Source organism: Arvicanthis niloticus, chromosome 6, assembly GCF_011762505.2.
Source record: "Arvicanthis niloticus isolate mArvNil1 chromosome 6, mArvNil1.pat.X, whole genome shotgun sequence".
Taxonomy (NCBI): Eukaryota; Metazoa; Chordata; class Mammalia; order Rodentia; family Muridae; genus Arvicanthis; species Arvicanthis niloticus.
Genome location: NC_047663.1, coordinates 47,743,729 through 47,802,524, shown reverse-complemented (window position 1 = coordinate 47,802,524; position 58,796 = coordinate 47,743,729). Strand labels below are relative to the sequence as shown.

At 37.5% G+C, this 58,796-nt stretch overlaps 4 protein-coding genes across 5 annotated transcripts; 1 reads left to right on the top strand and 3 right to left on the bottom strand.

The window, feature by feature from the left end:
• The first annotated feature begins 363 nt into the window (after positions 1-363).
• LOC117710832 (olfactory receptor 1468-like) lies at positions 364-4,963 on the top strand. Its single transcript, XM_034506085.2, has 2 exons — positions 364-447; positions 3,168-4,963. Exon 2 carries the CDS (start codon positions 3,209-3,211, stop codon positions 4,142-4,144), a length of 936 nt encoding a protein of 311 aa, XP_034361976.1. The 5' UTR covers positions 364-447; positions 3,168-3,208; the 3' UTR covers positions 4,145-4,963.
• A 4,943-nt stretch (positions 4,964-9,906) lies between these two features.
• LOC117711056 (olfactory receptor 1496) lies at positions 9,907-15,703 on the bottom strand. Of its 2 annotated transcripts, none has more exons than XM_076935237.1 (3): positions 15,658-15,703; positions 15,375-15,407; positions 9,907-12,462 (listed from the first exon to the last, which is right to left on the bottom strand). In XM_076935237.1, the coding sequence occupies exon 3, from the start codon at positions 12,443-12,445 to the stop codon at positions 11,507-11,509; it is 939 nt and encodes a 312-aa protein (XP_076791352.1). In that variant the 5' UTR covers positions 12,446-12,462; positions 15,375-15,407; positions 15,658-15,703; the 3' UTR covers positions 9,907-11,506. The 2 variants fall into 2 exon arrangements, with proteins under 2 accessions (XP_076791352.1, XP_076791351.1); XM_076935236.1 differs by lacking the exon at positions 15,658-15,703 and adding an exon at positions 15,543-15,637.
• Positions 15,704-27,761: 12,058 nt separating this feature from the next.
• On the bottom strand, positions 27,762-29,760 carry LOC117711415 (olfactory receptor 1500-like). Its single transcript, XM_076935235.1, has one exon. It carries the CDS (start codon positions 29,314-29,316, stop codon positions 28,552-28,554), a length of 765 nt encoding a protein of 254 aa, XP_076791350.1. The 5' UTR covers positions 29,317-29,760; the 3' UTR covers positions 27,762-28,551.
• A 249-nt stretch (positions 29,761-30,009) lies between these two features.
• On the bottom strand, positions 30,010-34,167 carry LOC117710962 (olfactory receptor 1496-like). The gene is made up of 3 exons (XM_034506307.2): positions 34,009-34,167; positions 33,264-33,379; positions 30,010-30,971 (listed from the first exon to the last, which is right to left on the bottom strand). Exon 3 carries the CDS (start codon positions 30,952-30,954, stop codon positions 30,010-30,012), a length of 945 nt encoding a protein of 314 aa, XP_034362198.1. The 5' UTR covers positions 30,955-30,971; positions 33,264-33,379; positions 34,009-34,167.
• Between the last annotated feature and the right edge of the window lie 24,629 nt (positions 34,168-58,796).

Sequence of the window (58,796 nt, the reverse complement as noted above, 5' to 3'; positions counted from 1 at the left end):
ATTTTTTAAAATTATGCAGAGTATTGTACTTAAGTATTTTAGGAATCTTGCAATTGCACTTTTAGTAATCCATAAAATGTGTCATAGCCATGAAAGATTCCTGCCAATCCCCAATGGAATCAGTAACTACACATCGATCTATGAATCAGTGTCATTGCCACCTTCTCATAAACAGAGCCAGATGTCAGCAGAACTAGATCACTCACAGTTGCAGGACTATCAATTGTTCTAGAAAGGTCCTGACTAATTAATGTGTCTTTAGTGAGTTATTCACAAGTCTGGACTCCTGAGAGCAGGTTCCCTTAGGTCCAGAGCTAAGAATGCTGGAACATATGAATAGGGATAGTACTCATATTATGAACATAGAGGCATTACTTCACAGTTCTGCAATTAATAAGGGAGTAGGGTCTCAGGCTGGGGTCTCAAAGTCACTTGAATACATTGTAGGTGAGTTGGGAAGGATGGTTTATTTTTTTCCGGTTGTATGGTTTTTTTCAGTGTGGAGTTTTAGAAGTGATACTTCTTTATTCAATATTTCTCTGTTTTTTTCAGTCTTCCTAAACTTCCACAAGCATGTTAACTACTATCTTTCAGGTATATTTTAATGATAATATTCATTAATATCACTACATATTATATTCTTACCAGATGCTATCACTTCATTGTAACAACAACAGCTCTGTGATACACACAGGTTCTGTGCTGTAGTTCTTAGACCTTTTATTTTTAAATTATCTCAAGAGATTTAAAATATTCAGATTGATTTCAAATCAGTAATGGAGTTCCAATTTTTCTGAAGAAACTACTGACCTGTAAATTTAAAGATTGCTCAGTTTATTTACCACAGTAACTCTCTATCTATGGGTGTGAATTAAAATTGTAATATCTTGGGGTGGAGAGATGGCTCAGCCATTAAAGGCTAGGCTCACAACCAAAAATATAAAATTGTAATATCTTAATTAGAGGATAATATCAATGTTTGAATAAGTATCCTAGTGAGTTTTCACTCATATTAAATTTTAGAGGCACCATGTTAAAAGATTCTTAGGTTTACTCTAGCCAGAGAACTTGGAATCTCATAGGTCTGGAAAACATGAAGCAGTTTACTTCATGCAACATTTGCACATGAACATTCGCATCTGTGATTCCTAGTTACACACAACACCAGAAATGCTATCTTCTCAGTTATACGAGAAGCAAACTCCTTACAAATTGTGTGTAAGATTTCAGTATTTTCCTTTCCTTAATGTTAGAAGATAACTTTGAAATATAGAATTTGTTAATGAAGATGAATTAAGCATTTTAAAAGGGAGATAGGACTTGGTCTTTTTGTAAGTCTTTATGTTTCATTTTTCAGATTTAATGTATAGTGGGATTTATTGATATCAGAATATCTCAGAAATCCAAACAGCCATACTATATCTACAAATATGTGTGCATACAGGTAGAAATTAATTATAAAAGAAAGTGTAAATTAAGGTTAATTTTTAATAAACCAGCTCTCTGGACTATGAACTGAACAATCTGAAACTGTATGGGGATTGATATCCAGGAAAGACCTGGAAACTACAAGTTTCAAACAAAGTGCAGTCAACAGCCAGAGTCTTTTCTTCCTTGGGAGATTGCAGAGTTTTCATCCAATGTTTTCAGCTTTGTATATCAAGCCACCATATTATGCCAGGTAATTTGACTCACTCAAAGTATGTTGAGGTAAATTCTAGCTCAATTGCAAAATGTATAAAAGACTAATAGAAGGACCAATCTGAGTTGAAAAATTAAATTAATGAGCACTTGGTGCATGCATAATGGAGAAGGAGCCCAAATAAGATTAGCATAGAAATATTCCCACAATTACTAAGATTACCACCATATTTTTTAGCATACTGATATAAATGACATCACAGTAAATGACATATAAAGATGTGCAGAGTATCATTTGATTTGGTAACATGAATAAGTGTCAAATGTAAAGGTCTATGGTATTATTATTTATGTGTGCAAAACTATAACTAGAGGTAAAGAGCTTACCCTGGAAGTTCTTATCAGGGACAAATTAACAGTGGCAGATACTTTATTTTCATAGAGCACTGATGTCTTTGAAAATAACATGAGTGCATTTCTTAGTGTAAAAGGCAACTAATTATATTAATGATATGTTGTGTAAATGCAGTCAACAAGCAGAATGTCCCAGCTGCAGGTTGAAGGCAGATATGCCTTTCCAGAATGGAGTTTACAATATGCTGGGAGTCAGCTATAAAAAGCTGACTGAAGCATTGAGTTCTGGAGGATGAGTTCCAGACACAGTGAGAAAATATTAGCAGGACTCATGTTCTCATGATGGACTTGGGAGAGTTATCATAGAAAGTCACATGTACTGTTCTTTGAAGGATAAAGGATAAATGGTAATCCAGGGAGTTGAAGCAAAAAGAAAAAATTAGCAGGCAGATGGAATACCAGGTATGAAAGACAGAGCACTGGAAGGTATACACTAAAGTCCAGCATAGATGGAGACTAGAATACAAAAGTGTTTATATGACCAAATATGACTATGGAGTTAGGTAAATTTAGGCACATCAATGTCAAGTGTTCCCCTAAAGAAAATTAAGATTTTAATAAAAAATTCAAATAAAAAATTCATTAGCAAGGAAGGATTATTGAATGTTCACTATACATGTAAGGAACAAAAGAAGTTGTTTAAGAAAAGTGTGAAGGTTCAGAATCAGGGAGGTAAATTCAGCAGTAATTGCAATAGATCAAGTGAGATAATAATTTTGTTTATGTTAGGAATAATTAGGATAAAGATGAATTAAAAATGAACTTCAGTATGTATAACATCTACTAATGGGGTATAGATAATGAAAAATGAATGAATAAAATACAACTCTCAGATTTCAGCTTTGATCACAGATTATTTTGAATGATATGAAAGAGTGAAGGAGGAGGGGAAAGAGGAAGAAGAGGCTGAAGGTGGCAGTTTTATTTTTAATCTGCTGTGTTTACAAGGCCTGCTGTACATTCCAGGGAAAATTCATTCATCCTTAGAAATAATAGTTCTCTAGGATAAGAGAGAAATCACCAAATTATTTGAAATAGAGATAATGTGATGGATACGAGATTATTGAAAAACAATTGTCTAACATGTATGTTCATTTTTATTTTATTTTTAGAGGTGGCCTACGATTATCCTTACAGATATTACAGGAAGATCATGCCTGGAAACAACCAGACTGTCATCTCTCAGTTCCTCCTCCTGGGCCTGCCCATTGCCCCTGAGCACCACCACCTGTTCTATGCCCTGTTCCTGGCCATGTACCTCATCACTGTCCTGGGGAACCTCATCATCATCATCCTCATTCGTCTGGACTCCCATCTCCACACACCCATGTACTTGTTTCTCAGCAACTTGTCCTTCTCTGATCTCTGCTTTTCCTCTGTCACAATGCCCAAGTTGCTGCTGAACATGCAGAGCCATGACCCATCCATCCCCTATGCAGGCTGCCTGACACAAGTGTACGTTTTTCTGTTTTTTGCAGTCCTTGAGGACTTCCTACTTGTTGCCATGGCCTATGACCGCTTTGTGGCCATCTGCTTCCCCCTTCATTATGCCAGTATCATGAGCCCCAAGCTCTGTCTGAGTCTGGTGTTGCTGTCCTGGGTGCTGACAACCTTGTACGCCATGTTGCACACTTTGCTGTTAACTAGGTTGTCTTTCTGTGAAAACAATGTGATTCCCCATTTTTTCTGTGATCTGTCTGCTCTCCTGAAGCTGGCCTGCTCTGATATTCATATTAACGAGTTGGTGATATTGATCATAGGAGGGCTTGTTGTTATACTTCCATTTCTACTCATCATAGTGTCTTATGCACGCATCATCTCGTCCATCCTCAAGGTCCCTTCAACTCGAGGCATCCACAAGCTCTTCTCCACTTGTGGTTCTCACCTGTCTGTGGTCTCACTGTTTTATGGAACAATTATTGGCCTCTATTTAGGTCCCTCTGCTAATAACTCTACTCTAAAAAACACTGTCATGTCTATGATGTACACAGTGGTGACTCCCATGTTGAACCCTTTCATCTATAGCCTGAGGAACAGAGACATGAAGGGAGCTCTTAAAAAGGTATTTCAAAAGAAATCTCTTCTATGATGATAATAACCACCCTTCAGAGTTTTTGTAACATAATTAAGTAGATATATTTATATATTACTGGCATTTTTGACTTTTCCCCAGTTTGGCCTATTCTACTACATGGGCATTTTATATAATTATTTAATATCTAAAATTTGTATTAACTATGGAGCTCACTGTACCTTCACATCCCTTTCATTCTGGAAAACTTCTTAAAAAGAATTTGTAGTTAGAACTTCATTTTCTTCAAAAAACACAGATATATTATAGTAATATACTTTTATTCTAATCCCAGGTATGGGATATGGGGCTACTTTATTGTCCACAGCTGAAGACTGTAAATTACCTCCTTTGGCAGAAGTGTGATTTTACCATCTGCAGATAGTTTCTACAAATGTATGGCATTTGGAAATCTTTGGTCTCTTGGGGGCTATAAAATGTGAGAGCCCCAAGAGGAGTTAGAGCTGCTGTGGCTGCTCTTGCTGCTGCTGCTGCTACTACTACTACTGCTTCTGTTTCTGCTATTTATCATTGCTGATGTTGGTCTTGTTGGTTGCTCATTGGACATATCCTATAACAAAGATCAAAATTGTCCCAAGTACCTAGATGACCCTAATGAACAGGAAGTAGTCTAACAAATACAATACTCTGTTTCTCCTTTACCCGTATCTCTCTTCTCCTTAGTGTTTTAGGGATAAAAGGGATAAGGATGAAGAAAGGTGGTAGAAATAAAAGCCCATAAGGTAGCAACAAGTCTGGCAACAAGAACTCTTTTGCTATATTTTTCTAAATGACACCTCCTTTCCATACATCATTAAAATGTGTCCTGGGATCTTATCTTTGTGTTCAGAACTTTGCTTTGTTTGTAGCATCATTTTTTAAAATATGCCTCATAAGCTGCATTCAATATTGAACAACACTGAAAAATCTCATTCCCCCATATTCATGGTTATGTCTACCCCATATAACATCCTATAGAAAATTGAACATGTTTGTATCTAAGTGTTCTCCTCATCCTAATTTATTTTCATGTTTATGTAATCTTTTCAGAGATGGACTTGGCCCAAATCAATTTTTGTAACACTGACACTACAGCATTATATTTTGTATATTCCTAGGATTATCTTATGCCCACAGGCTATAATTTTTCTCCAGCAATGAGGCAAGGAGCTAGAGGCAAATAGTTCAGTTTTTAAAGATGCTACTGCTCTTGTGTTCATTTGTACATTTTTAAATTTTGGATTTAAAATTTTGGATTTAAAATTTTGGATTTAAAATTTTGGATTTAAAACTTGTTTATTTTATTCTTCATAGAAGGCAAGTAAAGCAGTTAAATTTTTTTCTTTAGTGGCTGGAAAGGGGAACTTAATAATCTTCTGTATCAGTGTAAAAATTTGAACGCATGTATGAGGCAAGACTATGTGATTATACAGTTTTCTTTTCATTTTCTCCCATTCTCAAAAAAGAGATCCACTATCCTTTTTAAAAAACTCTTATCATCAGAAGGTCATGGATCAGCCTTCCATTTTTTGTTTGACTCATTTCTTCTGCTGCCTCTTCTTATAAAAACCAGACCTACCCATTTCATCACCTTATATGTTCTGGTACACCCTACATATCCTTGAGCCTCCTCCAATGATTCGTCCTGTTATTCTTATCTACCCAGAAGACAATGTCAATCAAATCTAATGAGGAACCTCGAACTTTTTTGTGTGCTTCTGAAGTTTGACCTTTGTCTTTTATTACCTGCCTTGATTTATGATGTCACTTCCTATCTGGTTACCTAAGTAACCACATCTGTACCTAGATAAAATTCTTATGAAAGTTTGCCTTACACATTCCACATTATCACAACAGAAAAGTAACTAATGTGTAAGTTGTATCAGAGAGTGTTGTTTTGAAGAACTAGACCATGTTGATTTCTATTGATTGATTGATTAGTTGGTTGGTTGGTATTGTTATTTTTTTAGGAATGTGGAGGAGTTTGTATCTTTAGACTAGAATAGTGGTTGAATGCTGTAAGTAGAGCTTAAAGGAACATTCTAGTAGGAGCCTGGAAGATAATCATGCTGAGAGCAATGCAGACTATGGAGCCACACCTCAATACATTTCAGAAGGGAACAATTTTAAAATCTGTTATAGGGGACAATTGTGTGGTGTTTTAGCAGGGAATCTGGCTGACATTTGCCCTTGTTCTGAAAACTTGGCTGAGGAGTAATATTTAAATTGATAGACTATTTTTTTCACAGACAAAATTTCAATAATGCATAATTTTGAGTTTTTGGAATGATTATTATCAATAACACTTAAGTAGAGGCTATATGAAAAAAACAATTTAGGCAAAAATAAACAAAAAATGTTCAGCTTGGAGTGACAAGAAGCCTTAGGAAGCTTAATATTACAGCCAAGGCAGATGCTGGAAAAGAGGCTGTGGTTGTTATGGAGATGATTAGCACAGTTAAGAAGAGGCCTCTCTGCACAGGAACAGAAACCATGACAAGATCCAGCCCAGCTAACCTTCCAGGTAGTAAAAGAGAACATAGGGGTAACTTAAAGAGGAAATGCTCCATCCTAAGCTTGTAGTTGACAGTCTAGCTACACAGTGCTGACATTAGAGACATGGAAGATTTGCATGTGAAGGGTTTACACATAATTCTTCTATAGTTTCAGGGAGCTAAGGATGGGCAAAAAATGAAATGAGAGGGTAAGAGACTGTTTGCTGTGAAATTGAATCCTGGGTTTAGCAAGTAGTCTATGTGTTGAAGATGCCAGAACTACAGGATATTGGCTAACGATAGCATAAGTTAGTGAGTGAAAACAGCCAAAGGGAGAGCTTTATAGTGCAAGTAAAAAAGCTGGAGAGGCAGAGCCATCTAAACCAATTGAACATAAAGTTCCAGATACCAGAATTGGTGTTGCATAATTTGGAGTTGACCTTCTGGGTTTTGGTTTTATTTAGATTTAAGATATACTATGCTCCCACTCTTCCCCTTTAAATATTGATGAAGTTTCTGTTACATCATATTTTTAAATTATGTGATATTTTTTAGTTTATAGGAGGCTATAGTTAAAAGATTTCTTTGAATCTCAGGAAAGACTCTTGACTTTTAAACTGTTGAGATTGTGAAAGACCATTGGTCTATTAAAGTGGGATTAAGAGCACTGTACTTTATGATATGGCCATAAACCTATGATGGCAGAGTGTGGGGCTATAGTATGCATGGGTGTGGGTCCTGTGTCTGCCACCACAAGGGGCTATGGCCACAGCTCAGAGAGAGAGAGAGAGAGAGAGAGAGAGAGAGAGAGAGAGAGAGAGGCACAAGAATTTTACTGTGTTCACTCTGCACTGTGGGGGGCATACTTTGGGCTGTGTGAAGCCATGGGACTCTGCTCCGGGGGTGGAGAAACAGAGTCTGAGGTCCTGCAGTGTCTGGAGCTCTTGAGTTGGGGGTCTCCAGGCCAAAAAGCAGCTTGGAACTGTCTGGTTCTCAGGCCCTTGGGCTCTCAGGCACCACTGAGAGGCCACAGGAGGACCAAGACAGTGGGGGCATACAGGCTGGATCGACCTCCAGCCATATGTGGTTGAGGAGAAGCTCTTGCTGCATCCAGCTGGGATGAGACTCTTGGTCACAGCATCTTGCTTGGCTGGGTCATGGCTGGCTCTGTTCGCTTGCTTGAGTTGTTGGCCTCTGTGGCTGGAAGCGTATTCATTGGCAAGAGATTAGATGGAAGCTTGGTAGTTGAGAACCTTCTCCACAGTTCCCCACAGCTGGTACCAAAGAAGAGAGATTGGCTATGTTCTTAAGTTATGTATTGTCATGGTGGAAAATGGATGAAATTATACCCTGGTATTCTCACGGTGGGCCTGAGGTTATATACCTTTTGCAAGAATAAGGGTCTGGGAAGGAATGCTTAATTGGCTACACCCTCTGGCCTTTGGGTATTTCATTAATATGGAGATCTGTTTTGAGGCTCTCTGGCCTGTAGTAACGCCCTACCTGTGAAGGGGCTAGTAGGAGCATTGTCCTATGTCCAATGGGGGGCCTGTAGCTATGTGTAAGGATCCAGGGGCCCAGGAGTGTTGGGAGCTAAGCTGGCTCACTTTGGGCGGCCAAAAATGTTGAGAACCGCACTAGTCCCTGTTCAGGTGCCAAAAAATGTTGTGGCCCGAGCAAAATGTTGAGGCCCGGGCTGCCCGGGGTTAGGCGGGCCACTGTATCCCGGTCCAAGCTGCCACTCAGGTCCGCGGGTCGGGGTTCAGCAAGAGAGAGAGTGAGGACGGACTTGAAGAATGGAGACCAGACAGAGTGTGTTTCAATCCCGTTTATTCTTCAGTCTCTCTTCCTCTAAGTGTCCTAAATCCTAAGTTCCTAGTCCCTAGTTCCTAGTCCCTAGTGCCTCCAAGTTCCAAGTTTCTTCTTCCAAGTGCTAAGTGCCTAATACCTCTGCCTAATTCTATCTCCAAGTTGTACTCCAAGTTGTACTCTCCTAATGCCCAATTCCTACTCCCAAGTTGTAGTCTCTGAAGTGTCTGATTCTCTGTTACTCCAAATTGTTCTTTCTAGAGCCAAGTGTCTTCTACCTAATGTCAAGTAATCTGTTACTTTCTCTGTCTGCCTCTATCCTTTTATATGTCTCACTTCTAAGTCACGATTTCAGGTCACACCTTTAATCATGCCCTTAGGTCTTGCCTCTAAATCTGATCTCTACACTTCTAAGTCACACTCTTAAATTACACACCTTTAATCTCACACACCTTTAATCTCACACACCTTTAATCTCACACACCCAAGGTATCTAAACCAAGATTACCGGAGTGTGCTCAGCTGTTGTAGGCTATTGTAATCCATGTCTCATGTCAGGGTATATGGCTCAAGATGGCTGCAAAGCTGATAGCTGCTTTCTGCTAAAAGTTGGCCCCCAACACAGGAGCAAGGTCAAACTCCTACTATCCCTGAGGGTCTCCGGGGTTCAAAGTCTGCTCAACAAGATACCCAGTTGCCTCTTATACACCACTGCTCCACAGAAGAGGAATTGAATGTAATCATTTTAATAAAAGTGTTCCCTGAGTGCTCAGGAATGTGAAAAATTTGTACCCAGTTGGCAGGTTGTTTTGAAAGAGCAATTTTGACAGATAAAGTGTTTCAATGGGTCAGGCTTGGAGCGTTTAAAGATTTATCTGATTTCTAGTTCCAATCTCTGATTCCTACTCCTCGTTAAAGACATGAGATCATTACAGAAAACTTTAATCAGTGAAAATGCACAGAACAAGTGATCCTGTGTTTCCCAGTCACAGATGATATATTAACAAAACAACTCCTCTAGTTAAGACTTAGGATAATCATAGAAGATTGGATAAAAAATTGTAAGATCCAAAGGAACAGAAAGTGAAATTGTGTCTCTTATAAATATCAGAGAATTTATGCCCATTGAGTCTTGTAAACATAGGCCAAACCAGTTATAACTGACATGCTAACATAGAAGGAGAAAGTCCCATGAAGCTTCAATGTTATATAAGGAATAGGTAGGTAAGTAATACTGAGAGTAGGTTAAACTTCCCCAAAGAACATGTCACCAATTGGTTATTCAAAACAAAATGATCAGACCTGGAAATATATATATATATATATATATATATATATATATATATATCAGGCTATATTTATATATTTAGCAATGTATATGCATAATACACATTTAAAAACTAAAGAAAATAGGGCACAAATTTTAGAGAGAACAAGAGAGTTCATAGAGTTATTTGAATGAAATAAAGAAAAGAGGAAAAATTGTAGTTTTATTTTAATTTCAACAAACAGGACAATTACTAAAAATAAGTATAAAGGTTCTTCAAAATTAAAAACAGAATTATGATATGCTACAATTAAATGTCATTCCTCTTGAGTAAATATACTCAAAAATATTTAAGTCAACATACAACAAATGTATCTTCACCTCTACATTCATTCTGTAACAATTAACAAACATCCATTTATTGAATCAGTATATATGTTATATATTTCTAAGAGATACAACCTACTTTGAATTTCCTTGACATCCATATCTATATCATCTATCTATCTATCTCTATCTATATTTCTATATAAATGTAGATCATATATATAATCTACATGTAAACATATATCTATGTATACATCTATGTCTCTGCCTCTGTCTTGTCTGTATCTCTCTCTCTCTCTGTGTGTGTGTGTGTGTGTGTGTGTGTGTGTGTGTGTGTGTGTGTGTGTGTCTAGAACTGCTTACATAGATCACTGGGTGGTAGGTGATATCATAATTGAAAAACAAGAAAAATGACAAAAAGAAGACTATGTAGAAACAGAAAGAGCTCCAGGTGTGCATGTTCCTATTGAAGATTACAAAGAGACTCAAGTGGAGAAGTTCTCCAAGAAGTGAGAATTACTAGAGGCAGGACTGGCTTCAAATGAAGATGATGTATGTGTTTTGGGGCTCAGGAGTCAGTAGAGTATACAGGACTGGGTTTCTGTGTCAACACCTGCCTAAGACAACTGAGGAAATAGATGAACAATGCAAAAGAGTGAATTCATATATGATCTCATACACACTCATCCATTGTCCCTCCATGTGGGGTGGAAAGTCACTGCAGTTCACATACTTCAGTCTGTGAAACAGAATCTTCTCTTTCTCCTTGAGATTGTCCCAAGGATGAATAAAACCATCTACTGTAAATGGATGGTTTATGAAGTAAAATATGAACAAACATGAGGCATTACAAGCTTCTAGATTTTCCCCTTTCCCTTATCATAGAGAAGTAAATTAAAAGGCAAGTTGCCTGGGTAATAATTTCAAATATTAAGATAAAAATTACAAAGTGACATAATTATAGAAAACAATTACCCCAGATTTGTCCAGTGTGTAAAAAGTAATCACAAAGGATAACATGAATTGGAAAAGAATTAAAAGAGCTAAGAGAATATAAAATATGTCAAAATCAGTATGGGAAAACCTTAGAAGGAAGTTGGGAGGGGAGACATTTCATTGATATTGACTGTAATAAATCCATTACTTAAATGATTTTAATTGAAACATCAGTAAACATGGAAGGCAGAATAAAATGAAAACAATTTACAGTAACTTAGGAGGAACAGAGATTATATTACAGTACCTCATCCAGTATGCATTTCCAGGTTTTTTTATGCAATGTAAAGAGAAGTTGTAGACAGATATCAAAGACAGTCTTCTTACTTTAGCTATTCAACCAAACTTCTTCTCTTTTATGTATTGTAGAGTCATTTCACATGCTCTTTCTTGTATGTTTATGATTAGGGACAATATCTATTGAAATAAACCATTAATATCAATACATTTATTGTATAAAATTAGGTAAAATTGAAAGTGCTACTGTTACAGAGAGATTTTCTTACTATAGATAACTCTTATTAGGGCCCTTTTTATATCTCTATTCCTCAGGCTATAGATGAAGGGGTTGAGCATGGGAGTCACCACTGTGTACATCAGGGTCATGGCAATCTCCTTCACAGTAGAGTTATTAGCTGATGGACATAAATACAGACCAATAATTGTCCCATAGAACAATGAGACCACAGACAGGTGGGAACCACAGGTGGAGAAGACCCTGTAGATGCCTTGGGTAGATGGAACCTTAAGAATGGAGGAGATGATCCTGACATAGGACATAACAATGAGGAAGAATGGAATAATAATGAGAAGTGTACTCATGATAAATATCATCAACTCATTAACATAAGTGTCTGAGCAGGCCAGCTTTAGGAGAACAAATAGGTCACAGAAAAAGTTGAGGACCACATTGTTCTCACAAAAAGACAATCTTGCTGCAATCAGGGTGTGCATCATAGCATGAGATGTTGTCAGCATCCACAATAGCAGCACTAGACAAGTACAGAGCTTGGGGCTCATGATGCTGGTGTAATGCAGAGGGAAGCAGATGGCCACATAGCGATCATAGGCCATGACCACAAGAAGGAAGCTCTCCATGTCTCCAAAAACCATTAAGAAGTATGTTTGAGCCAGGCAACCTCCATAGGGGATGGACGGGTCCTGGTTCTGCATGTTCTGGAGCATTTTGGGCATTGTGACTGAAGAAAAGCAGAGATCAGAGAAGGACAAGTTGCTGAGAAACAAGTACATGGGTGTGTGGAGATGGGAGTCCAGTTGAACAAGGACAATGATTAGCAGGTTTCCCAGGATGGTGGTGAGGTACATGACTAGGAACAAAGCATAGAAAAGGTGCTGGTGCTCTGGCAGGATGGGCAGACCCATAAGGAGGAATTCGGTGATGACAGTTTGATTGTTCATTATCATTATTCTTCTCCAGCACCCTAATGAGAAAATATCAGTATCTCTTAAATTTCAAAATAAATATATATCTAACATATATGTCCTACAAAAATCAATGTGAGAGTCATCATAGAGATTATAATCTCAAAAACCCTAATGTCTGTTAACACTAAAAATCATTAATGACTTTTCTCAACTTATCTTTTAGAGTTTATCTCATTGTTTTCTAGAAAGTTCTATGCTGTTACTACTAAAATGCTAATGTTTTTCTCTCCTACTTCCTGATCATCCTGGGTTACTAGTTTGTTCATTTTTAATTTGTTCTATGTTATTTTGTATATTGAAGTCATTAAATAATTTGTATAAACTTTATTATCTTAGTTTTATATAAATTCCAAGAAAATATCACACGCTCTATTGTGTTATGTTTTTATTTCAAACTCAGATGTGCATGTTTCTGCAACATACAGCTTTCTGGTCCACTGTTAACTAATCATGTTCTGTTCATTACATGAATGACAGTTATCAGAAGCCCAAAAGCCCCAAGTGAAATTCTTGTTTTTACTGTATTATTCCCAAAGAATTATTCCTCATTTCCCTTTCTCTCTAATCTACTATAGTATAAACAAAAAAGTCAAGTTTGAGTCAGATCTATGTGAATTTCATTCCATTCATTTTCTCTTACATTAAACTGTTGTCATATATTATCCTAAGACCCTCATCCATTCTTCTATTTTGTTCATTCCTTGCTGTGAGATTATACTAATATATGATGGTCACATATTATTTTTTTGGAATACAGAAACAGACTCAGTTCATTTCTCATATCTCCTGACGTTTCTCCTTCAACATGCTTCATTTGCACTGTGGCATTCAGAAGAGTTCATTCACATCTTTCTCATTAATTTTTCAGGTTATCACTGTTGCTGTGAGAATAAACACAAAGTTCCTAAGAGGTACACAAAGCTGTCTCATTATTTCACAGGTGCTAGTCATACATCCCACATGGTCCTGCATGCTTTTCTATCATCATTCAGTGCTGTGGTAAATCATTTCACATCCCACATTTTGGAGTTGTTCCTCCACTTCCTTTCTTCTGTTTTCCCTTCATTTGACTCCTGTGTCAGGCTTATTGCTTATTACATATTCAACTAAATTTATTCTGTCTCTATGTAAGACATTCAACCATGTTCCCTAACAACCTATACATATACCAAAAACTTAATACTTTTATTCTGCTTTAAGCTATCCTTTCTTAAGCTGTGAACTAGATGCAGGGAAGGTCACATATGCCTTCATTCCATTTAGTTCTTTACACACATTCTTAATCTGCAACTAGGGCTATTGCCAGTCATGATGCACAAATTTGGCCAGTGAACATTTCTTACATGTCACTCAAACTAATACAGATTGTTTTTACTTCAAATGTAAAAACATTCCCATTTAAGTAGAAACTCTTGAATACTTAGGAATAAATTTTAAATTCTGTACTGTTTGTCAGAGATGTAATGTTGTACTTCTTCAGTGTTAGTGCCAATAGTTTGCAATCTTAGTAATACCAGTGACTAGAAATAATATCCATATATTTTAATCCACAGAATATCACAGATATTGGTGTAGAACACAGATAAAATGAAACATTTTATGAATTATAAAAAAAGAAGCAACAAGTTACTTTGGAATTTTCAGTTGAGTTATTCCTCAATTGTCTATACTATATGTGATGGTGATTTTATCAAGTGGTTTAAACACTGATGCTAATTTGGAAAATTCCTAGATGCTATGCAGATAGTCTCCAAATGCCATTAAAATCTCTAGACTTTAACTAAAGTAACTCACAATTCATCACATGGTGAGCTTCATGCATTCACATGAAGGAATTAGGGGCAAAGTACATTTAGGTGTAGAAAATTGTTATATCTTCTGCCTTAGATATTATTCAAATTAGAAAATATCCACTTTCATCAGGGACTTCAATATTCTAGTCAGTTCTTCAAATGTTCTGCTTATCAGACTCTAATACTTGGCTCTCTCTCTCTCTTGCTCGCTCTTTATCTCTCTCTCTCACTCACACACAGAGAAAGACACACACAGAGAGAGAGAACAAGACATAGACAGACAGCACACATGCATGTACACACACACACACACATTATTCTGTAATTATGGATAACCTGATTAATGATTTATTTGCATCTCTTTAAAGCTGACAGGAGAAACTTCAAGAGAACTAAGCAACTTTTTTTCTGATTGTTGCACCCTAGTCTGATAACTTGCACCTTCACAAACAGACGTGCTCAATGCAGCTGACTTCAGAGTTTACACACTTAGATATTGTGGAGTAGCATTACAAATAGGAAACCATATAGGAAAAACTTATACACCATTTAAGATGATCTCTTTATCTCTCACAAACTGACCTCAAGCATGTAACACTCCTGCCTCTGATTCCTGAGCACTGCAATGACAGGCAGGTGGCACAATGCCCAAGTTTCTCCTTCCCTGAAATTGAGCAGTAACTGTTTTATTGAGAAAATTTTTGAAAGATCAGAACCAGAGAAATCAACAGCAACTGTTACAACTAATGTGTCAACAGACTTCAGAACTTTCTTTAGATGTTAAAGTCCACAGTTCTCAAATAAAACAGCACATGCACATGACAAGGGATATGCTTTTAACATTTTGTGCACCTGCATATAGGTTTGGAACCTGCAGAAGCACTGAGTTTTGTTAAGTAGATTTCATCATACTTTTGATGAACACCTAAATGCTATCAATGCCGTTCTTGATGGACTGCACTTAGGACCAATCACATACTACCAGTAAAAATAAGATATATGAACATGAAAACATAAAGGTTATCATCATTTTAAGGAAAACACAGTTCAGAGTTTAAGACTCCTAGATGGAAGTATACTAAACAACCCTTCGGTACTATGGCACTGAATCCTACCTCACAAGGATGTTCTTGTGGTGAAATGGCATGCTACAGAGAGAAAAAAGACATAATGAGTAATTGAAATAAATGTATCAATATGAATGGGCTACATGATGATCATGAAACAAGTACTAGCACAGGATATAGTCTGTGGTGATAGAGAAAAGAAGTAAGTTATCATACCTGGAAAACAGTCATAAATAACACAGGAATTCCAATTGACAGCAAGACATTAGCTTATTTTCCTGACTGTACCTAGGTCTCCTGAAGTCAGTTTCTGGTTCATGATCCTACTCACCTTCATTTTATTTGCAGACACAGGAACTAGCAACCTCTGTACTCATCACCTATCTGCATCACTTCACCCTGCTGCCATCCCTAGGCCTTTAAGTGCCCTGCATCCCAGAGGAGTACAGAACCTATATGACTCATTAAAGACACATTAACTACTCAGAACCTTTCTGAGGCCAAGTTACCTCAGAGATCTCTAGTGAAGACCAATTTTGGTCACTGATCACTGCTTGCTATATTTAATAGAATGTAGAATTTAAAAGACAACAACAAACAAAACTAATACATAAATAACAGCAACAAGAAAACCAAAAAGCATGAACAGATGCATATGAATTTTCTGTTCAGGTAATCTGCATGACCTCTGTTGACTGAAGCCCACTTAGAGGGGAAGGGGAAAAGTATAACTGAGAAACACCCACATATTATCAGGAATTTTCTAATTATTAATGATTCAAAATGTTTCACACAACAAAACTTTTCACAAGACAACATCAGAAATTTTTATGTTTTTGGATGTGAGCCTAGTTTTTAACTGCTGAGATATCTTTTCAGCCTATTCAATAGTACAGTAAGACCATAGAAAACCCCACACTCTGGGAAATGTCCAAGGACAGCATCTCAATTCAACATGACAGACTACCTGCAATAGGATCTGGGACAGATATACAACCTTCTTGAAAAATTTAAACTTCATCATACAACTATTTATGTATGCCAATCTGTGTAAAAGACAAGAATACCACAAGCAGATGGCATGTTTAAGGCTTCTTCAAGCTAATAAAAAAAGCAATCCATGGGGGAATGGGAGGGGAGATATCATTAAAATGTAAATAAATAAAATATCCAATAAAAAAACAGATAATGGGTCTAGCAATTTTAGTCAAGCAGTCGATAATTTGGTCAACAATTTATTACAGGGATTTCATATAATCCTTAAGAACAAGATTTTGTGAAAGAGGGCCATGGAACTTTAAAAAGATTGGTGAGACATAATGTTGCTGATACAAAGAATAATGAAGACTTGTGAGCTTGAGAGTGCCCTGATAAGGGTGACTGTGTATTGAACATATGTTCCTGACCCACCTTCAGTTGACTATAGCTCAGATGGGACAAGCTGCCATGCCTCAAGTTTTTAGACCTTCTGGGATAGAGAATCAAAAAGAAAAATTATGTCTCTTGCATTCTTCTTAAAGGTAACCAGCTATTAGAACTCAATCATGTACTGGTCTAGAAATCAATTCAATATGGGAAATAACAGTCTACTTTTGGAAGACTGGATTTGGACTTTGTCAGGAACATATTTGGAAGCTAGCTGTAGCTCACTGTGATGTTACAATGGCAAGAGATAAAGTTGGGACATGATCTGGATTTCAAACAAGGGTTAGTGCGTGTTTTAAGGCTCTTTTAATTGTCAAGCTAAAATTGGGTTTGTCTCTTCTACAGCATTTATTGTAAGTTGCATTGACTGTATAATTTCCAATTATGTTAGTGTGTTGAAACCTGGCATGTCTGTTATAGGGGTCTATGAACCAGCTTTCATCTCACTACCCTTAGAAAACCTTGATTCTATGAAAAAAGCTTGAAAGTGCTGGAAGAAGTGAGTTAGGCTTTAAGCAGAAGCAGGAGGGTAGCGGGCTTGATTATTGCTGGTATAACAGCTTTAATTCCATTAATTGCTAGCACCACTGCTTCTGCAATAGCATTGACAAAAGGGGTTAAGACAACTATTTTTGTTAACCATCTAGCAAAAAAAATATTACTAATGTATTGAGTATACACAAGGATTTATATAGGTATCTGGAACAATGAATGATGCTCTAAAACCCATTCAAATTATCTGAAGGAGGTTCAGGGTTCAAGAGTTAGGAGCCATCCCAAGTGTCATGACAAATATCTTTTGAAATTCACAGTGATTGTCATTATAATTAGAAAAAAAGTTTAAAAACACCTATAGGATATTTGGCATAATCTTAAAACCTCTCTGGGTGTTTTAACTTTGCATAGTGAGATTATGAATTTAAAGAATGCTGCTCTGGTTCTGGTTAGTCAACAAAATGATGGACTGGGTATTAGGACTATCTTGTACCTCACTGGTACAAATTGGCATAATTATGCTCTAATTGTATTTTGAGAGAAAAGTTTTATTTTAACAGGAAGGGTGATATGTAGGAGGAGCTAAGGTGGGAGTAGTACCGAGAGGAAGAGAAGGAATAAGGAGAGGAGGAGAAGAAGGAGAGAAGAAGCTAAGTGATGAGAGAGAGAAAGAGAGAGAAAGAGAGGGGGGATATGGAAGCAGATGTTCACGTGTCTCCACCAGTCAAAGATAGTTGATATATCTAGGTTGGGTATTGGGTTACACTTCTGATTGAGCATTACCAAACTTATAAAGCCTTTGATTAACATTTCAAAAAAGTGTATAAAAGCAAAAAGGAAAAGGAGGTATGGGATAGGGTTTTTCTGGGGGAAGGGGGGAAATGGGGAAAGCAGATGACATCTGAAATGTAAATAAAATATCCAAGAAAAAAAAGAATGCTGCTCTGTTGAGCTTTGATGCTGAAGATAATGCCAATAAAAATTATCCATGGCCTGAGGTCAGTATTTCCATTTTGGTCAAACCTCAGGAATGGCATATATAGCTTGATCAGGCTAGCCCTTCTTGTCCTGGGAATACTTTTATTCCTGCCCATCGTGTTAAAGCTTATCTTTAACAACATCAACATGTTGGCAGCCAAAGTACATGGCTTGAATCTAAAAATGGACCCCCAGACAAAGTTATTAAATTAACAGACTGGCAAGCCAAGGATGGGTAAGATTCTGCACAGAGCCTTACCAACCTAAGACAAAAATGCTTTTGATAGTGCATATTCCATGACAGGTAAGGAAGGCATTCTTGTCAGAATGATCTAAGACAAGCACAAAGAAGTAATTTCAGGTAGGAATCTAAATGGTAGGCTAAAACAAAGAAGTAATCTCAGGCAGGAATCTAAATTTTAGGCTAGAACAAGGAAGTAGGCTTCAGACATGAAAATGACCTTGGGCTAGGATAGGGAAGTAGGCTCAGATATATTGGTCATCCTGATAAGCCTTTAGAAACAGTGATCACGGGAGTGTTCACATAATTGGATTTAATGCCTTGTGTTTTTTGACTATTTGTGTTTATTGATTGTTCCTTTACTATTTGCTTCTATTGTATTGCTAGACCCTCGACCTAGAACTGACCTTAATACATGCATCTAATCAAAGTGGTATAAAAGCATAAAGGAAGAGGGGGTATAGGATAAGAGGTTCTAGGGAGGGGAAATGGAGAAAGGGGATGATATCTGTACTGTAAATAAATAAAGTATCCAATTAAAAAAGAAAAGCAGCCCATGTTCCCATGCCTGTTTAAACATTTTGACTTCATATCTTTCTTTACAAAAACATTAATTGTACCCATTGCCACCATTATTCACCCCCTCACCATATATGTGAGATTACTTTATAATCCCAACTTGTATGTGTTCAACATTGATCACAAGGCCATAGACTACATTTGTAAATTCTTCCTTCATTATAATTCTCTGAACTTGGCAGTCATTGGTTGTATGAAGTTCTGTACAATACACTGAAACACATTCAACTCCCAGGTAATATTGATCTTTATTGATCTAACCTTTATTTGGGTTTTTAGAGATAATTAACTGTTCTTTTAATTTATTTTTTGTTGATTAACTTTTGTTTATAAATGTGGATACAGAAAGTATGATCTAAGTATGTGTTTAGATCTTTAGACACAGGGCTGATGTATAGGTTATATAGAGCAATGAAATTTCGCTTGCCAGTCAATTGCTTTAATTACCCAAGAAGAATGATGCCATCTACTCTGAGTTTTGGTTGAGATGAGAAACAATAGTGATTGGATGGTAGACTCCAGTTCCAACTGAGTCATTCCAAAGAACTGTGTTCTTCACTTACATAAGTATAACTAAATCACTTTAGTATTTTCAGTGAGTTGCATTACAGTTTAAAACCCATAATCCCCCAAAGGATTTCTGTGCCCATTCACATATACCATCACCTCCAACCATGCACAGAAAATTCCATTCTACTTTATGCTCTTACATTGATTCCTATTCTTGATATTTCATTTGAATATAAGCTATTCATTGTAGGCTTAAATTTTCAAAAATGTCTTTTTATAAGTGTTCTCAAATGTTTTAACATCTACTCTAGACACCATCCACCAGTGGAAAGAAACGTTCAATAGAGCAAAGGAGGATGTCAACCTGTTTAGAAATAGTTATTTGGAGCAAATCCAATCTGGCTTGTCAGAATATCAGCAGTTCAGTTCCAATAAGCAGTGACAGCTCAATCCAGTCACAAACACCATTCATAAATCAGCAATGGCAGGTTGATCCATAAAAAAGCCTCAAGGCTCTGCCAATTGGCTGTGCCTGCAGAAGCCACAAGAAACTGCCAGAACAGCACAAGAAGTTCTTTGATGCATTCTTCTCTATAAAGTCATGACAAATGATTACCAGCAAATGATAAGACATGCCAGTGTCACACAGTGTGTCACTAAAGACCAGCATCAGCAAAGCCCGATAATGACTAGCAAAGAATGATATGGCATACTAATACCCCACAGTAGCATCCACCACCTGTTGTGTTATATTTATACCCTTTCCAAACAGCTCGTGTTCTCTCAAGTGTCTGCTCTAGCATCACAAGCCTTTTATCCAGGCTGTTTTCAAAACAACAACAACAACAAAGCACATGTCTGTTCTCAGCAAAATAACTGTTAAGAACCATTCTACCCCATGTTTGGGGGCCAAAAATGTCGGGGATTGCTCTGGCAAATGTTGGAACCCACACAGCCAAAAGCCTTGGGGGCTAAATTGTTAGAGCCTGCACTGCCCTAAGCTGCCCTGGTTCATGGGTTGGGGTTCAGTAAGAGAGAGAGTGAGGATGGACATGAAGAATGAAGACCAGACAGAATGTGATTCAATTCTGTTTATTCTTCAGTCTCTCTTCTTAGTCCAAGTCCATAGTTCCCAGTCCCAAGTTCCAAGTCCTTAGTTCCTAGCACCAAGTCCCAAGTCTCGAGTTCCTAGTCCCTGTTCTAAGTTGCTAGTCTCTTTCCCAGTTCCAAGTTCTAAGTCCAAGTTTCTTCTTCCAAGTCTCAAGTCTCAAGTACTAAGTCTTTCTTCTGTTTGCTCTCACCTTTTATAGGTCTCACTTCTAAGTCATGACTTTAAGTCACGTCTTTAATTCTTGTCTCTAAATCACACCTTTAAGTCACACCATTAAGTCACACACCTTTAAGTCTCACACACCCAAGGGAAAATCTTGGGTATCTAAAATAAGATGTTATCAGAGTGTGCTCAGCTGTTGTAAACAAGTCTCTTGTCAGGGTATATGACTCAAGATGGCTGCAAGGATGATAGCTGCCTTCTGTTGGCTCCCTACAAATAACTTCCCATGTTTCTGCTTCAGCAAAAACCTTTTAGAAGACAGTTTCTAGAAAAACATCACTTAACACAACTGAAAATTTCCACTTTACTTCATGGGTTGCTTCTTTCTATTAGCATGTTTTAGGGTATGTCTGTATAATTCTATGTGGCAATGGTTGTCTTTTTGTTGAATAACATGTCATTGTACAGATATGCCATGGTCATGTGCATAATAACAATGACTTCATGCATTTCACATTCAAATGGAGTAACCCAGTCACAAAAGAATACAAATGGTATATACTCACTGATAAATGAATATTAGGAAGCAGCTCCGAATGCCCACAATACAAAATGACACAATACAACTCAAAGACCATATGAAACTCAAGAAGAAGGAGGACTACCATGCATGTTCTTTTGTGATTGGATTACCTCACTCAGGATGATATTTTCTAGTTCCATTTATTTACCTAATAATTTATGGAATTCATTGTTTTAAATAGCTGAGTAATATTCCATTGTGTAAATGTACATTTTTTTTATCCATTCCTCTGTTGAAGGACATCTAGGTTCTTTCCAGATTCTGGCTATTATAAATAAGGCTGCTCTGAACATAGTGGAGCATGTTTTTGTTATACATTAGAGCATCTTCTGGGTATATGCCCAGGAGTGGAATAGCTGGTTCCTCAGATAATGCTATGTTCAATTTTCTGAGGAACCACCAGACTGATTTCCAGAGGGGTTGTACCAGCTTGCAATCCCACCAACAATGGAGGATTGTTCCTCTTTCTCCACATGGGATGAAGGATCTCCTCTCCTACCTATGCCCAACAAGATCATCCACCCCTCCATATACAGCTGGAGCTATGGGTCCATCCCTATGTGCTCTCAGGCTAGTGGTTTAGACCCTGGGGAGTTCTGGTTGGTTAGAATTGTTGCTCTCCTCATGGAGCTGCAAACCCTTTCAGCTCCTTCAGTCTTCTCTCTCACTCCTCCATTGGGAACCCCTTGATTAGTTCCATGGTTAGCTGTGAGCATCTGTGTGGGGAAGAAATCTCGCGGGCGGGGGGGGGGGAGGGAGTCCTGCGGCGGGGTCTCGGTGGCGGGCTTCCCACCCTGCCCGGAAGGTCCCACATTCACGCAGCTGTCGGTGGGCGGGCCCGCAGCTGCATCGGCAAGGTTCCAGGGTTCCAAAAGCTGGGAATCTAGCGGAGAGACCATGGGACAAGTGGAGTCTGGTTTTCCAAAGCTTTTATTGTTCATGGCATGGTAAATGGATGTACGTGGTACGCGCTTCCCCTGCCAAAGGTCAGGGGAGTCTCATTTTATAGGGAAGGAAAAAGGGGAGGGAATAACTTAATTAGCTACGCCCCTGGCCTTTTGATAATTCATTAATATTTAAATCTCTGGAGGTAGAGACTTGTTAATCATGCCCTCTACCTGTGTCCTACGTGGTGACTGAAGGTAACAGGTTAAATGGAGTTACCTCGTCCAAGGCCCAACACATCTGCCTCTAAATGTTAAACTCTGGCAGACCTCTAAGGAGACAGCTATATCAGGCTCCTGTCAGCATGCACTTCCTGACATCCACATCAGTGTCTACCTTTGGTGACTGCACATAGGATTGATACCCAGGTGGAATGGTCTCCAGTTGGCCCATCCTTCAGTTTCTGTCCCACACTTTGTCTCCATATTTTCTCCCTTGAGTATTTTGTTACTCCTTCTAAGAAGGACTGAAGCACCCCCACTTGGTCTTCCTTCTTCATGAGCTTCATGTAGTCTGTGAGTTGAATCTTGGGTATTTCAAGCTTCTGAGCTAATATCTAATTATCAGTGAGTGAATACCATGTGTGTTCTTTTGTGATTGGGTTACTGAACAGAACACTAATGGCTTATGCTCTAAGAGAGAGGGAGGGATCTTAGAGAAAGAAAGGAGGGGGAGGGAAAGATCAGGGGAGGATCAGGTGTGGGAGGAGACAGAGAAGTTCAGAGGGTCAGGTAATTGAATGGAGGTGTGGGACAGTGGGGGATGGAGTAGCCACCAAAAAGTCCCAGATGCCAGTAAAGCAAGAGGCTCCCAGGACCCAAGAGGGATAACATTAGTGGAAATACCCAACAAAGGGGGAGAGAACTCTTAGAGGCCATATCCATAGGTTAGTCATGGCCACTGGTTGAGGGATGAGGCTAACCAGTTGTCTCAAAAATATTAACCCAGAATTGTTCCCATCTAAAGGAAATGTAGGGACAATGAGTGGAGCAGAAACTGAAGCATAGGCCATCCAGAGACTGCCACACCTAGGAGTCCATTGCATATGCAGATACCAAACGCAGACACTATTGCTGATGTCAAGAAGTGCTTTCTGACAGGAGCCTGGTATTGCTGTCTGATGAGAGGCTCTGCCAAATTCTGACCAGTACAGATGCAGAGGCTTGCAGCCAACTATCTGACTGAGCATGGGGACCCCAATGAAGGAATTAGGGGAAGGACTGAAGGAGCTGAAAAGGTCTGCAACCCGATACGAAGAACAACAATATCAATTAACCAGATCCCCTAGAGGTCTCAGGGACTAAACCACCAACCAAAGAGTTCACATGGAGGGACCCATGGCTACATCTGTACATGCAGCAGAAGAGGATTGCCTTATCAATGAGAGGTGACTCTCTTGGTCAATGGCTCAGCATAGGGGAATGTTAGGGCAGTAAGGCAGGAGTGGGTGGGTGGGGGAACACCCTCATAGAAACAGGGGAGATAGGGTAGGAGGTGGGGGTTTCTGGAGGGGAAACTGGGAAGGAGGATAACATTTGAAAGGGAAATAAATAAAATAACCAATTAAGAAAAGAAAAAAAAGAAAAATAATCTTAGACTGATTTCTTTTATGGGCAAGATTCAAGAATACTCAATAAAATAATTGCAAGCTGAATCCAGGGAAACATATCAAAGACATCATCCATCAAGATTAATTATTATTTTATATCTATCTATCTATCTATCTATCTATCAATCTATGGGGAACCAACAGAAAGGGGCTATCATCCTTGCAGCTATCTTGAGCCATATACCCTGGCAAGAGATTTGATTACAATAGCCTACAACAGCTGAGCACACTCTGATAGCATCTTGCTTTAGATACCCGGGATTTCCCTTAGGTGTGTGAAACTTAAAGGGTGTGACTTAAGGGCGTGACTTAGAGGCGTGGCTTAGAAGTGAGACATATAAAAGGAGAAAGGCAGACAGAAGAGTTGAGTACAACTTGGAGTAGGAATTAGGCATTGAGGAAGAAGACACTTGGACTAGAGAACTCAGAAGATTATTATTAGGTATTAGGCACTTGGCACTTGGAGAAAGAACTTGGAATTAGGTATTAAGTATTGGGCACTTGGAAGGGAGCTTGGAAAGGAGAAAGAACTTGGAGGCACTAGGGACTAGGAACTAGGGACTAGGAACTTGAGACTTGGAACTTGGACTAGGAAGAGAGACTGAAGAATAAATGGGATTGAATCACACTCTATTTGGTCTCCATTCTTCACATCCATCCTCACTCTCTCTAGCTGAACCCAGACCCGCAGACTGGAGCAGCTTGGGGCAGTGTGGACTCTAACAATTTAGCCCCTAAGGCTTTTGGCAGTGTGGGTTCCAACACTGACAGAGTGGCCCATGACATTTTGGCCCCCAAACGTAGGGCAGCTCCGGCCGCAACATCTATCTATCTCCATATATACATAATCTTGTTCTCCTTCCCCCTCACTATACTGAGTTTATCGAGTTTTGATAATATGACCATGTGTTTAGGGGTGACCACTTGATACTGTATAATCTATCAGAGGCCTAGACTCTAGAAAACCTTATTCTCCCTCTCACAGCAGCCATTTATTGCCATTTTCTAAACTAACAAAATTTCTGTTGTATTTCAAATAGATCAAGAGTTGAGAGTTCATGGGTGCTGTTCATGGGTGATATGTCTACTAGAAACTGTCTTACAGCATGGTGCTAGTTCTCTGGCTCTTTTAGTTTCTGTCTGGTTTTAGCTTAGGCATAGTGGTTGCACTGTAGATACAACAATTGTGACTGGAAATGCCACAGTCTATGTGTTCTCTTTGTTTCTGCAAGTTGTAGATCTTTGTAATATTGTTTATATGTTACACAAAAAAGAAAAAGAAAAGAAGGAGAGGAAAAGAGGTCTTTGATGAGGGGTAAGAGCTTAACTACTTACAATTCAATCAGAAATCCAGAGTGATTGTACAATTTTGTAATCTTACCAGAAATAGAACATTGTCCCAATTTTTTTCACACTCTCACCAGCATGTGTTGTTGCTTGAGATTTTTATCTTAGCCATTTTGATTGGGTAAGGTAGAATCTCAGGGTCATTTTGATGTTCCTTCCCCTTATGATTAAGAATGTTGAAGATTTTTTTAAATGCTTCCCAGTCATTCAAGATTCCCCTGTTGGGAATTCTCTGTTTAGCTCTGTATCTCATTTTTACTTGGGTTATTTGGATTTCTTTTTTGGATTTTAACTCCTTGAGTTGTTTGTATATTTTGAATATTAGCCTACTATGGGATATAGGGTTCTTGAAGATCTTTTCCAAATCTGATGGATATCATTTTGTCCTATTGACAGTGTACTTTGCCTTATAAAACTTTTCAGTTTTATGAGGCCCCATCTATCAATTATTGATCTTAGAACCTGAGCTTTGATGCTCTGTTCAGGAAGTTTGGGCAGGTGTTCTTGTGGGCTTGCTACCAGTGGGAGAGAGGCCTATCTCTGATTCTTTGTCTTGATTTGAGACCCTTTCCTCCTACTGGGTTGCCTCCTCCATCCTTGATATGAAAACACTGCCTGGTCTTATTATAACTTGTAATTGATTATGTTCCTGGAAAATCTGCTCATTTCTGAGGGGAACTGAATCAGGCATATATCCAGGGGAATTGGATATAAAGAGGGAGAGTCTGGAAGCTGGGAGGAAGGTAAACATCAGTCAGGATATAATATATAAGAGAAAAATAAATAAAAAGGAAAAATAATCTTAAAAAGGCAAACAAAAAGATCAATGCATTTCATGCTTATAAAATATGATGATGAAACCTATTATATGAACTACTAGTATACACTCATGTATATATATATATATATATATATATATATATATATATATATATTCATATTTGTGTACATTGGCTTGGCCATTGGGAATGTTAGGAAGTGTAGCCTTGATGCAGTAGGTATGACCTTATTGGAGCATGCACCAATTATTCATTAATTTTTCTTGTTGAATAATGTTTCATTGTGAGTACAATACACTTCATTTATTTGATTATCATTTGATTACTCATTCTGCTTTGTGACTATTACAAACCTGTGTAATAAAGACAAAACAACATTTTCTGACTCTTACAACTTGTTGTAGTTATGTGCCTAGGTGAATAAGTTTTCACTCATATAATAACTTTATGCTAAATATCCCACAGGCCAAACATTGGTATTTGGGAGTTTCATTTCCCAAAGGGTCTCACTATGCACTTCAGGCCGACTTCAGAGGATCTCACTGTGCTGCTTAGCAGATCTCACAGGATTACACTTTGTAGCAAGCTAACATAACCTCACAGGGGTCACATTGTGCATTAAACATGATCTGATAGGGTCACACTGTGCAGCACAGAATGACCTTACATGTGCATTGATGCTTCTGCCCAAGTTGTATTTGTGCTGGGATCACAACTGGCTTGATTTCTAACTTTTTTGTTCTATTATTCTGTTAATGCCTCTTGTTCCTTACCTCCTTCTCTTCTCTTTAAACCAGTTTCACTCTCACACAGTCCATCTTCTACATTACATGTGGTATTCATCACACTGAATTATGTTAGTTAAATTTTTGAATATGTTTAAACATATATACATTCTAGGCTATATTTTTGCACTGTGGTATTTATTTGTATTGTTCAGCAGAGCTCTTGATTCCATTCTATAGCTATTAAATGTAATTTCATTAATATTGAATGTAGAATTTATATCTGTCTTTTAAACTTTATTTTTCACATGAGAGGAAAACAGACTTGACTGACATACTGTCTGTCATGTCACTTATAAATCTGTTATACAGCGACAGTGGGATTTCAGAGTTTAGCTATGGAAACAGCAGGTGCAATCTTAACTACATGATAATTACAATACTAATATTTTAAAACAATATATTCAATGAAAAGGTACAATTCAAAATCTATGACCTATTATCCACTTTTGTAAGTGTGTGTGTGTGTGTGTGTGTGTGTGTGTGTGTGTAGAGGGCTTATGTAGATCAATGAGTGGGACATGACATCATATTGTGAGAAATAGGATAAAATACAAAGAGAAGACTGTGTAAACAGAAGAGCTAAAGATGTGCATGTTCCTATTGATGATTACACAGAGGATCATGTGGGGATGTTCCCCAAGCAGTGAGAAGCCCTTTGAGGCACAATCTTCTTCACATGGAGATGTTGTGTGGGGGAGGAGGGGTCAGCAGAGTATAAAGGACTAGATTGGTGTGTCATCACCTACCAAGGACAACTAAAAAAATAAATAGAACAAGGTTATTCCAATGTAGTGAAACAAAGAATATAAAAAAAATAAAGAAAAATGTTTTTTCTACAGAAATAAGAGAAAAGTGTGTGGAATTGGTCTATCACCTCATACAAGCTCACCCTTGCTCCTTCATGTGAGCTGGGAAGTAATTGAAATTCACCTTCTTCAGTCTATGAAACAGAACCTTCTTTATCTAATTGAGATTGTCACAGGGGTAAAATAAATTTATCCATTAGAAACAGGTGTTTTACAAACAAAAATATGAATACACATGAGGCAATACCAATGTCTCTTTTTCTTTTTTTCTCATATTAGAAAAGTAAATTAAATGGTCCTTTCTAACCAACTCCAAATTAAGACAAAATTATACAAATGACAATTGTACAAACTGATTCCAACAAATTTGTTCAGGGTCAAGACTACTCAGAAAATATAATATGGGTAGGAAAACACATGGGAGGTTAAGAGAGAAAAATGTCAAAATCAGTATTGGAGCACCTGTAGGAATGAATAGAAGCACACCAGTGAAGAGATTTCATTGTTATCCATTGTCACAAATCCATTACTTAACTATTTTAGTTGATGTGTAAGTGAACACAGAAATCAGGGTAACATGATACAATTTTTGCAGCAACATAAGAGGAACAGAAATCATATTTGGCAATACCTTATCTACTATGCATGTCCAGAATTGTTTATGCAAGGAATGGAGGAAGTTGTACCTAGATATCAAAGATAATGTTTCCTACTTTCACTACTCCACTAAACCTATTCTCTTTAATGTATTGAACAGTTATGTAGCATGCCCTTCCTTGTAGGTCCTATGATGAGGGACAATGTCTGATATAAAATATTAATATCAGCACATTCATTACATAAAATGAGACAACAATCCCAAGTACATTACAGAGAAATTTTCTTACTGTAGATAACTCTTATTAGGGACCTCTTCATGTCTCTGTTCCTCAGGCTGTAGATGAAGGGGTTCAGCATGGGAGTCACCACTGTGTACATCATAGCCATGGTAGTTTCCTTCATAGTAGAATTGTTAGCTGATGGACATAAATACAGACCAATAATTGTCCCATAGAACAGAGACACCACAGACAGATGGGATCCACAGATGGAGAAGATCTTGTGAAAGCCCTTGGTAGATGGGACCTTGAGACTGGAGAAGAAAATCCTTACATAGGACATGATAATGAGTAGGAATGGAATAATAGTGATGGACCCTCCCAGTATAAATATCATCAACTCATTAACATAAGTATCTGAGCAGGACAATGTCAGAAGAGCTGGTAAGTCACAGAAAAAGTGAAGAATCACATTCTTCTCACAAAAAGACAATCTAGCTGTGAGTAGGGTGTGCAACATGGCATGGAATGTAGTCAGCATCCACAGTAGTAGCACTAGTGAAGCACAGAGCTTGGTGGTCATTTTGCTGGTATAATACAAAGGAAAGCAAATGGCCACATAGCGGTCATAGGCCATGACTACAAGAAGGAAGCTCTCCATGTCTCCAAAAACCAGAAAGTAGTACAGCTGTGTCAGGCAGCCTGCATAGGATATGGATGGTACTTGGCTCTGCATGTTCTGAAGCAACTTGGGCATTGTGACAGAGGAAAAGCAGAGATCAGAGAAGGACGAGTTGCTGAGAAACAAGTACATGGGTGTGTGGAGATGGGAGTCCAGTCAAACAAGGAGACAAAGTGTGGGACAGAATCTGAAGGGGGGGTTGTATGGAGACCATTCCACCTGGGTATTCATTCCATGGGCAGTCACCAAAAATAGACGCTGATATGGATGTCAGGATGGGAAAGCTGACAGCAGCCTGATTAGGCTGTCTCCTTAGAGGTCCCCCAGAGTCTGACATATCCAGAGACAGATACTCGCAGCTATCCATTAATCTGATCAAAGGTTCCTAATGGAGGAGTTAGAGAGTAAACTGAAGGAGCCTTAAGGGCTGGTAACCCCATGAGGAGAGCAACAATACCAACCAGCCAGAGCTCCCCAGGGTCTAAACCACCAGCCTAGGAGCACATATGGAGAGACACATGACTCCAGCTGTATATGTAGGGGAGGATGGCCTGGTTGGACATAGGTGGGAGACAAGGTCATCGGTACCTTGAAGGCTGAGCACTGAGGGGGGGGGGGAATCAGAGGGTGGGAAGGGGGGCTGGGGGTAGGTGGGTAAACACCCTCATAGAAGCAGGAGGAGGGGGGATGGGATAAGGGGTTCCTGGGTGGTGAGGGAAATGCGGTAAGGGGATAAAATTTGAAATGTAAATATTATATCCAATAAAAGAGGGGAAAAAAAGAAAAGCGGTTAGAACCAACATTCTTAATAAAATGTCAGCCCACTTAAAAAAACAGAGAGATTTTCTTACTACAGATAACTCTTATTAGGGCCCTCTTCATGTCTTTGTTCCTCAAGCTGTAGATGAAGGGGTTCAGCATGGGAGTCACCAATGTATACATCATAGACATGGCAATCTCCTTTACAGTGGAATTATTACCTGATGGACATAAGTAGAGACCGATAATTGTCCCATAGAACAGTGAGACCACAGACAGATGGGAGCCACAGGTAGAGAACACCTTGTAGATGCCTTGACTAGATGGAACATTAAGAATGGAGGAGATAATCTTTGCATAGGATATAACAATTAGGAGGAATGGAATAATAAAGATTAGTCCTCCCATAATAAGTATCATTAAATCATTAACATAAGTGTCTGAGCAGGCCAGCTTTAGGAGAGCATATAGGTCACAGAAAAAGTTGAGGACCACATTGTTCTCACAAAAAGACAGTCTTGCTGCAAGCAGGGTGTGCATCATAGCATGGGATGTTGTCAGCATCCACAATAGCAGCACTAGACAAGTACAGAGCTTGGGGCTCATGATGCTGGTGTAATGCAGAGGGAAGCAGATGGCCACATAGCGGTCATAGGCCATGGCCACAAGAAGGAAGCTCTCCATATCTCCAAAAGCCATAAGGAAATATATTTGTGTCAGGCAACTTTCATAGGGGATGGATGGAACTTGGCTCTGCATGTTCTGCAGCAACTTGGGCATTGTGACAGAGGAGAAGCAGAGGTCAGAGAAGGACAAGTTGCTGAGAAACAAGTACATGGGTGTGTGAAGATGGGAGTCCAGTCGAACAAGGACAATGATTAGCAAGTTTCCCAGGATGGTGGTGAGGTACATGGCCAGGAACAGAGCATAGAACAGGTGTTCATACTCTGGGGGAATAGGCAGACCCAGGAGGAGAAATTGGGTGATAACAGTTTCGTTGTTCATTTTCATTCTTCTTCTCCAGTATCCTAATGAGAAAATAGCATAATCTCTTAAAATTTTAAAAAATATATCTAAGATATATATTCTACAACAATGGATATGATGTGAGAGTCATCATAGTAACTATAATCTCAAAACTCCTAATGTCTATAAACATTACAATCATTAGTGATTTTTCTCAACTTATCTTTTGCAGGTTTCTATCTCCCATCCTCTCATAGACAATTCCATGCCATGTCTACTAAGATATGAATGCTTTTCTCTCCTACTTCCTGCTCACCCTAGATAACTAGATTTGTCATTTGTAATTTGTTCTGTTATTTTGTATATTGATGTTTATGAAGAATTTTTTTTACAAACTTTAACATCATAATTTTTATAAATTTCAAGAAAATCTTTCATTCTCCAATGTGTTATATTGCCACTTCTAACTCAGACCCTGTAACATATTTCTGCTTCACTTTTAAGTAATCACCTTCTGTCCATTGCATATATGCCAGGCATCAGAAGCTCAACAGCCCCAGGTGAAATACATGTCTTCAGTTTAATGTCTCCCAAAGCATTCCACATTCTCATAGCTTTCCAGTTGCCCATACTACAGTAAAATAAATTCAGATTTTGGCAGAAATCTATGAATTTAGATCCATTTTTTTTATTACCTTGAACTGTTGTGATACATTACCCAGAGTCTCTCTTCTATTCTCCTCTTATTCCATCCATTGCTATTTGTAAGCTTATATCAACACATCAGGAAAACATCTTATCTTTACTACAATACAGAAGCAGACTTAGTCATGTTCATATTGTTACATCTCCTGACCCTTTTCTTCTCCTTAAACATGCATTGTTCACACTGTTGCATTATAACAGAGGAGTTTCTGTATATTTTTTCTGATTTATGTTTCAAATTACCACTGTTTTTCTGAGGATAAAGACAAAGCTCTTACCAGACACACAAATGCTCTTTCATTATCTCACATGTGCCAGTGGTGTTTCCCACACGGTTCTACATGCTTTTCTCTCCTCATTCAGTGCTGTGGTAAATCTCTTCATGTCCCACATTTTTGCATTGCTCTTCCCTTCTTTTTGCCTTTCATTTCCTTCCTTCTGTTTCCCCTTCATCTAATTCATCCTTACTTCTATGCCAGGCTTATTACTTACCATATACATAATTAAATATATTTTGTCTCTCCATACTGAGACGTTCAGCCATGTTACCTAGAAACCTTTACCTATAACACCCAAATAATACTTTGATCACGGCATTAAGGTATCTTCCCATCAACTGTAAACTATGTGCAGGAAGAGTCTCATATGCCTTCATTCTGTTTGACTCTTTATAATCATTCTTAATCTGCAACTAGGGCCAATGATAGTTATGATGCATAAATCTAGCCAGTGAATGTTTGTTACCTACTCCTCAAACTAATACAGATTTCTTCATTTTCAAAGTAGAAAAAATCTCATTTAAATAAGAAGTCTAAATTAGAGATCTAATTTATTTTTGCAGTGTTAGTTAATCATTGGCAGTCTCATAATACTGGGGACTACAAATAATATCCATATTCCTTAATTCACAAAATATCACTGATATTTGTATAGAACACAGATAGAATGAAAAAATATGAGTTATGAAAAAGAAGCAACAACCTACTTTGGAATTTTCAATTGAGTTGTTCCTCGGATGACTATGCTGTATATGATGGTGAATTTATGCATCGAGTGGGTTAAATATTGATTGCGATTTGGAGAATTCCTACTTGCTATGCAGATAGTCTCTCAATGTCATTAAGAACTAGACTTTGACAAAAGTGACTAACACTTCATCAGATGGTGAGCCTCATGAATTCAGATGAAGAAATTAGAGGCAAAGGACATTTAACTGTAGAAAAAAATTGTTATAACTTCTGCCTTAGATGCAAGTCAAATTAGATAGTGTCCACTCTTATTAAGGACTCCAATATTCTAGGCTGTTCTTCAAATGTTCCCCTTATCAGTTTCTAATACTTAGTTGTTTGTATCCTAGTGATATGACAGAGTGTACACACACACATACACAACACATGCAGATGCATACATGTGTAATTTTGTCATTCTGGAAAGCCCTGGCTAATGAATCTATTGCATCTCTTAAAGCTGACAAAACAGAAGAAAATTCAAGAGATCTAAGTAACATTTTGTGAAATGTTACAACCTAGTCTGACTGTTTGCACATTCAAAAACAGACTTGTTTAATGCAGCTGACATAAAAGTTTACATACTTAGATATTGTGGATTAGCATTACAAAAGGGAAACCATGTAGGAAAAAATCACCTACCATTTAAGGTGATCTCCTTATATATCCCAGAATGGGTTCAAACATGTAAGATACATTCCTCTGATTTTTGAGCACTGGGATGGCAGGCAGATGACAAAACCCAAGTTTCTCCTTTGCTGTAATTGAAACATACCTTTGTTTTATGAAAGCAAGTTTTGAAAGATCAAATTTCAAAGAAACTACAAGTAACTATTGTTACTGATGGATCATTGGACTTCAGAAACTTCTTTAACACACAGTCTTCAATTTAAACAGCATATGAAAATGATACTAATGCTATTATCAATGTAAGTGTATTCCATTGAGAATAACATTAATATCATCTAGGTGTCCATGTAAATGTACAATGAAATCTACTTAACCAATCTCAGTGCTGCTCCAGATTCCAAAGTTATATGCATGTGCACGAAATATTAGAAACACATCCCTTGTTATTTTCACATAAATTACCAATGAAACAAATATTTGTGAAGATGTACAGGTAACATTAATAATTACTTCGGGGATCACATTGTACAGAGATTGTTAAGACCCCACAGGTGATAATATTGTAAACAATTATTCATCAACACAGCACTGAACTCTACCTTACAGGGCTACTCCTGTGTTTAAATGGAGAGAAAAAAAGGACACAATGACTAATTTGAAAGAACGAATCAATATGAATTGGATACATGATAAACATGAAGCAAATACTAGTATAGTATGGGAAAATCTTGGGAAACAAAAAAAAAAGTTATCATACTTGGAAAACTATCCTGCATAACAGAAATTCCAGTCAGACAGCAAGACACCTGCTTATTTTCCTGGCTGTATCCAGCTCTGCTGAAGCTGAGTCCTAGTTTCTGGTTGATGATCCTGTTCACCTTCATTTTATTTGCAGACACAGGACTAGCAGCCTCTGTACTCATCACCTATCTGCATCGTGTCTTCCCACATCACCCTGATGCCATCCTGTGCCTTAGGCACCCTGTATCCCGGAGGAGTCCAGATCCTGAAGAAGTCATTAAAGACATAGGAATTACTTAGGACCTTTTTGGGACCAATTTACCTCAGAGATCTCTAGTGGATACCAATTTTAATCACTGATTACTATTTGCTACACTTAAGAGAATGTAGAATTTAAATAACAACAAAGAAAACTAATACATAAATAGCAGCAACAAAAAAAAACCAAAAAGCATGAAAAGATGCATATGCATTTCCTGTTCAGGTAATCTGCATGGCTTCTTTTGCCTGGATCCCACTTAGAGGGAAAAGGGAAGAGTATAACTGAGAAACACCCCCACATTATCAGAGATTTTCTGATTATTAACGACTTAAAGTGTTTTGCAAAACAAAATTTTGCAGAAAAATACATCAGTAGTTTTTACATTTTAGGATGTGACGCTAACATTTAATTGCTGTGCTGCCTTTACAGCCCATCCAACAGTTGTTTTAAAGCACAATGAGACCATAGAAAACCACACATACTGGGAAGCTTCCAAAAACAGCATCTCAATGCAACATGACTGTAAGATGACTTGGGGCAGATATACAACTTTCTGAAGAAATTTAAACTTCATCGTCCAACATTTTATGTGTTCCAACATGTGAAACAGGCAGGAATATGACAAGCAGATGGCATGTTTAAGGCTTCCTCAAAGCAGTAGAAAAGCAATCCATGTCCCATCCCTGTTCACTCTTTTTGCCTTCTGAACTCCCTATGAAAACATTAATTGTACCTTCTGACACCATTATCCAACCCCTCACCATATATGTGAGATTGCTTTATAATTCCATGCTGTATGAGTTTAACATTTGTCACAAGGCTGTAGATGCCATTTGTAATTTCTTCCTTCATTATAGATTCCTGAGCTTGGCAGTCATTGGTGCATGAAGTTCTGTACATTACAATGAAACACCTTCATTCAACCCCCCCCCCCCAGGGAATATTGATCCTTACTTATCTTATTATATTTGGGCTCTGATAGTTAATTAATAATTCTTTTAAATGATTTTCAGTTGATTATTTATGAATGGTTAACTTTTATCTGTAAATGTTGAAACAGTAACTGGGATCTAAAATATTGAAGTGGAATGGGAGTAGTGTCGGGAGCTTATATGTCTCCTAGTCAAAAGATCTATTAATAATGAAATGATTTTACATGTCAGATTTTATGGATCTCTCATGCTTTTGAAAACCATCTATCCATATATAGTATAACTGAATTGTTAAACATTGATTATTCTTTTTTATTTAATATTTGAATAATCTTGAAAACATTTATTATAATTAAATCAGAATCTAACCCGACCATCAGTTTTACTCTCTGAATACTAACTTGTATTACTTAATCATCCTAAACAGTTTGTAATAGTAGCTATTAAAAGAACTAGGTCTAAGCCTTGTACTATTACTTTTCTTTTTTTATTATGTTTAATCTTTTTCTACAGTTCAGTCATTTCCCCCCTTCTGGTCTGTCCTCCAATAGTTTCTCATCCCATTCCTCCTCCCCCATCTCCAAGAGGATGTCCCCACCCCATCCCACCAGACCAGGCCTCCCCACTCCCTGGGGCCTCAAGTATCTTGAAGGTTAGGTATCTTTCTCTCACTGAGGCCAGACCAGATACTCCACTTCTGTATTTGTCTCAGTGGCCTCAGACCAGCTCAGGTATGCTGCCTGGTTGGTGGCTCAGTTTCTGAGAGATCTCGGGGGTGCAGGTTAGTTGAGACTGCTGGTCTTCCTATGTGGGCACCCTCCTCCTCAGCTTCTTCGAGCCTTTCCCTAATTCAAGCATAGGGGTGCCCAATTTCTGTTGGGTATACATATCTGCATCTGTCTTGGTCAGCTGTTTGTTGGACCTCTTGGAGGGAAGCCATGATGGGCTTCTGTCTATAAGTATACCATGCCATCAGTAATAGTGTCAGGTCTTAGAGCCTCCCCTTAAGATGTATCCCAATTTAGGTTGGTCACTGGATGTTCATTCCCTCAGTCTCTTCTACAGTTTTGTCCCTGCAGTTCTTTTAAACAGAAACAATTCTGGGTCAGAGTTTTTGACTGTGAGATGGCAACTCCATCCCTCCATTGATGCCCTGTCTTTCTTCTGGTAGTAGACTCTACAAGTTCCCTCTCTCAACTGTTGAGCATTTCATCAAAGTTATCTCCCTTTGAATCCTGAGACCATCTTACCTTCCAGGTCTCTGATACATTTTAGATGGTCCCTCCACCTCCCACCTCCTGAGGTTGCCTGTTTCCATTCATCCTGCTGGCCCTCGGGCTTCACTCCTGTTTTCCACCCCACCAAATACCTGATCACATTCCCCTTTTCCCCTCCCCTGTCCCACCCAGGTTCCTCCCTCCCTCTGCCACCTGCCCCCCTCCCCATGATTGCTTTCTTCTCCCTCCCAACATCCTCACTTGGGCCCTTTGGCTTGTTAACCTTCTTGAGTTCTGTGGATTATACATACCATGCATGTCTTTGTAGGTCTGAGTTACCTCACTCAGGATAATATTTTCTACTCCTATCCACTTGCCTGCAAAACTCATGATGTCCTCATTCTTAATAGCTGAATATTATACCATTGTGTAAATGAACCACATTTTCTGTATCCATTCTTCCATTGTTAGACAACTGGGTTGTTTCCAGCTTCTGGCCATCACAAATAAGACCACCATGAACACAGTGGAACATATGCCCCTGTAACATGGTGGGGCATCTTTGGGGTATATGCCCGAAAGTGGTATAGCTGGGTCTTCATGTAGCTCTATTTCCAATTTTCTGAGGAGCCTCCAGATTGATTTCCAGAGTGATTGTACCAGTTTGCAATCCCATCAGCAATGGAAGAGTGTTCATGCTGTCACCTGAGGTTTTTATCTTAGCCATCCTGATTGGTGGAAGGTGGAATTCTCAGAGTCTTTTTGACTTGCATTTCCCTGATGACTACACATGTTGAGCATTAATTTAAGTTCTTCTTGGCCATCTGAGATTCCTCTGTTGTGAATTCTCTGTTTAGGTCTATACCCCATTTTTTGATTGGGTTGTTTGGTTTTTCTGGAGGTTAGCCTTGTATTCGTAAATGAGTTGTATCGGCAAAATTCCTACCTAAGAGTAACAAAATTAAGTTTAAATTTTGTATCGATATGCAAAGATTTATATCAATGAAAACCTTAAACTTGTATCAATATATAAGCTTGGTAACAATGTAAGAAAATATGTAATTCTGCATCAAAATCTAAATATTTTAACAATATAATATTATGGCTATAAAATGTTTTGTTTAATTTTTAATAATTCATCCACATATATAATTTTTATAATATTGCTTTTATCCTCCCTTTTCTTTTCAAGCCTTTACCTAAGAAAGAAAGAGTTAAGAGGACAGGAACTATAGAAAATCTGAGTCTAAGCTCTTTATTTAGTTTCCTCTCTGTTCAGAATTTAAATTATTTCTAAATTATCCCTTAAAATGACAACATATCTATAATTTGTAAAATACCCCAAACCAGACACCCAAACTTAAGGGATTGTGGTGACATTTGTGATTGCCAAAGCATATTAAAATCATTACTGTGATGCTTAAGGCATCACAATATGAAATATATAAAATATATTAAAATATTAATATAATATATAAAATAAAATTAAATAATAAATATATAAAGGTTGTATGTGTGTCTTTCATTTTGGAACATAAAATTGAAGCTAGTAGTAACACTGTGCCAGGATTTATTTAAATAATATTACTACACTTTTGAACCCATAATCCCCCAAAGCATTCCTCTGCCCATTCATACATACTCTCATTCCTAACCATCCACAAGCAATTCAACTCTACTTTGTGCTCTTACAGATTTTTCTATTCTTGATATTTTTTGAATATAAACTCTTCATGGCTGGCTTCTTTCTGCTAGCATATTTTCAGGGTATGTCTGTATAGCTCTATGTAACAATAATTGATTTTTCATTGTTGTGTTAAAAAATGTTAGTGGTACTAACACAAGTGTTAGTACCACTTCTATGAATGTTAATGTACAACCACTCATTTCAGCCATTGTTGGTATGTACCTAGTAATATGGTAATTATACATTAAAGGGGTTTTGTTACCTTTTTAGTTTTTAGCCTATTTTAAATGAAAAACTATTCTTATTTATATTAGCCTATAAAGTAGTTTGATTCTTTATGGCTTTTACTTACATTTAATTTGTTGCCATCTGCTCAGCACCTTTTTTTACCCCAACTCTGCTGCCTATTTCTGCTTTAACCCTGCTGCAATTTGGAATTCACTTTTACACTTTATTTTTTTATTAAATTATTTTATTTATTTACATTCTAAATGTTGCCCCATTTCCAGTCCCCCTCCCAGAGTTCTTTACACCATCTCCCCTTTCCTTTGCCCCTGAGAGGGTGCTCCCCCACCCAACCACCTGCCCACACACCTCTTACAGCAACCCATCCCCACCTCATCCACCAAATTTCCCTCTTCCCTGGTCATTAAGTCTCTACAGGATTAGATTCATCCTCTCCCACTGAGGCCAGACAAGGCAGTTCTCTTCTACATATGTGCCAGAGGTCATGGACCAGCCGATGATGCTGTTTTGGTTGGTAGCTTCCACTTTGGGAGGTAATTTATACTCTTGTTCTTCTGGGGTTGCCATCCTCTTCATCTCCTTTAATTCTTCCCCTAACTCTTCCATAGGGGTCCCTGAACTCAGTACAATGGTTTGTTTTAAGTGTCTATATCTGTCTCAGTCAGATGCTGGTACAGTTTTCCAAGGACACCCATGCTAGGTTCCTGTCATGTACAACATAGCATCAGTAATAATTTCAGGGTTTGATGCCTGCCAATGGGATGGATCCCAAGTTGGGTCTGTCACTAGATGTGCTTTCCTTCAATCTCTGATCCATTTTTATTCCTATATTTCTTTTAGTCAGGAACTTTAGTGGGTCAAAAATTTTGAGGTAGGTTGTCAACAACACCCATCAACTGGGGGCCCTGTTAATCCACTGGAGATAGTCTCTTCAGGTTTCAACACATCAGTGTTGGGCATTTCAGCAAAAGTCACCCCCATTAAGTCCTTGGAGCCTATCACCTCCAAGGCCGCTGAGACTGTCTAGAAGTTCTCCCAAACCCCACCTCCTCAACTGTATAATTCCGTTCACTCTCCTGGTCTGGGGTTCTCTACCATCTTCTCCCATACCCGGTCCTGTCTGGGTCTGGTTTATCTCACTCAGCATGATATTTTATACTTCCATCCATTTTCCTGAACAATTCATGATGTTCTCATTTTAATAGCTATTTTAATGGCTACCGTTTCCCTAATTTCTTTCTCAGCCTGTTTATCATTTGTGTAAAGGAAGGCTACTGATTTGTTTGAGTTAATTTTATATCCAGCCAATTTGCTGAAGTTGTTAATCAGCTGTAGGAGTTATTTTATTCATCGTATATTTCTGGGTTCTTTATGAAACTTTAGGAGTTCATAGGTGTGTGGATTGATAACTGTGACATTGATTCACTTCCATTGATCAACCTGTCAATTTTTATACCAATACTATATGGATTTTACTAATATTGCTCTATAATATACCTTGATGAATGGTGACTCCTCTGGAAATGCAGGGAGTTTGAATGTGCTTATCTCATACCACTGTCAGGCAGGTGCTGGGAATCTCTGGGTCTCAAACCCATTCTACCTTACCAAACTTCCTGGTGTGCTTTTACCTCCCCACACTAGATGTTCTTTTATTATACAGGATTGTCTTTGGTATTGTGTTTTTGTTTTGTTTTGTTTTGTTTTGTTTTGTTTTGTTTTGTAATTTGGTTTGTTAGAGTAATTTGGTTTGTTTGTTTGGTTGGTTTGGTATTTGATTTGGTTTTGTTTGCTATATGATGTTGAGTATTATTCTTTCAAGGTCTATAAAGTATTATGTTGGAATTTTGATGGGTATTGCATTGAATATGCATATGGCTTTGGTAAGATGGCCATTTTTACTAAATTGATTCTTCTGATCCATGAGCATGGAAGATCGTTCCATCTTCTGATATCTTCTTCAGTTTCCTTCTTCAAAGAAATCATGTAGGCCTTTCAATTTTGTGTTAGAGTTAGCATAGATTTCACTGGTGGACTTGGGGGAGGTAGGAATGGGAGTAGGAGGGGGAGGGTGGAGATAATACAAAGAGAGATGACTGTAATTGGGGTCATTTGTGGGGCAAGGTAGAAACCTAGTGCAATGGAAACTTCACAATCTATGAGTCTGGCACTAGCAAAGACTCCTAGTAATGGGGAACACAGAACCTGAACTGGCCATTTTTTGTAACAAGGCAATACTTCAAGTGGAGAGAATGAGACATCATCACAGCCCAGAACCTCCAATGATGAGCTAGGACTGGAGCCTATCATAATCATATTCTGACAGACCAAGGAGACTTCATCCAGCAACCAATGAGAACAGATTCAGAATCTCACAGGCAAATATTATGCAGAGCTTGGGTAGTCCTGTGGATGAAAGGGAGGAAGAATTTGAGGAATGAAGGGGATCAAGAATACCACAAAAACATGGCTCATACAGTGCATACCTTGGTGTTACTCATTGTTGGACCTGACCTAGAATGAATGGTTTTCCTTGATCACAAAATGGTACCAAACCTATTTCTCTTCTTTGTGCACTTTATGAAAACTCATTGTATTACTTATTGTGTATGTAGCATTGACTTACTATTCTAGGAGGAAGGGGCATTCTGTTCTTTATTCTAACTTTATTACATCATTCTGGCAAAAAAACTAATAAGATATCCTAAAACTTTCTAAAATTATTTGAATCTATAAAATCATTAATTCTACTAAACAACATTTATTCATGGATATTCATCTTCATGTTAAACTGCAAGAAATTTGCCCAATAAAGTGGCCTGATGCCCAGGAATAATTAGGCTATGTAATAGTAGCAGGAAAGGCATGTCAGCAACAAGAAGCAATCCTGAGAAAAAGTCTTTAGGGCTGTGCCTCTTCAGAGCACATGCATCACAGCCATGCTAAGTGGTGGGCGTTATCCAGAAAACACACTTGCTTGCCATAGCATTTTCTATATGGCTTCAGTCACATATACACATTCACATATACATAAATTGCACATATGTATACATACATGCATATACATACATATAAATTAAATATATGTCACATATACCTATGCATTAGGTATACATTGTACATGCATATACATATACACAATTGTAGAACTTTAAATTTTTAAAGCTTCTGAGTTTGGTTAAAATTTAATTTTCTCTCAAAGTATTTATTTTTCTTAATTTCAAAGTTCTTAGATGTATACAATCCATCTTCCTCAGATCTTTCTCAGTACCTTCTCTCTAACTCCTTTGACCCTCTTCCCTATATATCTCTCCTATAAACTCAGGCATCATCATCATCATCATCATCATCATCATCATCATCATCATTTCCCAAATTCACAAGGCTCTGGGGTTATTCACTAGTGTGTGGACAGCCTGACAATGTCCACCCCCCTCCACAGAAAAAGTGACTCTCCCTCTCCTAAAAGTGATGAACTGCCAAGGGTTCCTCAGGAAGATGTGGGCATTAGGAGTCTCTCACACATCCATTCTGGATTATTTTAAAACTTAAAATACAATTACATGTCCTTCCCAAATAGGACTGAGGTGTCCTCACTTGGGCTCTTTGGCTTGTTAACCTTTTTAAATTCTGTGGATTGTGTCTTGGATGTTCTGTACATTTTTGGCTAATATTCACTTATTAGTGAGTGCATACCATGTTTGTCCTATTGTGTCTGAGTTACCTCACTCAAAATGATATTTTCTAGTTCCATTAATTTGTCTGCAAAACTCATTATATCCTTGTTCTTAATAGCTTGAGTATTATTCCATTATGTAAATGAACCACATTTTCTGTACCCATTCTTTTTCTGTGGGACATCTGAATTGTTTCCAGCTTCTGGCCATCACAAACAAGGCCTCTATGAACATAGTGGAATAGTGCCCCTGTGGCCTGGTGGGCAAACAATTTGATACAATATATAAATTTGGATTTAGGTAGTTTGAATTGAGTGTAATTTTGCCAGTTGTAAGTTACATGTATGTGCAGTATAATCTGTGTATGTTATGGACACATTGTATAATGTTTTTTGAAATTATATTTAAATAAATTATATAAAAAGTAAAAAAGAAATACAATTGTATCACTTACTTTACTCCTCTTATATCTGACACAACTCCCAAATTCACAGCTTACTCATCTTTAACCTTTGTTGTTACACATAAACATAAACAAATCCACATATTCATACAATGCACTGAGTTCATTTAGCATTGCTTGCATGTGTATGCATCTAGGACTGAACATTTTGTATTGGATAACCCATCTGGGAGCTCAACACTAGGGAACAAGAATGTTCCCTCTCTCTACAACTGTCAATTACTCATAACTCTTCATCTAGTGGTGGGATGTCAATTGCTGTTGGAATTGATCAAACTTAAAATTTTAAATGGCTTTATCTTGTTCAAGTTTTGTTCAAGTGACCACAGTCACTGAAGTTTATGTTTGCAACAGCTCTGTCATTGTCAGAATCCAGCATCTCACAGTTCTTGTCCCTATCCCCAGGCCCTTCCAATCTTTGTAGCTCTTCTTCCATGATGCTTTCTGGGCCTTGGAGGAGGGATGGTCCAGATAAGATCTCATCTATGGATGTGTATCATAGTCACTTAGTCTCAACCACTGAAAATTTCTGTGACTCAGGATTAACCAATACACACTACAATAAGAAGAATCTCTGCCCAAGGCTAAGAGCAACACAAATCTATGAGTAAAAACATAAATACACAGAAGTTCATGATGATTTTATGACCATTGGCATATGAATTTTTTAAGATATCTACATGAAATTTCACAATTCAATGTCTGCTCTTTACACTTGTCTTCTTTTTCTCCACAGAACCTCCACACAGTTGCATGCTCGAATAATTCATGCATTTTTCTTGTTTAATAATGTTTCATTGTATGTGTATAATATATTTCATTTATCTGATCATCATTTGGTTGCTCATTGTGCTTTGTATCAATTATAAATTATACTTGCATGCATAATAAAAACAAAACCAATATTTTGATTCCCACAACTTGTTGTAGCCATGTGCCTAAGTAAAATATTTGTCATTCATATGGTAAATTTATGTTCAATATACTACAGGCCTAAATTTGATGTTTGGGAGTTTCATTTCCCTAGGGTCTCACTGTGCACTTCTGGCTGAACTCATAGGGTCACATTGCACTGAGTGAGGCTAACATCACAGGGTCTCATTGTACAGTGAAGCTGACCTTACATGTGCAGCCCGGGATGACCTCACATTTACATTGATGCTTCTGCCTGAGCTGCTGGAGTGCTGGAATCACAGGCAAAAAAAATCAAACCTCTGGCTTCATTTTTAATTTTTTGTTCATTTTTTTGGGATAACCTCTCTTGTTCCTTACAGCCTTCTCTTCTCTTTAAATCATTTCCACTTTCACACAGCCCAACTTCTACATTCATACAGTACTCATCACACTGCATTGTCTTAATACACTTTCATTATGTGTCAGTTAAATATTTTGAATGTGTTTATAAAGACATATATTCTAGAGTATATGTTTTACACTAGGGTAGTTCTTGTTATTGTTCAGCAAAGCTTTTCTTTCCATTTTATAACTATTACACATAATGTCATTGCTATTGAATATAGAATCAACTTCTATCATTTAAACTTTTTTCACATGAAGAGGAAATATACTTAATTTACATATTGTCTGTCATGTCCCTGATAGTGCTGTTACCTCTCAAGGTCTCCAAGAAGATATGGATGGACACAGCGACAAGTGTCTACCTGGACTGTGGTATGATAACCACTGAGAAACATTGCCATTGCCTTGCCCACTGCCAGAGCTTGTCTACACTATGGACAAAACAGGACACCCTGGCTGGTGGTTTAGACCCTGGGAGCTTTGGTTGGTTGGTATCATTGTTCTCCCCATGGGGCCACAAACCCCTTCAGTTCTTTCAGTCTTCTCTCTAACTTCTTCATTGGGAACCCCATGATCAGTTCAATGGTTAGCTGTGAGCATCTGCCTCTGTATATGTCAGGCTCTGGCCGAGCTCTAAGAAAACAGCTATACCAGGCTCCTGTCACCATGCACTTCCTGGCATCCATGCCTTGGAGCACATAGGGAGGGACCCATGGCTCCAGCTGTATATGTAGCGGAGGATTGTCTTGTCGGGCAAAGGTGGGAGAGGAAGTCCTTGGTCCCATAAAGGCTGGATGCCCCAGTGTGGGGGAAATCATGGGTGAAAAGGTGGGAATGGGTGGGTGGGGGCACATCATCATAGAAGCAGGAGAAAGGGGGATGGGATAGGGGATTTCTCGGTGGGGGGGAATGGGGAAAGAGGATAACATCTGAAATGTAAATAAAATATACAATAAAAAATTAATTAAAAAAAAACAGGATGCCCTGAGAGTCAAATTGCCTAAGCCGCCAAGGTGGGTCATTTCTCATTTCACAGGTATCTAACTCCACTTGGGGAGAGAGCAAAAACCACTTTTCATCTTCTAGGCTTGATATCCAGACTGACTCTACCCAAGTTGCCATGGAAACCACAGGGACCTAAAAATTGTTTAGGTAGTGAACCATAGATGAACTGCCATTTTAATTAATACACAACACCTAGGTTATAGTTTATTCTTCCCCAGATTTCTGACTACATTGACAGCTAAGGTAAATAACTGTATGTAGCTTGACAGGAAACAGACCTAGCTCCTTATTCCTAATGTAATCCACTACTATATTTTCTCATTAATAAATTCATTCACTAGCTAAGGCTACCAGATTTCTTATCAAAGAAACACAAGTTTTCCTTGCTAGCAGATTTCATGATAAACAATACACAAGTTCAGATGTAAGCTTTCACAGATGTAACCTGTTACTTCCTTACCTAAAATCAGTTTCCAGCAATTAAATGCTTCATATTTCCTCTTTCTGCTATGTCATTTTCCTAACATAAATTTATCTAACACCAATAAAACATTTCACTATATTATCCAACTGTATAATCACAAATTCAAATTCTACATTTTCTTTGATTGTCTTTTAACTAAATTCAAAGGTTTCCTTTGCTGACTCTACATTATCAGCTGTCATTTATAACTTCCCTTTGCCTTTTAACTATAGATTTAAGGTATGTCTCTTACTAAACTATATGATTTATAAGGTCAAAGATTTGAGTTTCCTTTGTCCCTCAATTATAAACTTAAAATTATTTCTTGTTATGTATATTCAGTTTCCAAGACAGAAGGAAAAAATCCTTCTTGTTCCTTCTGCTCCATGAAAGGTTTTTTGTCTTTCCTAAGCTCATCTTAAAGACTTCATGTTGTTAACAAATTTATCTTTTTTATAAAATATACACTACAGGAAACCAACTCAGATCTACCTCTTATGGACCAAATAGACTCTATCCAGATAAGTACACTTACATATTCCAGAGGATGGGATTCCTCTTCTGTGCCCTGGAATTGGGACTCACCTAACTCCCCAACCACCAAGACCTAAGTGTTTCAAATATACTTTCAAATATACACCTAAGAATATTTTTCTCCCAAACATACTTAACTTTGCTCTCTACTTATAATACAGATATGTGTGTTTCCACATCTTATCAAGTCCATACATCCCAGACAGCTCCAGATAAACAACCCACAGATGTTCCAAACTTCTCTCCCAGACACAGTTGCTTCTACTAGACCCCAGATGGCAGGAAAAATCCAACTTTCCTAAGACTAGACCAACATCCCCATACCCATATTTATAGGTTTCCCAGAGACATGATGCCACCTGAGTCTGCAGGAAGTATCTAAAGATCACAGCAACCCATTCCTGCTCTACCATCACCCCCTTTTAAATTTTTTTAAGTAAACCCAAACGGGAAAGTTGGCATTTTGTCTAGGCTCCACCCCACAGTTACCTGGCAATAGCCAGGTGTGCCTGACTCACTATAAAAGGGGATACTTGCTCCCCCCTCTCTCTGCCTTTCTCTGTCTCTACTCCCTCAACTCCCCTCCCCATGTCTTGAATCTATTCTACACTATACCGTTGTGTGTGGCTGGTCCCTCAGGGGAAAATGATGGGCCTGCAGAGGTGCCCCTTCCCCCACACCTGAGTACACATCCACCAAACATATTCCTTTTCTATTTATCTTTTTATAAACCACAAGTAAACCTGTGTCAGGCAGCCTGCATAGGATATGGGTTATATTTGGCTCTGCATTTTCTGAAGCAATTTGGGAATTATGATGAAGAAAAAGCAAAGATCAGAGAAGAACAAGTTGCTGAGAAACAAGTACATGGGTGTGTGGAGATGAGAGTCCAGTCAAACAAGGACAATTATTAGCAAGTTCCCCAGGACAACAGTGAGTTACATGGCTAGAAACAGAACATAGAACAGCAGCTGGTACTCTGAGGGGATAAGGACTAGGAGGGGAACTCAGACATCAAAGTTTGGTTGTTTCCACTCAGGATCTGCCTCCAAAGTCTTTGAGAAAAGAATTGCATTTTCTTAAACTCCCAGTGGTTGAGACTGTATGAGCGCTTAGATCAATTCCACTCTTTTATATCATTTGTTTATTTAAAAAGACGTTTACTTTATTTTCACATTCTTTAATTTTTGTATTGGATATTTTCTTTATTTTCGTTTTAAATGTTATCTCCTTCCTGGTCCCCCCCCCCCCGAAAACCTCCTATCCCATATCCCTTCCCCATGCTTCTATGAGGGTATTCCCCCACTCCCCCACTCCCAGCTCCTGGCCCTCTCATTCTCCTACACTGGGGCATTGAGCCTTCACAGAACCAAGGGCCTCTCCTCCCATTGATGCCCAAATGCCATCCTTTGCTACATATGTAGCTGGAGCCATGGGTCTCTCTATATGTACTCTCCAGTTGGTGCTTTAGTCCTTTGGAGCTCCAGGAGGTCTGGTTGGTTGATATTATTGTTCTTCCTATGGAGTTACAAAACCCTTCAGCTTCTTCAGTCCTTTCTCTAACTTCTCCTTTGGGCACCCTGTGCTCAGTCCAATGGTTGGCTACAAGCATCTGCCTTTGTATTTGTCAGGCACTAGCAGAGTTTGGTCTTTCTTAGAAGAAGAAACAAAATACTCACAGGAGAAAATACAGAGACAAAGTGTGGAGCAGAGAGTGAAGAAAAGGCCATCCAGAGACGGCCCCACCTGGGGATCTATCCCATATACACACACTAAACCCACACCCTATTGTGGATGCCAAGAAGTGCATGCTGATGGGAGACTGATATAGCTGTCTCCATTCTTTAATTTTTATATTTTTTACCTCACTATGACATGGAATTACCTTGGTCTATTTATTTCCTCAGTTGTCCTTGGTAGATGATAACATAAAAACCAAATCCTGTACACTCTGCTGAACTCCCCCTCCCCCAGCATCCATATTCACATTTCAATGAAAAGAGACATGATTTTTGGCACACAAGATACGTTGTATACTCTACAGTAATTACTATTACTCTCTTTAAAGAAATTATAGTCTTTATAGGCATGTTGTCCTGGCATGTTCTAGGACTCTAGTATTGCCTAATCACATCTAATTGCTTCTGATATGGAAAATGTCTTTGGCATTTCTCTTTCCTGCATCCCTGCTTATTTTAAGCAACTGTAGTTTACACCATTCTAAAATTTATTTCTGTGATGTTTTCATAATTCTATATGAACCCTGAGAAAAACACATATACTTTATGCATTAGATTATCATCTAAAAGTCAGATTTAGCTGTTTCTCTAGCCTAAAGACATTTTCTTACTCTTCTTAAATTTCCTTAGATTATAAAGTCACTAAACTTAGCCTTTAATATAAAATTTTGATAGTCTGTGATTAGCTTCACAGATACAGTTTTGTATTTATAGAAAGTACTGATGTGCAAAAATGTGCTGCTTTAAAAATAATACCAATGACAATATTTTCTGCTTTATATGATTCCACTGTTATTCATATTCATATGATATTCATATTCATATAATATTCATATTCATATGATTCCACTGTTAATGTAGGAAAATACAATGAATATCTTATTAAACATCATGCAATTTTAATCCCTCTCTTTAGTTTATTTTCAGATATGCATACCTAACATTATAGTTAATGATTATAGAAACTCGTCTAGGTCTTGAAACAATTTTGTTCAAATTTCAGTTCTAAGTATTTTTATGATGGTGTTCTACCATGTTTTTAACATTTAAATTTGTTATTAACATTATATTAAAGTAACTTTAACATTTCACAATATGTCAAGTCTCATGTAACTGGTTAGTAGAAGGAATAGAAAAAAACTACAGTAATATAAGAAAATTGTGCACCTAGTTTCTCAGAATTATTTGTATTCTGTGAATGAGTGGAGCCCACAACCCCTACTTCAGCCCCCAGCATCCCCCTTACCTAAGGCATCAAATCTCTTCAGGATCAGGCACAATCTGTTTCATACTGAAAATGGCCATCTTACCAAAAGCAATCTACAGATACAATGCAACCCCACTCAAAATTCCAACTCAGTTCTTCACAGATATAGAAAAAGGAATTATGAACTTCATATGGATAATCAAAAACACAGAATAGTGAAAACAATTCTTAACAATAAAAGAACTTCTGGGAGAAACTCCATCCCTGACCTCAAGTTGTATGACAGTAATAATGACAAAAAATTAAAAAAAAAATAGCACACACACACATACACAATATTAGTACAGAAACAAACGGGTCAATAAAAGGAATAGAATTGAAGACCCAGAAATAAACCTACACACCTATGGACACTTGATCTTTGACAAAGGAGCCAAAACCATGCAGTGTAAAACAGAAAGCATCTTCAACAAATGGTGCTGGTCTAACTGGCAGTCTGATTATAGAAGAATGCAAATTGATCTGTATTTATCACCTTGACAAAGCTCAAGTCCAAGTGGATCAATGACCTCAACATAAAACCAGATACACTGAATCTAATAGAAAAGAGAGTGGGAAATAGCCTTGAACGCATGGGTACAGGGGATAAGGCTCTAAGATTGACAATTGATATATAGGACCTCATGAAACTGAAAAGTTTCAGTATGGCTAAGGATACTGTCAATAAAATAAAAAGGCAACCTAGAGATTGGGAAATGATCTTTACTAACCATACATCTGGCAGAGGGCTAATATCCAAAATACATAAAGAGCATAAGAAGTTAGGTTCCAGCCAGGCAATGGTGGTGCCTGCCTTTAATTCCAGCACTTGGGAGGCAGAGGCAGGTGGATTTCTGAGTTCGAGGCCAGCCTGGTCTACAGATGAGTTCCAGGACAGTCAGGGATACACAAAGAAACCCTGTCTCAAAAAAAAAAAACCAAAAGAGAAGAAGAAGAAGAGGAAGAGGAAGAGGAAGAGGAAGGAGGAGGAGGAGGTTAGGTTCCAAATAACCAAATAACCCAACTAAAAAATGAGATGCAGAGCTAGAGAATTCTCAATAGAGGAATCTCAAATGGCCAAGAAGCACTTAAAGAAATGCTCAACATCTTTAGTCATCAGGGAAATTCAAATCAAAACAACTCTGAGATTATACCAATCAGAATGGCTAAGGTAAAAAAAAAAACCTCAAGGACAGCACATGTTGGTGAGATGTGGAGAAAGAGGAACACTCTTCCATTGCTGATGGGATTGAAAACTAGTACAATCACTCTGGAAATCAATCTGGCCATTCCTCAGAAAATTGGAAATAGTTCTACCTGAAGACCCAGCTATACTGTTCCTGGGCATATACCCAAAAGATGCTCTAACATACCACAAGGATACATGCTCCACTATGGTTATATCAGCATTATTTGTAAATGCTTTTTTGAGCTAGACTACCACTTTGTGGAAATGAAGTTGTTCAGAGCATTGTTTTTGTTACTATCTAATTTTTAGAGAGTTTAGCATACCTCTTCTTTCATTTCTCATTCTTGTGACTTATGCAGACTTTTTAAATTTTAAGCATAACTAATGGCATATTTATTACTCTTTAAAAACCATCTTTTTTGTTTTTTGACCACTTTGATATTTGGATTTCAGTTTCAACTGATTCCTACTTTGTGGTGTGTGTGTGTGTGTGTGTGTGTGTGTGTGTGTGTTGTTTCATTTTTGCTGCTTCTTTTGACATTAAGGCATTCTTTTTCTATGTTGCTAATACAATTAACTTTAGATCTTGTTGCTTTTCCAATGTTTGTATTCTGTGGTATTAATTTTACTCCAAATTCTATGTTTGCTGTTTTCCCAACAATTTAAATAGTTGTCTTTTTCTATGTATCAAGTTTGGTGTATTTTAAAATCTTGGAAATTAAACACACTTATCATGATGTAGCAAGGAACATGAAAAAGAACTAAACAATTTATTTATTGGGTTATGTTATTGTGGTGGTTTGAATAGTTATGGCCCAACATTGACTCAGGTTTGAATGAGTAGAGTACAGGGAGTAGCACTATTAAGAGGTGTGGCCTTGTTGAAGGAAGTATCTCACAGTGGAGGTGGGATTTCAGGTCTCATACATTCATTCAAGCTATTCTCAGCGTGGAATCCAGTCTTCTGCTTGCTGCCTGCAGAAAACTGTCTCCTCCTGGCTGCCTCTGGACCTAGATGTAGAACTCTTGGCTCCTTTAGCACCAAATCTGCCTACACAATGCCATGCTTCCCACGATGATCATAATGTTCTTAACCACTTAAACTGTAATCCAGCCCAATTAAATTTGCATTATAGGAGTTACCTTGATCATGACTCTCTTCATAGCCATAAAACTCTAAGACTGTTTTATGAGTTATTAAGCTAATTTATGAGCAACAAAATTGTTTGTGCAGAATCCCAGAAAATGTAAAAAAGGGTTCATATCTACACATCTAGCAAAATCATGGGATACAAATATGAAAGTACATGTTACAATATTGCCTATAACTAAACAGTGTGCTATTAGTGTTTCAAAAATACATCAACTTATCCCTCACATAGGTGAATATATTTCAATGTCTCAGAAAATACCTGAAAACAAAGATAGTAACAAAATTCTATAGTGTGACATTTTCTTCTATAAATATTTATCTATAGAAAAATTTCACTTACAATTCAGGCATAATCAAGACTAAAAGTAACTAATAATAACAGTTACAATAATTTACCATGATTAAGGGCATCTCATTGCTTTCTATTTCTCAAAAATTTTCACTGTAATAAATCACCTTTCTACTTTTGATCATGAGATCTATTACAATGCCTATGTATCAGGAAGTAAAGTGAAGGGCACAGCAATGTGATATAGCGTTAGACTGTTCTGTAAGATTCATCTGGAGATTTACCCGAAACTCCCTATATGACCCATTAAAGAACAGAATTGAATTGGTTCTCAAGATGGCTGAAGAAAACTTCACAAGAAGTACAGCAGATACTTCTTACATACAGATGAGAAAACGCTAGATGAAGTGATTGTTTATGTTGCTTGAAGGATGAAGACTGAGAGCGATCAGTTTTCATCATAATGTGTGGACCACCTGTAATTGAAAACTGTGAACAGTTAATCTCTGGGATTTTGCATTTAATACTGTCAGACTGCAGCTCCTTGGGAGCTGAAACCATAATTTTTATTAAAAAAGTATCAGGGGTGGAAGTCACTAAAATGTACTCTTTACTTATATGAAGCTACCAATGAAACAGTTTTGTATGGGGCTTGTGGTTTGATGATTTAGGGTCCAATATGACAGAAGGTGTATCTGGCAATTGAGCATACTGCATCCAACATAGGAAGCATAGAGTTGAATGCTGGTGTTCTGTAGTCATGTAGTATTGTGTGTGTAAAATCTATATTTTCAAAACTATAAATTATTAAAGTTATAAAAGGCTAAGTTATAAAAGTTATAATATATAAAATTATAAAAGTTAAAAAAGAAATATATTAACATGCAATTTTCCTTGACTATAAGATTAAATTTTGTCAAAATTTTATCTTGCCAAATATTTTAATATTCAATAAATTTACAATTCCAACAAAAATTATTTTATACAAATTCATTGTATATTTAAGAAATATATGTAGGGTCTAGAGAGATGGTTCAGTGGTTAAGAGCATTGACTGCTCTTCCAGAGGTCCTGAGTTCAATTCCCAGCAACCACATGGTGGCTCACAACCATCTGTAATACGATCCTTTGCCTTTTTCTGGTGTGTCTGAAGACAGCTATAGTGTATTCATATAAATAAAATAAATCTTTAAAAAAGAAATTTATATTTAATTACAACTAAAACTCAAAATGTGTTATTTTTAGCTTTCATATTGTGTTTATTCTTTTTTGGAAAAAATACACTTCAAAAATATATTTGAATTATTTTTTTCCTCTAACTTCTCTCAGATCTGCCCAACCCATTCAACTCTATGCCTTCTTTCACTTTTTAGATAACACACAGGCAAGTAAAAAGGAAAACCAAAGAAAAAGTACAAGAAGTATATACATATACTTAAAACATAAAATCAAAAGATGTAAAGTATAAACAAAATATTAATAAGATTGAAAAAATAGCCAGACCTAAAAATAAAACTATGTTCTCCAAAAAATACTATTAGGTTTGCTTTGAGTTGCTCATCTACTGCTGGACATAGGGACTACACTTTGTGTGGTTTATATATGTAGTGAGACTCCATTGGAGAAAACTAATTTTTCCTTTGTGAGAGGTTGTCAATTGAAGGTAGCTGCTATGTTAGAGACAGATGATCTTGTCCACTTACCCCTCTCAGTACTGGGACTCCATATGGCTTAGACTTGTACATGTCCTGGGTATGCAACAACAGTCACTGGGAATTCATATGTATATCAGTCCTGCTGTGTCTGAAAGGCATTGTTTCCTAGGTGTCTTCCATCCCTACTGGCTCTGTTGATTCTTCCTCTTCCTACAAATTTCCCTGAACTCTGAGAAAAGAGATTTGGTGGAAACATCTCGTTTAGGTCTCAATAACCCAAAGCCTCTCAATCTCTGCACATTGTCCAGTTGTGAGCCTCTGATTCCATCTACTGCAGGAGGAAGCTTCTCTGATGATAGATGAGTAAGACTCTGATCAATGGGTAGAGCTGAATGTTGTTACAACTCATTATATTGCTACATTTTTAGTAGAACAACATTACTTAATTTATCCTAATACTATGGTCTATCTAGTCCCAAGTTCTTGGTAACCAGAAGAGTATCAGACATACATTCCATTTCATGGAGTTGATGTAAATAAGTGGGTAGTCAAGAAATTCCTATGGAAATTCACAAACAACCCAGGTGGTTGTCAAGACAATGGGAGTGGGGCTTCTTTATTGAGGACAACACTAACACAACTACTGAAAATGGAGAAATTGAGCTGGTGCTCCCATGACACCTTCACTCCTTCATTCTCCTGTCTTTTGTATAAGAGATACTCTGCAGGTTACCAAATGAGAAACATAAACATTAATTCAGTCACAAAAATTTGACCAACAATTTGTCCTCTCTGGAATATTATTAGGGCAAAGGCAACACAGAACTTACTAGCATAGCCAACCAATGTCTGATTGGGTTTAAAGTCTACTCCACAAGATGCAACCCATACCCAATGTTAAATGGGTAACCAAGAGTCAGAGAGTAGATAGCTCTGAGTCCTTGGGTAAACCAAATACTAGTGGTCAAAAAATATAGCAATAAAGTGACTCCTAATTTCACTCTGCTGTACTCAGAGATCAGTGGCTTATTCAGTCAGCATCACTGATGATAACAAGCTCCTTTTGTAGCACACAGGAACAGGTATAGAGACCCAGAGCCAGATAATGAACAGAGAGAGTCCTCGGAACATAAACCACTAAGTGGAATGTTTACATCAAATCCCACTCTTCAGATAATGCAACTCCTAAGGAAGAAAGGCAGAGTATAAGAAGCAAGGGGGATGGAGAATACCAGGAGATCAAGACCCTTTGAATAAAAGGAGCAACACTTATATGAACACACAAAAACTGAAGCAGAAAACATGTGGCAAAAATAGACCTGCACCAGGTCCTCTAGGTACATATTTTAGCTTTTAGCTTAGTATTCTATGGGATTTCTGAGTGTGTAGATGAGTGGGTCTTTGATTCTTGAGACTTCACTTGTGGCTCTTTTTTTTCTGGTGGGTTCCCTTGTCCAGCATTGATATGAAGGTTTTTGTTTTATTTTATTGTATCAGTATTGTATTGACTACATTGTATTTTGTCAAATAAATAAATAAATAATCAGGTAACGGTTAGTTACTCTCACAACTTGTGTGCCATTTTTGTACAAGTATATTATGTAGACAAGTCACTATATTTTAGATCAAAGTGTTTATGGCTAAGTTAGTGTTTACATTTCAACTCAAGTATTATACAGAATAACTTCTATTACCATGAAAATATTCAATATGGGTAAAGGCTCTGGTTAGGCACCAATATGGTGCTGTGAGATGTCTTGGCATTGTTTTCAACAATAGAATATTACCTTCAGTTTATAAAGAAATGTCTAGTGTCCTGAACATGTTTCATCTACTCAAGTTATTGGCAAAAGGAGCACCATGGAAACCTGCAAATAACCTAGGCTATTGCCAAATTTATTGGTTGCTCTTTACAAATTGATGCTACAAATGTAAAGTCTTCCAATTATTGATTTAAAATATTCATATACAGAAAACGAACCCCAGGCCACCTCTTTCACTGTCTAAAATAATTCTCTCAAAGGAAGGGCAACAAAACTTAGTATTTGCACGAATATTAGGACAATCTCCTATGATATCTTCTTCTATGATCCTAATAGGTCTAAGTACAAAAGCTGAAAGCATATTCAGAAAGATGGAGGTGAAGTGCTGTCAATTTCACCTAATTTAAGTATATATATACGGTTCTGCTGGTGTGCATAAAATAAGTTTGGAGACAAAGGACAGACAGTAGTATACAAAGTATGCATAGTTCCCAAAGTGTGTTCTCTATGCTGGGGAATATCTGCTCTTTTAGTAGGTTCTTCACCTCTGTGACTAAATAGCTGAAGTAAACTACTTTTTAAAAAGAAAGGGCTTTTCTAATCATAGTTTCAGAAGTTTGTTCATGGTCATATGGCTTAAAAACCCTGATCTCTCATTGAAGTTATACACCAATAGAAGGATATGGGAGAAAAAAACAAACTCTTTACCTCACGGCAACCAAGAAGCAAAGAGAAAAAAAAGATGGTGCAATAGAAACAAGTGTGCCCTTTAAAAGTATGCTTATGGTCTACCTCCTCCAATCATGTGCTTCATCTTAGTTTCTCCAGTCTCTCTATAATTTTATCACATTGTGACTCATCACTGGATGGATCTATTGACTGGGTCAGGGTTGCAAAGATACTGTCATGTGTGCAAAGCCCTCGCAATACAGCATTTGGAACAAAGCCTACCACATATTAGTTTGAGGAAAACTATTACAACCATAGCATAGTACTTCTATAAAATATAATACAAAGGGTAGGGTTGTTATTCAATGTGGGATAAACACTACACATCACTAAATAATTTTTAGATTTTATACACAACCAGAACATAGAATTTAAATTATAGTATTACATAGTATTTTCATGTACAAAATTAAATGTCACTGCAATCTATAATAATCTAATGATTGTAAGATCAATAAATATGTAGATTCCTTTGGAATGAAAATTTTTAGCATAACAATATATAAATCATCTCTACAGCATTGGAGCCAGATGATGGGAGCCAAGTGCCATAGGCACTGAGAGCAGAAATTAATATGTCATCTATGGACCTGTGAACAATGGTAGAAATATGATGGTTGGACACAGGGCTATTAAGTTTTATCTTGAAAAGCACAGATCCATAGGCTTTTAAAAGACATTTACCTGAAAATTTATTGAACATGAATTGAATGAGTTATTTTTTTCTTAATTATTGACATATATAGAAAATGGGCTTAAATATACCTGACATTTTTTAGTACCATGTGTATCTCTCCTAGGGCCTGTTTACAGCAAGTTAGGTTGTATTGAGAGTGGGTAATCTCTTAATCTTTGTAAAGCATGTGCTTTCCATCATAATTTGCTGCCACAAAATCTGATGAATTCTAATTTAAATCATCATACATCTAATATATCTTAAATCATTCAGAGTACTGTGCTTAAGTACTTTTGATACTCCATAAAATATGTTCTAAACATGAACAATTCCTGCCAACCCTCGATGGAATCAATGACTACACATCTACCTTGAGTATTATGCCATGGCCACCTTCCCCGACGGACCCAGATTTCATCAAGGCTGGATCCATTATACTTGCAGGACTCTTAATTTAACCAGAATGTTTCTGACTAATTAATGTGTCTTTATTGACCTATCCCAGGGTCTGAACTCTTGAGAGCAGATTCCCTTACGCCCAGAGTTGTGTATGCTGGAACATATGAGCAGGGATAGTACACAGATTATGAACATAAAGGCATTACTTCACAGTTCTGCAATTAATATGGGAATAGGATCTCAGGCTGGGGTCTCGGAGTCAATTGAATATATCATAGGTGAGTTGGGAAGAATGGTCTAGTCTTCCTACGTTGTATGATTTTTTTCCAGTGTAGAGTTTTAGTGGTGATACTTCTTTATTCAGTATCTCTCTGTCTTTTCTATCTTTCTAAACTTCCACAAGAATGTGAATTATTTTTCAGATATATTTTTAATGAAATTTTTCATTAATCTCACTGCACATTATTTTTTCACCATACTCTGTCACTTCAGTGTAACAACAGCTATGTGATCCACACAGGTTTTATGCAGTAGTTCTTAGACTTTTTATTTTAAGATTATCTTAAGAGATTTCAAATATTTGGATTGGTCTCACATCAGGAATGGAACTCCAATTTTTCTGAAGAAACTACTGACTTGTAAGTTAAAAGGTTGCTCAGTCCATTTACCACAGCAAGTCTCTTTCTCTGGGTATAAATTAAAATTTTAATATCTTAATTGAAGGATAATATCAACATTTGAATAATAGTGAGTTTTCACCCACATTAAATTTAGGGGCACCATATGAAAAGATTGTTAGGTTTACTGTAGCCAGGGAACTTGGAATCTCATAGGTCTGGGAGACATGAAGCAGTTTATTTTATACAGCATTTGCATGTGAATTTTCTCATTCGTGATTCTTAGTCACACACAACACCAAATATGCTATCTTCTCAGCTATATGGGAAGCAACCCCCCTAAAAACTGTGTGTAGGTTTTCAGCAGGTATTTTCCTTCCATTAATATTAGCAGGTAACTTTGAAATATAAAATTTGTTAATAAAGAAAAATTAAGCATTTTTAAGAGGGATACCTAAGCACTTGGTCTTACCATAAGTCTTTATGTTTCACTGGCCAGATTTAGTGTATATTGGTATTTCTTGATATCAGAATGTTTCAGAATAAAAAGCAGCCATACTATATCCACATATAAGTGTATATACAGGTAGAAATAGATTCTAAGATAGAGAAAGTGTAAATAAAGTTTAATTTTTAATAAATCAGCTCTCTGGACTATGAACTAGATGATCTGAAACTGTCTAGGAACTGATATCCAGACACTAATCTCCTTCAACAGCCAGAGTCCTTTCTTCCTTGGAAGATTGCAGATTGTTTCATCAGTGCCTTCAGTTGTGGGTATGGAGCCAACACATTATGCCAGCTAATCTGACACATTCCTAGTACTGGGGTAAATAAAAACCCAATTATGAAATTGCACAATACTGATAGAAAGGCAAAGCTGAATTGACAAATTAAATTAATGAGCACTTGGTGCATGAATATTGGAGAAAGAGCCCATATAAGACTAACATAGAAATATTCTCATACTTACTAAAATTACCACCATATTTTTCTTAGCATACTGATATCAATGACATCACATGAAATAAAATATAAAGACGTGCAGAGTATCATTTGATTTGGTAACACAAGTCTCAAACAAGAAACTATTGGTATTTTCCATTTGAGCAAAATCATAACAGAAAGTCAAAACTAGAGGTAAAAGGTTTAACCTGGAAATTCTTGTCAGAGAAAAATTAACAGTGGAAGATATTCTAATTTCATGGGGCATTCTTCTCTTTAAAAATGGCATGACTACATTTCCTAGTACAAAACACAGCTAACAATATTAATGACATATTATGTAAATACAGGCAACAAGTATAATGTCCCAGGGTAAGTTGAAGGCAGACATGCCTTTCCCAAATGGAGTTTACAGTCTGCTGGGAGTCAGTTATAAGAAGTTGACTGAATCACTGAGTGATGAAGGGTGAGTTCCAGACACAGTGAGAAAATAGTAGTAGGTCTCATGTTATCTAGACTGACATGGGAGAGTTATCTTTGAAAACCGCATGTACTGTACCTGATGTGTAAATGGTAATCCAGATGAATTTAAGCAAAAAAGAAGAAATTTCCAGGCAGA

Excerpts from the sequence above, each read along its gene's own strand:
- LOC117711056 (XM_076935237.1), bottom strand. The coding sequence starts at position 12,445 with ATGATAATGAACAATCAAACTGTCATCACCGAATTCCTCCTTATGGGT.
- LOC117710832 (XM_034506085.2), top strand. The coding sequence starts at position 3,209 with ATGCCTGGAAACAACCAGACTGTCATCTCTCAGTTCCTCCTCCTGGGC.
- LOC117710962 (XM_034506307.2), bottom strand. The coding sequence starts at position 30,954 with ATGAAAATGAACAACGAAACTGTTATCACCCAATTTCTCCTCCTGGGT.
- LOC117711415 (XM_076935235.1), bottom strand. The coding sequence starts at position 29,316 with ATGTACTTGTTTCTCAGCAACTCGTCCTTCTCTGATCTCTGCTTTTCC.